Genomic DNA, 72,089 nt, shown 5'->3' on the forward strand with positions numbered 1-72,089 from the left:
TGTCGCGTGGCCGATGGGTTGCCCAAAATCACGGTAATCTTTTCCTTGATTTGGTATATATTGCATCCTCTCCTTTTTCCTTTTATTTTTATAACCCCTTCGGTATTCAGGTTTACCCAAGGGCTCAGTGGAGCTAAGACCGGAACCAATAGCCGAGGCTGCTGTACCGGTTGCTGAATTTGATACGACAGAGTCATCTCGACTCATTGCTGTTGCCGATAAGAGACGGAGAAATCCCTCGGACAAAAGGCAGAAACCAAAGAAAAGGGCAAGGAGCGTTGTTTGGACTCTGAGGGATGAATTAGAGCACGACTTTCTTATTCGAAGGGTCGGTGAGGGCCCCTCCGTCGCCTCTGTTCCGGAGGAGGAAGCCACCATTCCTCCATTTCCTATTACTGCGGAAGGACCTTCCGCTACGGCTCTGCACACCGGTAGGAAAGAAGTTCTTTTTCCAACTCCTATAAGGTCAATGAATTCGTTGACATTTCAGGTGACGCTTTATCGGAAGAGACTCCCCTGCAAAGGCCTAGAGATCCAGGCCATCTTCGAATATTGTGGCCGAACAAAGAGCAGGGTTGGCCCCTGATACCGAGACTCCAATGGATACCAGCCCACTGCCGAGTAGTGAACCAATTGCAACATCCGAGGCACCTGCTTCTACCGAGCCCACTGGGGCTGCTCCAACTTCTCCTACTCCTGCACCGAGGTCGGATAACCTCGATGACATGTTCTCGGATACCCCTCCATCAATCGGGGAAGCTGCCGGTTTCGGACATCTCCTGATTTCTCGAGCCACGAGGGCAGCTACCCGGGCCACTGAATCGGGTGCGAGAGATAGCCTAGTAGGTATCTTTCCGAGCCGAGCCGCTACCCTTTCTAACCTTCAACCCTAGCTCGAAGCGGTGAAAGCCGTAAACCTTCGTTTGAAGGCCGAGTTGGCCGGAATGGTTGAAAAGAACAGGCTCCTGGAAGCGGATAAGGTTGGCCTCAGCCAGGACAACACCCGTTTTTCTTCGAGGCTCGGGGAACTCGAGGCCACTATCTCCCAACTTCGAACAGAACTTGATTCGGTCAAAGCCGATGGCGTGAAGATAGCAGAAAGGCATCGACTACTTGAATCCTAAACTGCCTAAGACAAAGAGAAGTTGAAGGTGGTCGAGCAGAAGGCCGAGGCTTGAGCCCGAATTAGTGACGAGCTCAAGAGCAAATTCGAGGAGGCAGTCGAGGCCAATGACGTGCTTAAGGCCGAGCTCGATTCGGCTTCCCAAATTCAAAGATAATGTGGACCTATATGAAGTCTTTTACCTCCTTTTCTCTAATATTTTCGAAGGCCTGCGCTTCAACCCATTTGGAGAAATAGTCAGTCATAAACAAAATGAAACGGGCCTTACCTGATGCCCATGGCAAAGGACCGACAATGTCCATTCCTCACTTCATGAAAGGCTAAGTTGATATCACCGGTGTAGCAACTCCCCGGGCTGATGGATTATCGGGGCATGCCTTTGACACCCATCGCATTTTCGAAAACAATTCTTCGACTCCTCCTCTATCCGGTTCCAGTAATAACCGGCTCTGATAATTTTTTGAACCAAGGATTCTGCACCGGAGTGATTATCGCAGTGCTTTTGTGGACTTCTCTCATCACATAATCGGTTTCTCCGGGACCCAAACACTTGGCCATGGGTCCGAAGAAAGACTGTCGATACAATTGATCGTCTATTAAGCAGAACCGTGCTACTTTTGTCCTTAGTGACCGTGATTCGTTTGGGTCACTCGGGAGCTTTCCATCTTGCGAGTAGTTGATGTATTTGTTACGCCAATCCCAAGCTAGACCCATCATGTTTATCTCAGTATGCCTGTTTTCAACCGCCGAATTCGTCAACTGCACTATGGTACTGGGGTTGATTTCTTCCCCTTCGACTGAAGAGCCCAAATTGGCCAGTGCGTCGACTTCATTATTCTGCTCCCTGGGTACAGGTTGTACAGTCCACTCTTTAAACCGATGCAGTATCACCTGAGTTTTCTCCAAATATATTTACATTCGTTCATCCTTAACCTCGAAGACGTCATTCACTTGGTTAACGACCAAGAGAGAGTCGCATTTTGCTTCGATCATTTCGGCCCCCAGACTCCGAGCTAATTCCAAACCTGAAATCATAGCCTTATACTCGGATTCATTATTAGTCAATTTAATAGTTCTAATCGACTGCCTAATGGCATCCCCGGTGGAGGTTTTAAGGACGATTCCCAGCCCGGAATCCTTTAGGTTCGAGGCCCCGTTCGTATGAAAAGACCAGATACCTGAAGTCTTTCCTGAGGTTAGCAGAAGCTCTTTCTCGACCTCGGGGATCATAGCGGGGGTAAAATCTACCACAAAATCGGCCAGGATTTTAGACTCAATGGTCGTCCTATGTTTATATTCGATATCATATCCGCTAATCTCTACGGCCCATTTGGTCAGTCTACCCGACAATTTCGATTTATACATGACATTCTTTAGAGGGTAAGTAGTTACTACGCATATCGGATGGAACTGAAAGTAAGGTTTCATCTTTCTTGAAGCACTTACCAATGCCAAAGCCAACTTTTCGACGTGGGGATAACGAGTCTCCGCATCCCCTAAAGTACTACTCACATAATATATTGGAAATTGCGTACCTGCTTCTTCTCGGAGCAGAACACCACTTACCACTACCTCGGATACAGCAAGGTAGAGAAATAACTGCTCGTCTGCATTCGGTGTGTGGAGCAGAGGCAGGCTGGACAAGTATCTTTTTAATTCCTGTAAGGCCTTTTGGCATTCCAGTGTCCAGACGAAGTCATTCATCTTTCTTAGCAGTGAGAAGAAACGGTGACTTTTATCCTAAGACCTCAAAATGAAACGGCTCAGTACCGCTATCTTTCCGGTGAGCCTCTGCACTCCTTTGACATTATTCACCACCTCAATATCCTCAATGGTTTTAATCTTGTCCGGGTTAATTTCAATTCCCCGGTTCGACACCATGAAACCCAAGAATTTGCCAGATCGGACACGGAAGGCACATTTCTCCTGGTTAAGCTTCATATTGTATTTACGGAGTACATCAAAGGTTTCTGCAAATGTTTTAAATGGTCCTCTATTTCCAGGGACTTGAATACTGTGTCATCAATATAAACTTCGATTGTTTTCCCTATTTGTTCTTCGAACATTCCATTAACTAGGTGCTGGTAAGTTGCACCGGCATTTTTTAACTCGAAGGGCATGACATTGTAACAGTAAGTCCCGTACCGGGTAATAAAGGATGTTTTCTCTTGATCATCCGGGTGCATCCGGATTTGATTGTACCCGGAGTAAGCATCAAGAAAACTTAACATCTCATGCCCAGCAGTTGCATCAATCATTCGATAGATGTGAGGCATCAGAAATGAATTCTTCAGGCTTGTTTTGTTCAAATCCTTATAATCAACACACATTCTGAACTTGTTACCTTTCTTTGGCACCACTACTACGTCGGCTAGCCAATTTGGATATTTTACCTTCCGGATAGAGCCTATTTTTAAAAGCTTTGTTACCTCATCTTTTACGAAAGCGTGTTTCGGTTCTGCCATGGGTCTCCTTTTCTATTTCACCGGGGGAAATATCCCATCAAGGCTGAGTTTATTAGTCATCACTTCCGGTGGCACGCCCATATGGGACCATGCAAAACAATCGATATTAGCTTGAAGAAATTTAATTAACTTATTCCTAAGATCCGAGGTTAACCCCGTGCCCAGGTATACCTTTCTCTCCGGTAGATATTCGAACAAAATGACTTGTTCCAGCTCCTTCGAGGTAGATTTGGTTGCATCCGAGTCATCCGGTAGTATGAACAATCTGGGTACGCCGAAATCATCCTCTTCACCCACCGAGTCCGACCCTTTCTACTTTATTTTCGAACCCGTGTCCTTTAGTTGCTATTTGGGGTCCTCGCCTCCGAGTGATTCATCATCTCTTGGATCTGGCTTTTTTGGAAAAAGTGGTGCTTCTTCGACCGCGAACATTTCCCTTGCAGCGGGCTGTTCACCTCAGATGGTTTTTATCTCCTCCGGGGTCGGGAATTTCAGCAAATGATGTAGCGTCGATGGCACTACTCTCATGCTATGAATCCACGGTCTACCAAGCAAAACATTATAATTCATATCCCCCTCGATGACGTAGAATACCATCTGTTGTATGGTGCCGTCAATGTTGACCAGTAAAGAAGTCTATCCCTTTGTGGTTTCACTTGCCATAGTGAACCCACTAAGTACTCGGGCTACCGGCACAATCTGTTCGAGTAGCCTTAGCTGTTCTACTACTCTCCACCGGATGATGTTTGCCGAGCTACCCGGGTCAATCAAAATATGTTTAACTTGTGGTTTGAAAATAAAGATAGAAATTACCAATGCATCATTGTGAGGTTGAATGATGCCTTTTGCATCCTCGTTGCTGAAGGAGATGGAACCTTCAGGTACGTAATCCCGGCTGTGCTTCTCACGCAAAACTGAAACCTTTGTTAGTTTCATAAACAGCCCCCAAGGAGCATCTATTCCCCCAATTATCATGTTGATCACATGTTGAGGTTCCACCGGTTCAGCCCGTTTGTGAGATCCCCTTTCCTTATAGTGGCTTTTAGGTCGTTCACTTAGGAATTCTCGAAGGTGGCCATTCTTCAATAAGCGAGCCACTTCTTCCCTTAGTTGGCGACAATCCTCAGTTCTGTGCCCATGGATTTCATGATATTCACACACCACGCTCGGGTCCCATTGACTCGGTTCTGATCTCAATGGTCTGGGCCATCTTTCTTTTGTGATACGGCCAATATCCGAGACAAGATTCGAGGTATTGATGTTGAAGTTGTACTATGATATCCTCGGTAAGTCTTTTTGCTAGCTAGATGAAACACCTCGTAGCTTCGGGCGAAAGTTTGACTCATAAGATGATATTATAATGGAACCAATATGAGGGTTATAGGAAGTGTTTTGAAAACCAATAAAGTCATAAGAAATGTCTTTGGGCAAAGAAAAGTTGGAAGCCACTATACGGGGCATGTTTGCAAGTGAGTTTATAGAAGGTCTTACTTCCAACGACCATAACCCCTTTATTAATTTGGAATTTGGGAACACTTCCTTGATGAAAGTTGTATCCCTTTGAAATAGCTTTCCAACGGTATATTATGGGTCTTGAACAGAGCTGTGTACAAGAAGTTATGCCTATTTTACCGAACGTTGTTCAGAAACGACACCTGTCGCTTGTGAAGGAGCGTGCGGGCGCATGCGATGGCTACGCGCCTCACGCCGATCGCACAAAAACCCCTACTCTGAATAATGATCTGAGTATGGTCGTGCGCTGCACGTGCGTCGCGCGACCATCGCATAACAGGGTCAGTTTTGGGTCAAAAGTCGGGTTTACGCGTTTTAAGCTATATTTAGGACTTGGGGTTTATTTCCCCAGCCCCCCATTCACGAAAATTCTCTCTAAACTCATAGAGAACAAGTCCCAAACCTCAATATCTTCCAAGGTAAGTTTTTATCATGATTCTAGGTTGAATTTAAATCTCTAATCCCTTTCTAACTTGAGTAAACTCTTCTAATCCATAGAGTTAGGATTGGAACATTATTGTTGGATGTGGAAACCCTAGAACTCGAATTCAAGAGGATTGGACTTCAAAAAGGTAATATTTCTACTCTCTAAACATTTATAGTTGTGAATTGATGAGTTCTTGGGAGAATAGTAAATGGGTTTGATAAAGAGGATTATATGAACTATGCTAGAGTTTTGGATTGTTGACTTGGGATTGTTGTATTCATGTGGGTGATGAAGAATGATGTTGATTACGCCTAATTGAGATTGTAGAATCACCTAGAAGTAATAGAATGGGAATTGGGTGAAGAAATCACCATTAATGAAGACTGTGGAGCTTCATGCCCACTAGGTGTTTGATAAAATGCTTAGATGACCAAAGCATGAATATTATTGCTAATATAGAATCCCTTTGACTTGTATTGATATAGATCAAAGTTGAAAGGGTTGACGAACATTGTATTACGCTCAAAGGATGGAATTAAGGTATGTGAGGCTAACTATCTACGTTAGGGAATATTCATGATTCTCCCTACGCCTCATTCTTCATACTTGTTAGTAATTTGATTCAGAATATAGTTTAGCCCTAGTTTCATGATATGATATAGAACTGTTATCTTCTAGGGTTGCAGTTATAGAATTCGTTCATGGTTGTCACTTTGAACATCATGAACTCAACACGTAATCTTCATAGACTTATGCATTATTATCACATGAGTCTCAGTCAGTGTATAACCAGTTATTTTCATGGGTCCCATAATCAGAAACAATTATCATGCTATCAGCTATAGCCAGTCTCAGTCTTATAAATTGTTAATGTTGAACACCCGTATCTGTATTTTTGGGCCCTAGGCCACAGTTTATGCATACGTATTGCTTGGGCCTGAGGCCACAGTTTTTGTGCACATTATTTGGGCCCTAGGCCACAGTTATATTTACAGTCTTACAGGTGATTCTTCATCCAGAACAGGGAGTACTTCAGCTTCTTGCTTTCCTATTTAGTACAGTTTTAGTTTCAGTTCCAGTATTTTATTGCTTCAGTTGCTTTACATACCAGTACAATTCAAATGTACTGATGTCCCTTTTTATTGCTTGGGGGCCTGCATCTTGCGATGCAGGAAACGATATACAGGTTGACGACTCAGCTATTTAGGAGCACGTGTCAGCTACTGGTGAGCCCCAAATTACTTCGGGGTGTTGTCAGCTATCCAGCCATTTCAATTTATAGAAAGCTTTATTATTCAGTACTTTTAGAGGCTTCATAGACACAATTCAGACAGTCAGATATTTATTATGTTAGCCTTGTTGGCAGTTGTTCAGTCGTTTTGGTTTAGCTATGTTGGCTACTTTCAGATGTATTTCAGATTATCAAGTATTTCCACATTATGATTTCAGTCAGACCTTTAGTATATCAGCATGTGTTTAGTTGTTTCTACATTCAGTTATGTTTTGATATCACATGTTGATTCAGTTAGCCAGTTGGTTCGCTCGGTCACATGCAGTCAGGCACCGGGTGCCGTGTTACGTCCAGGCCCAGATTCGGGGCGTGACACTAAACTCTCGGCATCACTTCTAAATGATAGACCTCGACTGTTCGATGGGCCCTCGGCCCGTTTATCACCCCGACAAGAGAAGTGACTGGGGCCAACCCTTGAATTTTTTTATTTGAAGCTTGGTTTTTTCGAATGAGAGTATGGCCGGTATCTTTCTCTCGATGATCGCGTCTCCGGCTCGTAAACTTTCCCCGACCTTTCAAAGATTTTTCTCATATTTATGGGTCCTGGGGGAGCTCGAGTTGGTCATCTTCTACTCGAATCTTTGATTCGTATCTGTTATGAACATCTACGCAGGTCACAGTCTCGTATTCTAACAAGTTTTCCTTTAGTTTGAATGAGGCAGTCGAACTCCGTGGGTTAAGCCCTTTGGTAAAAGCTTGTGCAGCCCATTCTTTTGGAACCGGAGGGAGCTCCATCTGTTCCCTTTGGAAGTGGTTCACAAATTCTCGTAGCAATTCATCATCCCTTTGGTCTATACGGAAGATATCCGCCTTCTGGGCTTGCACCTTTTTAGCTCCGGCATGGGCCTTTATGAATGCATCCGCGAGCATTTCAAAAGAAGTGATTGAATGCTCGGGCAGGTGGTCGTACCAAGTCAATTCTCCTTTCAATAGGGTTTCCCCAAACTTTTTCAACAACACGGACTCAATTTCATCTTCTTCCATGTCATTGCCTTTTATGGAACAGGTGTACGAAGTCACGTGCTCCTGTGGGTCTGTTGTGCCATTGTATTTCTAGATATCCGGCATTTTAAACCTTTTCGGGATCAATTTCAGAGCCGCACTTGGAGGGAAGGGTCTTTGAATGTACCTCTTTGAATCAGGCCCTTTCAGAATAGGCTGAGCCCCCGGTATCTGATCCACCTGAGAGTTATACGTTTCCACCTTCTTCTCTGTTGAATCTACCCGCTTTGTCAAGGTCTCGAGCATCTTCAGAACTTCGATGGATGAACCGGCTCCGAATCCGTTACTCACGACTCTCCGTGTTTTATCCCTCCTTGGTTCGGTGACTTCGTTTGACCTTTCCGGAGCTGCCTTATCATTTTTACTCTGCAGCTGGGCTATTGCAATTCCCTATTCGGCTATGGCGGTCCCCTGTTCCTGTAATATTTCAAAAATTAAACGTAAGTTAGTCTCATCCGGAGTATCCGGTGCTTTCCAGCCTTGATCCTGAGGTAAAGTAATTGAATGTGAGTGTTCAAGGGATCAGTGGCCGGTAAGGTGGCATTCTCCTGGTTCACGGTGTTCTGCCGGTTGAGGCCTTCCCTCGAATCAATAGATTTTAGGTCGATTGGATCTGCTGGTAGGCTTCGTAACCCACTGTTCTCGTTTTCAGCCACAATCTCGTTGTTGTTGACATGATCAGACTGCCCATTGCTTGTCATTTGGTCCGTTTTTTTGTAGAAATTAGTAGAAGATTCCTTAACCAAATGGGTAAGAGGAGATAGAAGCAAAGATTAAAAAACCACTATTATCCTAACCCCACAGTGGGCGCCAAACTGTTTAGCCCGAATTTCGGTAACAATTGAATTTGTAAGTGAGGTATAGAATATGTGGATAAATTTTAATCTACTTTTGATTGATATGAAATATGTATTAGTTCGTGTACTATAATATGTAAGTATGGATAGATATGTTAATGCCTTGTTTAAGTATGTCGATATTGGTGATTAAGCTAAAGTGTGTGTGTGTGTATATATATTGTATTGAGTGGATAAACAAAGCCAAAGAACATTGTAGATCCGGACCAAAATCAGAGAGAGAGAGAGAGAGAGGGAGTTTCAATATAAACTTCTATTACAATGTTCTAGATCTCAAAAATCCAACCCCTAAAAGTAGGGAAATTTCCCCTATTTATAAGTTTGCCTCCTGGGCCTTGAATACAATACAAAGACTTTTAAAATAAAGAAACCCTAAAAGGATAAAGTAGTACCGTACGGTCTGACACCCGTACGGTTGTCAGTACAAAATGATAGAACGGTCTTGACGCGTGGCAGCACCGCAACTGGTAAATCGAACCAACGGCCACGATAAGTTCGGACATGGAGAAACCAGACTAACGGCCACGTTGAGTTTGGTTCGGTGACTCCGGATCAACGGATACACTTTTCTTATTTCGGGTCAGCCGCCTTCGGTGCAATCCCCCGGTCTGAAGAAAAGACCGAACATACTCGTGCTCATTTGGTCCTACCCTCAGCCCCCGATCACACCGGTCTTGTATATATCTGGTTTTTACCGTATACAAACACCTTAGGAGATCCTAAATATGAATGCACCATAAGTCTTATTAGAAGGACAATCTATCGCCCAATTTATTTTGTTCTATGCTGTCATAATTGTTGAAAGAACAGTATGAAAGTTTTTGAACAAGCAAATGACCCTCTTCTTTGGTTGTTCACAACACGAGGACCTATGATTCCAACCAAAAGCAATTATGATGGAAAAGTGGTGCCTAAATTGAATAGGAACACAATACAAATTATATCAAGATGCTTGAACATAATTTCAAGGATATTAAGATATTTTACTTTGGATTTGGCCAAAATGAGTTCAAAAATATCTCTGATTGCACCTGAGACTCCTCGCCTGCATATGAAGAAAAATAAGATGGATTTTCTTTAATTGTAGACAATGATACAAAAGAGATGATCAAAAACTTACTATGTTCACACAAAGGTTTAAGGAGTTTTTCAAGATGGGAAAAGATACATCAAAGAAAGTAAACTTGAGCAAAGCGAAAGTTGCTAACAAGGTTCCTTTTGATGGGTATTATAAGTGCAAGTCTATAGATTATATATCAAAAAAAATTCCATCGTGGAAAGAAGAATGTAAGAGGGATTACAAAATGATAGGAGGCAAGGAATGAATTAGAGAAAAAGGAAGGGCTGAAAAACATCCTTTAACAAGGAAGAAAGACAAGCTATAATATATGCATGGGAAGATAACACATATGACGAAGCCTCATAGCTAAATCATGATGAGACCAACCTTGTTTTGATGGAAAAAGCGACTCTGAATTAGATAAAGAGTCCTCCGATGTAAGTATTCTCGATCTTAAAAACGAAGTTCACAATTTTAAAAAAAAGAAATTAGAAGACCTATTTCTTGTTCTAATGGGCTGAATTTGAAGAAATAAATGATGTGAAAAATCAATTATCAGAGGATTTCTTAAATATGAAACTTGATTGTACGAATTTTGAAAAAGGAAAGGGTAACTAGAAAAACTAATCAAACTCTTAAGAAGCAAGTTTTAGGAATAGAATCCACAAGCCCAACATTAAAAGTATGAAACTGATGTTCTGAAAACAAAGAGAATATTAACATAAATCAAGTTGTGGTTGAAGATGGACTGAAAACGGTAAAAAATGAGTTGCATACTCAGCATAAACTAAATAAAAGTCTTCAAGAAAATTTGAATAAGACTAATAGTATAATTGCAAGAACCAATAAATGGAACAAGTCCTCAAATGCTTTGAATCGAATAAATGAACATTTCACGAGATGTAAAGTTGATTCTCATACAAAACCCCACTACCTAAGTGAGATGTAAGAGGTTAGTGGTGGTCTTCCTTGATTACAAGTCAGGCACTCATCGTGACAACGCGTCTTTATAGACTTGAGTGCATACGCAAATTCAGATCATTTGAGAAACATGTCAAGTATTTGAAATTGAAGTGCATCAGTAAAGATAAAATTTTATTTCACTACTCAAAAAGGGAATGTCACGACCTAAACAGCCGTGAGTGGCACCCACGGAATTTCCTTAGTGGGCGAACCATCTACTTAACCAACCATCCAAATGATTACCACATTACTTAGCCAATTTTAGAACATGCTAGGATATAACAAATAATAAAATCTCTAAATATCTAGTCATGCCATAAGTAAATGAAATCTGTGGAAGTCTAGCTATTACAACCCCAAAATGCGAAAGTCATCAGACAAGGACTCTATAACATATTGTATAAAGAATAAATAACTATCTAAAAAGAATAAATAATTGTCTAAAAATAACATAAATGTCCGAAATGAAACAGACAACTAAAATAGGATAGATCTTCAGGCGGCCTGGCATGGATAAGAGCTCACCCTCGAATCTGGAGAAAACTAATCTCACACTAAATATGAGGTCTCATAGATGTTTTTGGATCACAATCTGCACTTAAAAGAATGCAACAAGGTAGTATCAGTACAAATACTCTGTAGTGGTAGATATCATAGGCCGACTAAGATTAGTATCATGTATACGATCACAAAATCAATAAAATAGACAGATAGGCACAACAACATATAATCTCGAGACCTATCAACAGAAATCATCCAACACCGAAATATCAGGTAACACAGAGATAAGGTGAATCCACACAGGTAGAAATCAATAAGAGTAACTCAACCCATGTAATCACTAAACACAATTATAAATCACAAATTATCTCAACTCTGTCACATATCCGTACACACATGCTAAATGGTAGTATTTGATCCATTAGCCATGACCTTCAGGGGACCCGTGGTGTCCATGTACTACTCGCTTCAGAACTGACTTCGGATCACGAGCTCATAACTAGGCCACATCCTCACCCCCTGTCAAATGTGCTTTTTCATATTTATAATATCTTTCTCATCACGATGTATTTTCGTTCCACAAACAATAAGGAATAGGAACAATCAATAAATCAATATTAGGGAACACAAGTCACCAAGTCACAAGTCATATAAGACTCAACAATCAATACATGAATAAGGGAATTCTCCAAGTCAACAAGAGAGTATTTATGAACTCTCTCTTTATCATTTCATCTCAGTTCATCACATAATTAATCAATCAATATCAAACTGTAGGAATTACCAGCCACACTTTATGTCCGAATCCCTAACCATGCTTCTCCGATCAATTTCGTAACACATACAATCAACTAATCAAATTCTAACTCAAGTAGATGGTAACCTATCTCAAAGCCGAATTCGAACAATGTAATCACGCCGCGATGGATTTTCCCTTTCGCAAAGCTTCCGAACGTTCAAAGTCTAGAAATATAAAGCTATGTGAGTATTCAAATCATCTACTCAAAGAATATAACACTTTGGGCAAAAGAACCCTACTACTTCTACATTTTTCAAATGGGTGAACCATCACTAATCGTGAATTCATCATAATATCAACCACAATAATCATATTATATCTGTTCATGGGTTTTCTAATCATTCCAACCCTTTCACAAGCAGTTTTTATATCAAAGTTATCATCTTTATGAAACCCTAGTTCCCATTCAACAAGTTCAATCATTACTAGACACGTTCTCATACTAGGAAGTGGTAATCTATACTCCTAGATGATTAAATAGCGATAAAATCAACAACCCAGTTATCAATCAAGGGTTTCTTAAGTTCTAGGGTTTTAGCCTTTTCAGTCACCATTAACAGACCTTTAACTAGTCATGAGATATAACATGATGATGGAATTAATAAAGTCAAGGGTTGACACTTACCTTTCAAGAGTACTTTAACCTTAGCCTTAGAATTTTGCCACAACAGTTCTTGAAAACTGTTTTCGTGTTATGTGGGGAATAGGTTGGGAACAAAGAATATAAAACACAGATTCTACCTCCCATCCAAGGCTGCCGCCGTCAATGCCTCGTTGTAGCGGAAATCCTCCCGCTACGGCCGACCTCATTTAATTTCTCCCTCCTCGCAGCGGCGGCCCTCTACCCGCGTAGGTTTTTGCACCAATTTCCACCCAAAAATCCCAACACCAATCCAAGGCCCTGTAGATGCAAACAAAACATGCACAGATACATAAAAACGCGTTACAGACTCACCCGCGGCCTCACAATCCCAACAGAGGTCTAGTTTTCTAAGTCACCCCCCCCCCCCATAATGACCTGGCGGGTCGTTATAGGGAACTAAGTAAATCTAGGTTCTTAAAATTAACCTTGATACACTTTGCAGGCTAATGTGGGAGGGAGAAACCATTTGTGGTACATGGATAGTGGTTGCTCAAGGCATATGTCTAACAGTAAATTAAAATTCCTCTCACTAATAGTCTTTCCTGGGAAAGAATAACCTTGTGAAATGATGCAGGTACAAATGAAACTGAAGACAACAGAAAAACAAGAGAATGAACTAGTCATTTACAAACTAGACATGTAGTAAATTGGATAGGGGGAACAAATCATTCTGTTGAAGAGAGAGAACTCTCAGATATGAAAGAGTTTGGCCCTTTAACAAATTTTAGTGTTCCGAGTTATGAAGTTGGAAATGGTTCATATCAAAGAAGCTAAGAAGAAATTAGGTGTAAGCTCTTCAAGACCGTGGATGAATGTTATGCAAAAAGAACTTCATCAGTTATAAAGAAGTCTAGCATTTGCAACCAAAGACTTGTGACATCAATGAAAGTGGTAAAATTGTGGGACAAAAGATGTACCAAGTGCTGATCTTTGTATAGGTTCCAAGAAAATACAAAAGAATCTCGCCTAAGGTGTCATGTGCACCTTATTTTTAGAAGTTTACCACCTTAGAAGCCCAAGTCATTCTTGACCCGTTCTCATAAGCGCATCATTTATTAGGAGTGTCACATACACCCCTTAAGAGACTCATCTTTTTCACTGAGGTTTGCCTCACTATCGTACCTGTCACGGCCCAACTTAGGGAGGTGTGGCCGGAACTTGGTGCTTTACTTGACCCTGAGTGTACCACTCTGTAACTTATGCAACTTGAATTGCAATCAATAATGTAGGCCGACAAGGCCTACCTGCATAGCAATAATACCAAACTAGACCGACAAGGCCATAATCAGAACCATCTGTAAATCACAACTATCTCGACTGAAAAGGGGAACATCTCAAACATATATATACAACTATGTAGGACAACAAGGCTGCCATGATTATCTACAAACAATAAAACCAAAATGATCATATACAAGGGCTGACAAGTCCGCCATGCTAATATAGGGAATATACAAAACTCATCTACAAGCCTCTATAAAGATCATAACTGTATTATGGTCAGGACAGGGCCCCAACGTACCCACTATGTCTATATGTACACAAAAGTCTCTTAAATCTGGACCTGGTAACTCCGGATGAAATGGAGCTTACCAATCTCGCTGATACTCGGCTCTGGCTACTGAGGAGGTCTGTCTGGCTGTCTATCAGGACCAGCAGGCATGAAATGCAGTGCCGCCAACAAAAGAGATGTCATTATGAAATAATATACCGAGTATGTAAAGCAACTGAATAACTGTAAAGTGAAACTGAACTAATATACACGATATACTGAAAGCCAAAGATACTTTGAGATACACTTACTTGCTCTGATTCAACTTATGTTAATATAATAATATAGCTAGCCGGCCACATATAGGGCTTGGTGTACCTCTCACCAGCTAAAAAGTCGAGCTCTACCAGCCATTAGGCCGGCATACAGTATCTCTCACCAGCCAAGGTCCAAGCATATAACATCCCTCACCAACCGTAAGGCCAGGCATATAATATCTCTCACCAGCTATTAGGCCGGTCATATAATCCCTTACCAACCATTACGTCAGGCATATAATCTTTTACCACCACTAGGTTAGGCATAGAATCTTTCACCAGCCATTAGGCCAGGCATATAATGTCTATATATATATATATATATATCGTAAGGCCAGGCATATAATATCTCTCATCAACTATTAGGTCGGTCATATAATCCCTCACCAACCATTACGTCAGGCATATAATCTTTTACCACCACTAGGTTGGGCATAGAATCTTTCACCAGCCATTAGGCCAGGCATATAATGTCTATATATATATATATATATAATAGTACTATTGTATAGTCGGGCGTATAAACGCTCTGCTCTTTCCCTTAACTTGGAATAAACATGGTCGACTCTTTCTAATTATAGAATCATGCCTATGAAAGAAAGGAATAACTTTTACATACTTCTTGTCGTTTGTCCGGATACAACAACGAACTCGAATCGCAACCCGTCAATCTACACCAAGACAATAATAGAGTCCTCATCAACTAAAAGAAAACTAAAAGATGGAATATCAAGCGCGAAGCTCGTTTCTATAATGATTCCGCTAGCATCCCCCTTTTTCTTTCCCATCCCGAAACTCAACAACAATAACATATGCAAGTTTATACTCTATAGATTCCAGCTATAAGATAGCTCAAGAACACATCAACACAACCCAACAACTACAACACTCCAACCATAATTATCAACCTATACCTCACAATTCTTTCACTAACAAACTAGCTATGACTCATATGAATCCAAGCCTGCATAAAAGAAGGCAAATCTTACCTTAAACAACCAAAAAATCCCTGAATCTGAGGTTACTTCATAGCATCAATATCTTCAACTCCATTACACGTGATAGAACTACGATCCACTAGCACCATGGAATTCCCGATGTTAGATTTGGGTGATTTATCTTTGGTTTCACTCTTGAATTACTCAACAACACTTAGAGAGAGTTTGTAGGTGTATAGGGGCTGAGATGGGATGAAAATGATATAAAATGGGCTTCGGCTGTTTTAATAAGTTCATGATAAACTTATCAAGATAAACTTACACTGCCTCTATTTTGCGTTGGGATCTGTGACGCAAAACCACATATGAATGTTAGAAGTAGAAAACACATAGTATTTAGGTAAGTCGCCTAAAAGAGAAAAAAAAACTTTTCAAATTCAGTAACTATGGCAATTAACGCTTATTGGAATTTTTGGTGAAGTTTAAAAATTGGATTTTAAGATTGTGAGGAAAATGACTTTCAAGTAAAACCAACCAATTTTGAATGCTAGTAATAAATAACGAGTCTTATGGTAAACTTATTTTTTGAAAGCTGGAACTGAGGTGGAGAAGGATTGAAAAAATGATTTTCTATTATGGGAAACGATTTTAATAAACCTGTGGAGGATCTGTTGGAAAGGGACAAAATCTGTACATTTTGCAAGGTAAAAAAAAAAAGGACTTTTCTTAGAGTTGAACTCTTGGACCAAATAATAAAAATGAATAACGTTGAGTTGCACTTGGACCTAAACATTTTTTTTTTTGGGAAAGACATGGTATTGGGCTGGAAGCCCAATTTAACTTGGACTGAAATAAATTTGCTTTGGACTATATTTTGGCCAAAATTGTTCAGTAGATTGGGTTATGATAGTGAAATAAATTTGGACCGGAAGAACTATTGACTTATGAGCTTCTAACAATAAAAAAATGGAACTGATTTTTATGATTCATATTTTTCGTATATATATAAACGGAGATATATTCCATATTTCATATATACGTATAAAGAACCGTAGTTACTAAACCCATTTTGTTAGGAATAGAATAGTAATAACTCTACCCGGGAGAAATCCCGAGTGGGTCCTAGTTCGGCAACAAAGTGGGTTGAACACTTACGCAGATTTTCTAAACCAAAAACCCATTTTATAAGGGGACCTTTTGCCAAAAAATTTTCTTGAAACTATGATATGAATGAAATGAATGACATTTTTTTTTGTGGAAAACTAAACACTTTTAAACAAAATAAGTACATTAATCACACATTAAAACTCGTAGGTTAACCATATTCTACGGATCTTTAATACTAGGGTACGTAAAACCTTTCCTAGGGGATCACCAGAACCCTTACCTCGAACTTTGGTCCAAAAGGATTTTTACTTATTTTGAAAAAATCTTTAAACCCGATTTTCCTAGTTTTCCATAATAAATTAGGTGGCGACTCTAAAATTACTAAAATCCAATTAGAGCACCAACAACCTCGTAGTAACTTTTATGCCTTAACCAGCGTAAAAGCGAACCGTAACAATATGACTTCCCACTTTTTATTAGTTAAAGGGATTTAAAAAGAAAAGAAACACGAAAAAGGTTCTTTAAGATAATATTTTTATTAGGCAGAATGATGTACTTATGTGATGCCTTAAATTGGTGAAAAAATTCCCTACAATTTAACCAAGTTGCTTTATAAATGATAATTCACAAGTCGTTGAATAATTGCAATTAAGGACTAAATTGGACTAAATATGCCCTTAAAGTATTTACGTAGGTCCAAATATGCCCTTATTAGTCTGCTAATTATGTTCAATTAAGTTATGTGTGAAATAAGGGCATTTTTTGCCCAATTAAGTAACGATAAGATATTTTTGTCTCAAACTATTAACATGAGCATTTTTGGCTAAGCTGTTAATAGATGGCAAATTTGGTGAAATTTCGCACACTTAAAAGGACATTTTACCCTTTTATGTAAAAAAAGAAAATTAATGTTATCAAAATCAGAGAGCCAAACCTGAAGAAGTTGTTTTTTAACCCTTTCCCGGGAACTTTCCTTTTTTGCTCCCTTGGTGATTCGATCCCTCAACCTCTAGGTTGAAAGTAGAGGGTACTTACCATCTAAACAACCTCCTTTTGTTTGAAGAAGCTGTTAATTCTTCGAATAAATGGTATTTTTTCAATAATATAACATGAAGGAGGATATAACCCTTAGGGGTCGTTTGGTACACGGTATTGGGTGGGATATTCCAACACTAGCTGTGAGATTAATTTTGTACCATGTTGGATAGAAAATATAAATTTATTCTGGAATAAATTTACACCTTGTACCAAATAAAGTATAAAGTGCGTTTCAATTTTAAAGATGGGATATCCCATCTTATTCCGTTAATCCTGAGATCATTTTATCCCATCTTTTAGATGGGATAAATTAGTCTCAAAATTATAATCCGGGTATAATTTTATCTACGTACCAAACGGTCCCTTAGACTTTAGTCTCCTATACAACATAAAGAATGATATACTTAGTTTTGTTTTTTCACATTAGAGCCTAACTGAATTTGGATTCGCGGCATAAAGTTTCACAGTGAGAGTAAAGCGCTTCCTAATAAAGATGACTTCATACCCAGGGAGACTCGAACTCGATCGAGACCTCTAGTTAAGAATGAAAGAATACTTACCACTTCACCACAACCCTTATTGATATGACATAGTTCATTGATGTGTCGATTTACTCAAAAATAATCTGCCTACCCTAGGAGATCTCCTCCATTACAATTTGTATGGAATAATTATATCTCTTAGTATTCGGATGATTAACACTACAAAAAAATGGGTAATTTGTGGAGGTTGAAAGTTGCCATTAACAAAGGTTTTAGCCTCTTTTAGTAACTAGCGGAGACTAAAGCTTCCGCGAATTGCAACTTTCAACCTCCACAAATTATCCATTTTTTTTTTTCAGTGCATATTGAAGAACAAATTAGTAACTCTATTGTTCTTTCTCTCTCTTTTTCATGGGGTTCCTCTTCTCTTTCTACTTTTGGTTTCTTTAATTATCTTAAAACTCACAATTGAATCTCCATACTGTAGATTCACGAGTAACAAACAAACACAAGATAATCAGCTCTATTATACATAAATATGCATTTAGGTTCATTTCACCTGAAGTATGCAAATTAATCAAGAGTTTAGAAGAGTACACACGTTTTTTTAAAAATGAATTTAGCCCTTACAGGGCGTTTTATTTATGAGGGAAAAAAAAGAAGAAGGCAAAGTCAAGTCCATAAAATAAAAGAAAAAGCATAAAAATGAAATAAAACTAATTAGGAAACTAATATTTGACATTTCTCTATCTTGTTGCCCTGGAATCTCGCCGCTTCTTCTCTCTCTACTCAGAGTTTCTCTCTCTACACTTAGCTGACGCCGATGCAAAAAATGATGATCGGAGTTGACGCCGACCACATTTCTGGCATACTTGATCTGATTTTGCAGTGTATTCGATTCTCCATCAGTTGTTTCAGGTAGATTCTTCAGTTCCTCATTTCTTTTCTCATCCTCCTCTTCGATCCGCATGTTTTTGTGTTTTCTTTTGATGCATCACTTGGATCAGTTCTAATCTCTTATCTGTTGCCATTTCTGAGCTCAACTTTGGATTATAGATGATTTCTGAGCTCTGACGAGCTGTATTGTTTAGTCAATCCTCCTTTCCATCAGGTATCTTTCCATAACCTTGATTTCTCCATCGCGCATGTCTCTTCATGAGTTCAAGTGTGCCCCTTCCTTGCTGACATGCATTGAATCTTTGCCTTTTCTGCTTAGATCTGTAGTCATCTATGTCGTAGTCACTCATAATCTCTGCTTTGTTGTTGGTTGCACTGCTGTATCTCTATATTTTCCTTGTATGCCTTTGTATCCCTTTGTGCAAGTGTTGATGAAAGTATTTGTTTATTTTTCAGCCTAGTCTTGTTTTCCAACTGTAAACCAATTTTGTAAGCTGTTGTTGTGTATTCTGCACCTCTTTATGAATTCTTAAAACCTGCAAAAAAAAAAAAAAAAACCCATTGTTAATGTAAAAAACCACCTTAATCTCCTTCCAAATGACTCGATTATGGTGATTTCTCCTTCTCTTTTCCTCCTACTCCTTTTACTTCTTTCCCCCTTCTCATCCTTACTCTTGTTCATCATTGCCCAACCTTCCTGACCCTTAGATAAGGTATTTGAGATTTGTCACTGTTGAGAATCTTCCTGCACATACTATTCAAGTCTTGGAAAGAATGACACTGCACTGTGTTTTCATCCAAAGCTTGATTAGCTAATGCATCAGCCAGTTTATTTCCTTCTCTTAGAATATGATTGAAAGTAATGTGTCTGTTGTTTATCATTTCTAGAATCTCCTCAATCCAATCTGCTATACTCCATGGTGGCTTCCAACCCTCGTCTAGTATCTTGTAAATCATCTCAGAATCTGTCTGAATAATTACGTTATCCAACATGTGGCTTTTTTTTTCTTCATTCGTACTTGCTTTAATTGTAGACATGACAGAATCTAAAACGAAAATATTTCCTACTTGTAGTTTAAGAAATGCATTCATAACATCTCATACGAATTTTTATATCTTAAAAATGTGTTTGACTAATTGAAAAATTAATTGTGATCGTCTATATGCTGGTGTAGCTAAATAAAAACCCAGTATGAACATTCTTCACAATGAGTTTAAGTGAGCTCACCATTTGTCATGCGTTAATTACTATATTGTAATGAACACAAGATTATATGATAATGTAGCTGAAAAGATCATAAAGGAGAATATGGAGACAATTAGACAAATAATGCAAAAACTTGTTCTCAATTCATATCCAAATTAAGAACTATACTTACTTATCATGAGAATCGCTCGTCTAAATTGTTCCTTAGGTAAATTAAGGGTGTCAAGTGGGCTGGGCCAGCCCGGACCCGGCCCACCACCGGCCCGGCCCAAGCCCACTAAGAGGTGTAAGGGGCTGGGCTAGGTGGGTTTTATTAGGGGGCTGGGCCAGACAAGGTGGACAGCCCACCAGCCCGACCCACCAGCAGCTCGGGTGATGGCCCACCGGGGCACCGGCCCGGCCCGGCCTAGCCCACTTCAAATAAAAAAAAAGATAAGTATTATATTTATTACTAATAATAAGTATTTTAAAAACATTGTATCCCAATAAAATAGTTGTAGCTATAATTGTGGGATTCTTAAAATTTTGGAAGCAAATATATGAAATATTTATTAATTATTCAAACCATAGTTAGAATCTTACTTTAGTTAATTAAAACTTAACCATTAATTTTAACTCAGGTAATGTGTCTCTTATTCAAGTAAGAATTTGGGGAAAATGGAGACAATGAAAATGGAGAGGAGTCGGATCCGTTAATATTTAATTGCTACTAAATGAAAACTAATTAGCTCTCCTTTTTTAAAAAAAAAATAGTGGTCACTGATCAGCTGAGCCCCAGAGAATTAATAAAGTGGGCAGTAACCTTTTCCAACGTTTGAAAACAAGTTAGCTCTTCCTTTGTTTTTTTTTTCAATTAATAATGGGTAGGTGGGCCCCAAAGAATTAACAAAGTGGCCAAGTGACCGTTGCTAACGGAAAGATTGGCAATTCAACCGTTGGCCCAAAAAAGGACCCCTCAACCCCTTAAAACTATTTTTGACCTTTAAATTTAAAAAATTACAGTTTAACCTATTTTTCACTTATAAATACCTCATACATTTCATTATTTTTTACTACAATCCTCTCATTTTATCTCACTTTCCCTCTTAATTTTCAGCAATTTCTATAATTTTAGTATTCTACTTTAAGAGACACATTACATGAGTTAAAATTAATGGTTAAGTTTTAATTAACTAATGTAAGATTCTAACTATGGTTTGAATAATTAATAAATATTTCATATATTTTTGCTTCCAAAATTTTAAGAATCCCACAATTATAGTTACAACTATTTTATTGGGATACAATGTTTTTAAAATACTTATTATTAGTAATAAATGTAATACTTATCTTTTTTTTTTATTTGAAGTGGGCCAGGCCGGGCCGATGCCCCGGTGGGCCATCAACCGGGCTGCTGGTGGGCCGGGCTGGTGGGCTATCCACCTTGTCCGGCCTAGCCCCCTAATGAAACCCACCTAGCCCAGCCCCTTACACCTCTTAGTGGGCTTGGGCCGAGTCGGTGGTGGGCCGGGTTTATCGGCCGGGTACGGCCCGGCCCACTTGACACCCTTACTTAAAAGCGAAAAGAGAGATAAAAAAGAACCTTAAGATCTTAAAAACACTTCATGACAACCCAAAGGGGAAAAACTAAATGAAACTAAATGATCATTTGATGGATGGCTTGGTGGCAGAGTTGGCGGAGCTAAAGCTTGTGTTGCCGGTGGATGATTTGAACTCTTGTTCAACCCCAGCACTGCCTTCACTGCGTGTCAAGACTGGCATAGAGCTTGAGCTGCTACCCCGTTTATACATCGCATTCTGAGTTGTAGTTAATCGCCTCCTCTTGTTCAATGGGCTTTCATCCTTTTCCATCTCTGCCAAACATTTCACTTCAAGCAAATTCACGAATGACTTTGATTTTCCAGCATAAAAACCCGATAATCCTCGCCTATAAACAATAAAAGAAAAATGTAAAACATCATAAACACCCAAAAAAATGTATATATATGAGAGAAAGTTAGAATTCTTCGTAAAAAAACTCTTTTTATTATATATAAAAGTTGTTCAATCTCCTGGAATTCTTTTATCTAGTTTGAAGCCAAGCTTATGTAGCCGATCTTTTGAAGCTTATACTGAAGATAAATTACTACATCCAATTCTTTCTCAGATAGAAAGAATTTGGCTGAGAACTGAAGATTTGATGGGAAGGACACAAAGTGACTCAAGTAATATTTCCAGTTTAGTGAAAAATGAGGTTAAAGTTTTGCAATAGAATTGCTACAAAATCCCTTTGATAAAATTCCTGTCTCTGTCATTGAATGTTCAAAATCAGATAAAAATTCAAAACAAAAAAAGTATGTGATTAGTGACTGAAAAATAAAAAAAATAAAAGATTTAGGGAAATTAAAGGGGGTAAGAAAACTGACTTAAAAGGAAGGGCAGCTTCCAAAGTTGTCAAAGAATAGAGGGATCCTTCATCAACTTCAGCCTTGCTTACTGCTTCCTCCCCAGCTTCATCATCTCCACCAACTCCATTACTTAACTTACCAACGGAAGAAGACAAAGAATTATCAGAATCACTCTTAATTACCCTTTTCATTTCTTCATCATGATGATCAACAACACCACCATTTTCAGAAGACATGATTGATGATCAAAAGAGACTTCGTTTCTTTTTCTCTCTAACTTTTTTTTCTTCTACTTTTTTTTTATGTGTAATGATGTCTGAATGAAACAGGATTATATAATACATGAAATGAGGTTTGATTTTTGGCGTTTTTAGGAATGAAGCGGTGAGGGGTGGGGTGGGGTGGGTGGTTCGGATAGAGCGATGGTGAAATTGAGTAAGTGTTGAGATTATAGAGATACAAGACAAATAACAAAAAAGAATAAGAGATAAGAATTTTAAAGTCATTTTATTCTTGACCTAAAAAAGAAAGAAAAGAAAATGGAAGTTCACATAATGCCATAGAAAAATCATCGAGTTCTATATATCTATTATGTGTATGTATAGTTAAAGGTCATGAATATGTGGGTGGGTGGTCGCCGGGAAGGAAGTGTGAAGATAGAAGAGATTTGACACTTTGCATGAGACCGTTTCACACTAAACGTACCTCATACACTCCAAAATAGAGGAAAGAGTGAAAGCAAATGAAAAAGGTCATTAACTTTAACTACTACACTTAGATCTCTCTGTGAATCTTGTTGGATAAATTAGTGTAATCTCAAAAGAGAATGTCCATTATTGATTTGTAAAAATCTTTTCTAATGTTATTTTTTTACATCTGATTATTATTTAGGTAATTATTTAATGCAGTCAAGCTAGTGGCTTCTAGTTGTAAAAAGAAATGTAGCTGTAGAAAATCTAGCCGTTGCTCATTGTAAAAAAAAAAATTAAAAAAATCTAGCCATTGCTTGTTGTCAAAAAATAAATCTAGCCATTGCACGTTGTAAAAAAACAAATCTAGCCGTTGCTCATTGTCAAAATGTAGATCTAGCCGAATAAATCTAGCCGCTGCTTGTTGTTAAAAAGTAGATCTAGCCGAATAAATCTGGCCGTTGCTCGTTGTCAAAAAGTAAATCTAGCCGTTGTGCTTGTTGTCAAAAATAAATCTAGCCGTTGCTCGTTGTCAAAAAATAAATCTAGCTGATGCTCGTTGTCAAAAAATAAATCTAGCCGCTGCTCGTTGTCAAAAAATAATTCTAGTCGCTGCTCGTCCTTTTAAAAAAAAAATTCTAGCCGTTGCTCGTTGTAAAAAAAAAAAAAAAAATCTAGTCGTTACTAGATGTTAACTAGTCGTTAGCTAGCCGTAGGAGAAACACCTATATATGCAACTACTTTGGCTAACACAAACAAAGATAAATTTTTCTATCTGCTAGCTCTCTTCTTTCCCCCCCCTATCTAAAGAAGCTAGGTTTTATCAAACAACTGATTAAGAACCCATAGCATAGCACCGGTACCTACAAGTGCTCGTTACCTCACGAGTGCGGAACCTCCTTTGCCCTTACCCCTTATTAGTATTTACTCACAAAAATATCCTTCAAAATAGTCTAGAAAGTCTCCACTAGCCTAAGTTTCAAAGTATCAAGCTCACAAGACGGACTCACCCTTCCTTAACACCTCTGATCCATCCCAGTCTGCTCAAATATGAATTCTACATAAGCATACGAGTTTATATACACCTATATTGGCATATAATTAAGTCGGTCGAAAAGTCAACCTAAAAGTGAACCCCGAGGTCGAATATAGAATTTTATCACAAAATCAGTTTACCCGTAGCCAATGGATTCTAAATAAATCATCACCAAATCGATACACAAATCAAGGATTTCCATTCTCATAAGTTCAAGGGCTAAATCTCATTTTCTTCAACTCAAATACATATAAAAACACTAATTAAACGAAAGATTCATGGGAAAATACCAATATTAAGGTTAGAATCTTACACCTCTTCCAAAAAGAGAAGATTGTCTCCAAAATCGCCCAAATCTAAGACCAATTGCTCCCAGAATTGAATTATGAAACGTCAAGTTGAGCAGAGGGTTTTTAATTCTGCCCACTTACTCTTTTTCACGTTCGTTGTAACACCATCTTGATCGCGGAGACTTAACTCTCATGCCATTGCGAACACGAAGCACTACTCTCCCCTTCTCTCTGCACGATCGCAACTCCTCCCCCCCCCCCCCCCCCTCCTCCCCGATCGATGAGAAATATCTGGCACCGGAACAAGAAAATTCTGGTGCCTTCTAGTTTTCACTTTAGTGTTCGAAATTCACTCAAAACTCCTCGAGCTAAAAATCAAATATGCGTTTCACTCCAAAAACGCTCCGATGAATCCGTTGGAGCTCTTAAAACACTGATCCGATATGATCTAATCATATTTTTTTACCGTGGTCAACTCTTAATCTTTAATTAAACTAGTACGCAACTCGAGTGTTTGAATCACTCCTGAGCCCCTAGGTCGGAATTCGTTAAACCATCCAACAAGTCTGGTTTTAGCCAAAGTTCCCATTTTTATTGTAATCCTAGGCCTCAACAAACAATTTCTATCATTGAATATCCAGTTCTCATGCTAGGAAGTGATAATCTCTACTCTTAGATAATTAAACAACAATAAATAATAACCCATTAATATTCTACGGGTTTCTTAGTATTTGTGTTCTACCCTTCAATTCCCATTAAGGGTCTTTTGATTGAAACAAGAATCTAATATGAAGATAGAACGAAGAAAGTTAGTGATTAAGGCTTACCTTTGATGGAGAATGGTGCCCTAGCCTTAGAAAGTCGCCTCTATGCTCTTAGGCACATTTTTTGGGATTATGGGAAGTGTGGGCACAAAATAGCTACTTAAACTCGCCATTAGGCTTAAGTTCACTTCGTTGCAATGACCCGTGCTTCGCTGCAACGAACCCTGGGAAAATCCCACCCTTCGTTGCAGCGAACCCCTTTCTCGCTGCAATGAAGAATCGTCATTGCAGCGAGGCCTTCTTAACCAGTGAGCACGGAATTTCACAACTTTTTATTCTTAGTCTCTCAAAATCATTCTAAGACCCTATGAATACAAGCCAACTAACAACCAAGTTAAAAACACATCACAGGGTCACTTACAAGTCACAAAGCACAACATATAACACTACCAAATTATTTAGGTCCACTCATTTCTAGCCTCGGGAACTACTACCAAGGGTAGAATGATCAAAGCACGCATAACGACCAAGCGGGTCGTTACGGTAAATTATTAATTCGATTAATAGCTATTGACAATTTAGAAAAAAGATAGATTATCTGCTACATCTGTCTCAACTTAATTATTTGTCATGATTTCTAAAGATAGTTGTCTCAAATTATTTGTCGTTTTAAAAGGTCAAGAAAAAAAATCAATTACTCTATTTTCATTTTATCCATAGTAGTAATTTGTTCTTGAAAAGTACAAAAAGCTCAATTATAAGGTGATGTTATGATTGTTCAATTACCAATAAAAGTAAAATACAGTTTAAAACCCACCTAATCAATGTTTTTTTAGAGGCGTGCAAGAAAAGACGACAAATAATTTTTAAACAGAGGGAATATAACAAATTAAGGAGCCCTTTGGACATGATTTCATCTCATGAGATGAAATCGTGTTTTGGACATGCAATTTAGATTTCTTAAGTTGCAATTTTTTTTATAAATATAAAAACCCCATAAGTTGTGAAAATCATCAAAATTTTCTCAATTCTTATACAATCTTACCAAATGAGTAAATCATAGTTCATAATAAAATTAATACGCTACTAGAAGACCTTTCTAAAAAGTACATCAATTGATCAAACTTTAGTTAAATAAAAAGGAAAATTTAACGTGAATAGTAATATAACTACTCTTTAATATAATCCTCCCACATGGTACGAACAATCTCTTCACGTCGATCATGCATTTCCCGATCAGATGACTGAGAAGACGAACAAACATTGTTACTTTGAGTCGGTTGTTGGTCAATATCATTAGCAACTGTATCATCATGTTCATATATCTACCAACTTATGAGTCTTTTTACAAAATATAAATGTATGGATCAAATTTTACATTTATATTTTTTAAAATCATGATTTCAAATCCCAAATCATGCCTTTTTGAATGATTTGGGATTTCATCTCATGAAATGAAGAGATGAAATCAGAGATGAAACCGCATGTCCAAACACTTATTTCATCGCATTAGATGAAATCGCATGTCCATACGCCTACTAAATTAGCCTACTAAATTACACCAATGATATATTTGGTGCACTACCAGTACAGATATTTAAATCCTTATCGGATATGACATTTAGTAGATTACCCGAAATGTCCTAAAAATTGACCGCTTAATGTCCAATCAAAATCACATTAAGGATGGAGATGGAGATGGAGAAGCAGAATCAAGGAGTACACGGTATCCAATAAATAACTTGCTTACCAAGAGGATGGTGTATTCTCAAAACATATTAAAGGTATGTATCTACCACCAATTTAGAATTTCATGTCTCAACTTTGAATTTGGAGAATATATTTTTTTTAATAGGACGTATAAAAATTAGTAAGAAGCATTTCCCTTTTCAGTGAGTTATACAGGTTACAAACTAAAATGAGTTCATGTTTTACTGTTGGTATAATTTATTTATTTTTATATTGTCTGATCATTTAAAATTTATATCTACAAATAGATTTTCTTTTAATTTGAGATTTAAAATATTAAAAAAACATATGTTACTTACCACAATAATATAAAAGTTATTTACACAGACAATAACATTACATATTACTCCATCAGTCCCAATATAATTGTCATGTATCGTTTTTGGAGAGTCAATTTGACTAATGCTTGGGGCTAAGATGAATTAGATTAATTTAATATTTTAAAATCAAAATTTAGATATTAAAAAACTATACGAAAAGTATTATGAGTTACAGTTTCTTCTCATATCAATATAGTTAAAAAATACATCTTAAAATATTGATTAAATTTAATATACACTACTAAAAAAACTAGATTTTCCGACCTCAAAAAACCGACCTCAGTTGAGGTCTGAAAAAAACCGACCTCATGTCGTTATATTTATTTTTCAATTTTTTTTAAAATAATTGTATCAAAATTTTAAAAAATAATGTACCGACCTCACTAGGTCGAAAATTTAATTGACGGTAAATATTATAATTTTATTTTTAATTTAAAAGAATACCGACCTCACGAGGTCGGTTTATTAAAAATAATTTAAAAATAATTTTTGATAAACTGACCTCGTGAGGTCGGTATGCTTTTAAATTAAAAATAAAATAATTAAATATACCGACCTCATGAGGTCAGTAATATTAGCCAAATAAAATTAAAACAACCCCAATTAAACCCTTCTCATTTCTCTCTCTTTCCCTCTCACGTTTTTGAGGTCCCTCTCTCTCTAAACCTATACACCGTCGACGTCACCAACAGTGCAGGGAGTCACTGCCGTCGTCGTCCACACCCAGAACCGCCGCTACCGTCGCCAGTTATCATCAACATTTGAGGTATGCTTTCTTTCTTTTATTGGCTAAGAAATTTGTTACTGGGTTGAGTTGTTAGAGCTTCAGTTACTGAGTTGTTAGAGCTTCAGTTACTGAACTTGAAATTGTATGATTCAATTTGCTGAATAAAAGAAGAGTAAACACGATTACACATAGAGGGTCTTCCATAAATTCTCAGAAAAATTACTTTGGCCATTTGGGGATACAAAATAATGACATTAATTTGGCTATATGGGGAATCAGATCTAGAAAATGGTGAAGATGCTAAATGCAATTACCAATAAAGGGTCTTGAATATATTCTCCAAATATTACTTTGGCCATTTGGGGATACAAAATAATGAAATAACACTCAATTGGAGTGGAAAATCAAGAAAAATGAGAATAAAGATGGGTTTTTTTTTTACATACTTCAATTACTGAAGTTGACATTACGTACTTCAATTTGTTGAAAGAAATATATAAGAGCTAAATGAAATTACACATAAATGGTATTAAATAAATTCTTGAAATCCCACTTTGAAAATGGAATCAGTGTTCAATTTTGAGTGGAAGTAGCTCGCAATAAATTTTGACTGGAAGTATCTGGCAATAATTTTTTTTCTGGTTATCAATTTTCTGAATTTGTGATGGTTTCTTGATTCTAAGGCACATTTAGCCAAAATAGTACTTCAATCTCTTGCTCTCTAAGGTCTATATACCCTTGTTCTAGTGTCTTAGGTTTATGGTGCAAATTTTCATGGATTTGGTTTGTAATTTTCTGAGTTTTTGATGAGTTTGTCATTCTAGGATCCATTTTAGCCAAAGGGAACTTATGAGACTGAAATGGTGCTCTATAAGATTTATGTAATGTGATATAGGGCAAATGGTGACTTGGGTCTCTGTTGAAGATTTAGTAAATGTTTCCTAGTCTGAAGCTTTAAGTTGATTGTTAGGGCAACTGGTGATTTAGGTTTTGAACATTGAATTAAATTATTCATTGAATTTGTTCCTTAACAATTTCAAATTTGGTGTTATTTGTGTAGGTGGAATCTCGTAGTTGGATGTATAATAGGACAAACGACCGCCGAGGGGGGATAAGGCAAGAATTTGTAGACGGTGTTGATACTTTTGTTGACTATGCAATGACACTTGAAACTTTTCAAATTCATGGCTTGGTTAGGTGCCCTTGTGTAGTATGTCAATGTAGGATTTACGAAACACCAGAGATTGTTAGGCTTCATCTTTATAAAGACGGGTTTGAAGAAAATTATACAGTGTGGACTAGTCATGGAGAAACGGATAGTAGTTTTGGTAGATTTCAAAACTTTGTTGTTGGTGAAAGTAGTAGGGCGGTGCAACCTAATGTCCAAAATTCTAGAATGCACGACATGGTTCAAGATGCTTATGGGATACATTCCGAATTTGAATCCGGTAACCATGATGAAGAAGCTCAAAATGAAGAAGCTAGTCGTTTTTTTTTTAACAGTTGAAAAATGCTAGTCGGCCTTTATACGAAGGGAATCCCCACTCTCAATTGTCTATTGCTGTTAGATTATTAAGCATCAAAGCAGATTGGAATGTTCCTCGAGGTGAAATGGATGATGTGATTAGCCTTATACATGAATTAGTTGACCCGAAATTAGAGATACCTGAAAATTACTATAAGGCAAAAAGATTAGTGTCTAAGTTAGGACTCTCGTCGATGAGAATTGATTGTTGTGAAAATGGATGCATGCTATACTACAAAGGTGACAACGGTCTAGAATCTTGTAAGTTTTGTGGAAGAGCTCGTTTTAAGCGGACTCGTAGCGGGAAGAGGGTTTCCGTTTAGGCGATGCATTACTTACCTCTTACACCAAGGTTAAAGAGGTTGTATGCATCAAATAACTCTGCTCCTCATATGAGATGACACAGTGAAAATAGAAGGTCTCCTGGTGTTATGTGTCATCCATCAGACGGAGAGGCTTGGAAGCATTTTGACGCAACATATCCAGACTTTGCGGCTGAACCACGAAACATTAGGTTGGGTTTATGTTCAGATGGATTCGATTCACATTCTGTTTCTGCTGCACCATATTCTTGCTGGCCGGTTTTCTTAACACTGTATAATCTTCCACCTGAGTTGTGTATGACTAGTCCATATAAATTCCTTAATTGCATCATTCCTGGCCCAAGTAATCCAAAAGTTTTAATTGATGTATACTTGAAACCTTTGATTGATGAGTTGAAAATATTGTGACTTGAAGGGGTTGAGACGTTTGACGTTTCTCTTAAGTAGAATTTTGATATGCGGGCCACCTTAATGTGGACTACTAATGATTTTCCTGCCTACGGGATGTTGTCCGGGTGGATGACTGCTGGAAAGTTAGCTTGTCCTTACTGCATGGAGAATACTAAATCGTTCACTTTAAAACATGGTGATGTGGCGTGATTTTACGCCATAAATCGATGCTTTTCTACTATAAGTTTTTTACTTGTTTTTAAGCAAGTCTATGTGATTTTACGTGGTTTTTAGTGTTTTTCAGGTGACGGAATAGATTTGGCATGACAACAGTTGAAAGTGCAAAACCAGGTCGTAAACTTAGTTTACGGTCCGTATTCTACAATACGGGCCGTATTAAAGAATAAGCAGAACAGAAAGGCAGGCTGAGAACATGGTGATTTACGAGCTCAGTTTACGATCCGTATTCCAACACGTATTTAACCATTCGAGCATTTGGTAGAAAGTCTGAGTTTTGGAAGTTGAAAGATGACCAGGCAGTTTACGGGCCGTAAACCACTTTACGGTCCGTATTTCAAAAGACGGAAGTTGATCACAAGTAGAAGGACGACCTAGTCGTAAACTGATTTACGGTTCGTATTTCACTTTACGGACCTTATTTCGTAACGACGGGACCAAAGTGCAAATCTGTAACTTTTATGTTTTCAAAACCTATAAATAGTCATTGTAGGTTTTTTAATAGACATCAGTTATTGTATTTTTCTCTCTTGACTTAGAACATTAAATACTCTTTAGTTTTTGAAGATTCAAACATCAATCCAAGTATTATCAATTCATCTTTTTTTCCAAAGTAAGCAATTATGAATTCTTCAATTTCTTATTTCTTGTTCTTTGTCATGAGTAGCTAAATTCCCTTACTAGGGTTGTGAACCCAATGATGAGTGTTTTGTGATTGGGTTTGTGATTGATATACACATAATGGATTATTATGGTTTAGTTATTCTTCATTCTTCATTCATAATTAATGGTTGCAAACATTGATTAAAGTCATAAACCTTGATTTATTTGGAAAAATAATTAGGGTCGGTAAGAATAACTAACAAGGACTCAAAGATTTAAACTTTGTTTAATAAATTCACTTAGGAATAAGAAGAATTTACTAGGCATGATTAATCATTCTTCATGATTACTTTCTTATATTTGGGAAAATCATAGAAAGACATAATCTCTATTTATTGGGAAATAGTAGTGATTCACATAGAGATTAAGTGCATTCATATAATGATCCATTATAAGTATATCAAGATCAATACCCATGATCACACACCATATCTAGCGGGGACACAACCTTAGTTTCTTTTATCATAAATTTTTACCAAAGCAATAGATAGCAATTAGTTATAGAAAAATCAACTTTTACCAAAATCATCGGATTAAGACATTAGACCTAGAACTGAGCATCCTACGACTTTAGTAACCTTTTCATACCATATTCCCTGTGGGATTCGACCTCAACCTTGTTGGGTTACTATATTTGACAACGTCCGTGTTATACCATTAATAGGTGTAATTTGAGCGTATCAAATTTTGGCGCCATTGCCGGGGAATACGGTTTTGAAATTACTAAATATTGTTTGCTTTGATTAAAGTCTTTTTCTTATTCCATCACACCTTGTTTGCTACTCTGTGTAAACCAGGTGAACATGAATCAAAATCAGCAAAATAAACGTGCTGGTAACCAGAGGAATCGGTTGAGCAATCAGGCGAATGATTTAGATGATGAGAATATTTTCGCTGAACTTGTTCCAGAGGAGGACTATGCATCTGCTATTGTTCAGCCTCGAGTTGGAGCTGCTACTGTGAAAATTGACTCCTCTCTATACCAGCTGTTGAAACTTGAGGGATATTTTCGGAACTCTACCGAGAATGACCCTCAACATCATTTGCAGGATTTTGTAGATGTGTGTGCTAATCACATCCAGAACAACGTTCCACAAGATGTTATTTGGTTGAGGTTATTCAAATATTCCTTAGCTAAAGAGGCAAGAACATGGTTCGAGAAGCTGCCCTGGAATTCGATTACTTCATGGGTAGAGATGGTAGCTGCTTTTCTCACAAAGTGGTACCCCCCTAGAAAGAAGGCTGAGATTCGTGACAAGATATATGAATTTAAGCAGTGCTCGGGGGAACAACTATATGAAGCATGGGAGAGATTCAAGGAGTATTTGCAGAATAGCCCGAATCATGGTTTTCCGGAACAAATATTGATGGAGAAGTTCTACCGAGGGTTGGATCCAGTGACACAGTCAGTAGCTAATATTGCAGCCGATGGTTGTTTCATGAACAAGACCTTTCAACGAGTGACCACCATACTTAACAAGCTGACAACTCATAATCAGGCTTGACACTCAAACAATGCTAATGTGGTACCATATGGTAGTGCAATGATCCAAAATATAGTAAAGAAGAATCAAGACACCCAGAAGACTTTGGCAGAACTTGCAACAAATATTTTCTTGCTAACGAAGAAGTTTGATTAATCTCAAATCAAGAAGGTAAATGTTTGTGAGGATGATACAGTTTGGCCAAAAGGGATGTACCATGCTCAAGATGGTCCGTTCCTTGATGGGCCACCTATGCAGGTTGAAGATGCTAATTATGTTAATAACTCTCAAGGGGGTTATCAAAGACAAAATTACCAAGGTGACTATCAGAATCAGAATCAATGGAGACCTCAGCAATGTCAAGGTGCTTACAACAACTCAGGGAACTACAACAATAATTATGGTGGTGCGAACCAAGGGAGCTACAACAACAACAACAACAATTTTGGGAACAAGAGTTCTAATCCTTATATACCACCGAAAGGGCAGCCAACAGAGCAAGGTAGTTCGCAGGTTGAAGCAATGCTTGAGAAGATTTTGACAAACCAATCTAAGTCTGAAAGGACTTTATCTGGGCTGACAGAAACACTGGGTTCCCATACAACAGCTATTCAGAAGCTTGAGTCGCAGATGAGGGATATTTCTAGAGAGCAGCACCCTCCTAAAAAGGGAGGAATTTCGAGTGACACTATTCCAAATCCCAAGAATGGGGGAGGCGGTGTAGACCGTGTGTTTGCCATCACTACTAGGAGTGGTAAGATACTCCAGGGGGCTGCTGAGAAGGTGATTGATCTTGAGCAGATAGATGAAGAGGATGAGGTGCAGTCTGAAGCACCCATTATTGCTGATGAGAATCCTACTAATAAGAAGGTTGTTGATATTCTAGAGATGGTGAACGAAGCTGAAAACACAAGCAAACAGGCTGTAAAAGGGGCTCTCCGCCCTTTGACGCAACTTTTCAAATCTAAACCTCCTTTTCCTCAGAGGTTGATAAAGAAGAAGGAAGATGCTAAGTTCGAGAAGTTTTATGATCAGCTGAAGCAGTTATCTCTGAATTTTCCCTTCTTGGAGCTGTCAAGAAGATGCCTGCCCGGTTTTGTGAAATATTTGAAGGATCTGCTGACCAAGAAGAAAATGGTGCAGCATGAAACCGTGAGTTTGACTCAAACTGTGAGTTCCATCATTTCAACTACAACTGTGCAGAAAAAGGGAGATCCTGGGGCGTTCACCATTCCTTGTTCTATTGGGCACCATGATTTTGCTCGTGCTTTGTGTGATAATGGGGCGAGTATAAATTTGATGCCCCTTGCTATATATAAACAATCAGGTTTGGGGATGCCAAGGCCGACTACAATGAGATTGCAGGTGGTTGATAGGTCTATCAAAAGACCTGTTGGAGTGGTTGATGATGTAATTGTGCGGGTTGGTGATTTTATGTTGCCTGTTGATTTTATGATTCTTGACTGTGATGTTGATCGGGACATTCCTATCATTCTGGGGAGGCCTTTCCTTGCTACAAGGAGGGCTCTGATGGATTCGGAGAAAAATGAAATCAAGTTCCGAGTCAATAATGAAGAAGTGACTTTTCAGGCTAGCAAAGGGATGAAGTTACCAAGTGCTTACGAGAGTATTTTGGTAATTGATTCATTTGATGTTGTTGATGAAGCAGTGGAGTTTAAGATGGAAGAATAAATTTTGGGTGAGGCTTTAGCTGGTATTCTTATGAATTTCGATGCTGAAGACATGGAAGGCTATGTGGAGACAGTTAATTCACTTGTTGGGTTGGGCTCATATACATACCACCCAAAGAAGCTGAATCTTGATCTGAAAAATAGAACTACTCCTTCAGCAAAGTCTTCGATCATTGAGCCACCTAAGTTGGAGCTTAAGCAACTCCCATCACATCTGATATATGAGTTCCTTGGTCCAGACAATACATTACCTATGATTGTTTCAGCCCTATTGACTGAGGAGCAGATTTTTCAGCTGTTGGAGGTATTGAAGGAGTATAGGCGTGCTATTGGTTGGACCATAGCAGACATTCGAGGTATTCCATCTAGGATCTGTGTGTAACACCCCGCATCTCGGAGATGAGTTAAGCTTAAATCATTAGAGTTCTAGTGAGTTGATAGGCCTATTTCGGGCAACGATAACTCCTTGATCCGTTGCGAATCTGGAAGAACTTCCTTGATAAAAGTTGTATCCCTATTAAATGGCTTTCCAACGGTATATTATGGGGATTAAACGGACATCTGTGCAAAGAGTTATGCCCATTTGACTGAAGCCTGTTCGCTGAAAAAATTCATCTGCGTTACGGTGACGTTACGGACCGTAACTCGTGTTACGGGCCCTAACAGTGAGCCGTAACACAGAGAAAATTTCCAGAACCTCACTGGAAATTTCCTCCAAGATACGGTCCGTCCTTCGTGTTACGGGTCGTACCTTGTGTTACGAACCGTAACAGTGGACCGTAACACAGGGAAAATTTCCAGAAACTTTCTGAAAATTTTCACCAAGGTACGACGCCAAGTTACGGTCCGTCCCTTGTGTTACGGGACCGTAACATGGGCGTATCTTGGTCCGCAATTAAGTTTCGGGTCACCTGACTTCGGGAGGCCATAACCCTATCGTGACTTGAGAATTTGGGAAAATTCAAAGAACGAAAGTTGTAGATAATTGAAATACCTTTCCAACCATAGGTTGTGAGTTCACAGGAGACATCAGGATAGGGATATATGGACGTTTTAATACAGAAAGGTCCCAACCCGTTTTCAAGTTGGGTCAACCCATTTCCCCCTTAGTATATAAGGGAAATGTTAACCCTAGCAGCCCCTATTTCCCACATTTTCATATTTTCAGAGAGAGAAAGTGAGAGAGAGGGAGCTTGAGAGAGAAAGTAGAGAATCAACAAAGTTTAAGGCCCCAAATCCCGAAGCTTGTGAAGGATAAAGTGTAGTACAAGTTGTTGTCGTCATTTTAAGCTAAAGATCGGACTTGGGGGTGTTGATTTCGTGGTGACTACCCAAAAAGGTAATGTTTCTACTCCCTAATCACTTATAGTTGTGAATTGGTGAATTCTAGGGAGAATAATAATTGCGTTTGTTGAAGGGAATTATATGAACTATACTAGAGTTGTTGGATTGTTGACTTGGGATTGTTATACTCGTATGGGTGATGAAAAATGATGTTAATTACATCTAATGGAGATTGTAGAATTAGCTAGAAGTAAAAGAATGGGGATTAGGTGAAGAAAACACCATTAATGAGAGATATAGAGCTTCATGTCCACTAAGTGTTTGATAAAATGCTTAGATGAACAAAACATGGATATTGTTGCTAATATAGAATCCCTATGACGTGTATTGCTATAGATTGAAGTTGAAGGGAGTGAAGAACATTGTGATACGCTCAAAAGCGGAAGGTTAAGGTATGTAGAACTTCCATCCACATGTGGGAATCTGTACGTTCTTCCCCATGATCCGTTTCGTAAAATCTATGAAGTACAAATCCTAGGGCATTAAACCCAACATATTGGTAACCCGTAATTATGTATGTATGTACACGAATTTCGTATCTATGTTCGTTATTGTATTCCTAACCTTCCATTATGGATATTAGGAATCCTAACGTAATCCATGAATCATGAATTCTTCCTCATGTGTTCTCATTATGTTCATATGAAACTGCATGAGTTATTTTGCAAGTTATAAACATGTTTTCAAGTCAACTACAAATATATGATTATGAACTATTGTATTACTCATAAATCAAGGACATGTTTACAAGCTATTTCATGAAACCATGTTTACAAGTTATTTCGTGAAATCATGATTTCAAGACAAGTACAAGTAAATTCATGAAAGTCATGGGCTTTTTACCAACTATATTATGTTCATGTTTTTGGGAGTTGCACAAATTATCGAGAAGGCTCAGATAGCCTGAAACTACGGAGCCACCGTAGGACAAGGATCGCTCCGCCCAGATAAGACGATACCTTAATTTTACACTGAATGGATCCATCAGGTACCTTACTACCTTATACTCAGGCAAGGTATGAGGGTTCTGCTGATCCGGCGAGGTACCAGACTCCACGCACCCACGTGGTAAATTACTACCTTATACCCTGGCAAGGTATGAGGGCTCTGCTGGTCCGGCGAGGTACCAGACTCCACGTACCCACGTGGTGATATGATATGATATGATATGTCGGTTTATGAAATGTTCTCCCTACTTATCATGTTTTACTCATGTTATGTATACATATATGTACTCATGCTCATGCTCATGTTCATGTCCAAGTTTTCAGTTTCAGTTCTTATCATGTTATTTCATGTCTCATGTTGTTTCTTCCAGTTGCTTTACATACCAGTTCATTCAATGTGCTGACGTCCCATTTTTATTGTCCGGGGGCCTGTATTTCACGATGCAGGTACGGATTTACAGGACGATGCTTCTGATCATTAGGATTTGATCGTACCAGCTTATTGGTGAGCCCCATCTCATTCGGGGTTTAGACATTGTATTTATTTAATGGGGGCCTTGTCCTAGTAAGTATGTTTTCCAGTCAGACTCATGATAGAGGTTTCATAGACTAGACCAGTCAGTTATGCTATGTCAGACATTTGGAGTCGTATAGCCATTTTGGCTCGCTCATGTGTAAACAAGTACTATATTAAGTATTATGACTTATTACGTTTTGTAAAGGCTCATCATGCATTCACGTTATATTCCGCTTATGTTATGTATCATGATGGTTCAGCAAGTCATGTGGTTCGCTCGGTAACATCCAGGCTATAGTTCGGGGCGTGACAACGCTTGGTATCAGAGCCTAGGTTCAAGTGTCTTTAGGGAGTCTATGAAACTGTGTCCAGTGGGGTCTCTTTTGTATGTGTGAGGGCCCCACACATATAAACAGTTAACCACCAAGACATACAGGATTGTCTCGTTTCTTTCATATTCTAGATCGTGTAGTTAGAGCAGTATTTTTAGGATGGCTTCCTAATTCGTGCGTGTACGTGTTTTCAGAAAATGCCTTACAAGAGAACTTACAAGAAGAAAAACATAGCCACCAGCCCAAGGGTTGCCGCCGCAGTAGCTCACGAAGATACTGTTCTGACTCAGGCAACAGCTCCAACCGCCCCTACTGTTACACCTCCTAGTGCTTCAGACAGGGATGTTAGGAGTGCTATCAACATGCTCACCCAACTGGTAGCAGCTCAGGCCCAACGTCAGGAATCTGGGTCGAGTTCAGGAGGCAATGGAGAGTCTTCTAAGACGAAGGATTTTCTTAGAATGAATCCCCCAGTATTCACGGGAACGAAAAAGGATGAAGACCCTCAGGACTACATTGATGCTCTACAAAAGGTCTTCAGGATTATGACAGTTACCGAAACCGAAGCAGCTACTTTTGGAGCTCATCAGCTACAGAACATTGCTAACACGTGGTATGAATCTTGGGAATTGTCCCGAGGTGAGAGTGCGCCTGATGCTACATGGGATGAATTTACTAGCGCGTTCCTAGACCACTTTATGCCAGTAGAGCTCAGAGAGGCTAAGGCTGACCAATTCCTGAAGCTCAAACAAGATGGCAGGCCAGTTCAGGAATACTATTTGGAGTTCGTTAACCTAGCGAAGCATGCCCCACACATGTTACCCGATATGAGGGCAAGAGTGAGAAGATTCGTTGGAGGTCTTGATTCCCATTTGTATGATGGAGCCAATATTGTTGCACAGAATGGGACAATGACTATTTCCAAGATGGTTGCTTTTGTGCAGGGCAAGGAGACAAGGCTAAAGGAGGAAGAAGCCTTACAAAAAGAGAAGGACAAGGAGTTCAACAAGAGGGTCAAGGTTACCGGACAGTTCAGCGGGAACCGAAACAGGAAACTCTTTAAGAACAGGTCAGCAGTACCTGCTTCGTCCACAACAAGTGCCCCACTTCCTAAGTTCCGCAATGATAAGAGGCAAAATTTCAGGCCATCAAGTTCGTACTCTCAAGCTAGTGGGGGTCAACCAACTTATACTTATCCGATGTGCGGCAAGTGTAATAAGAGACACTTAGGTAATTGTCGTGTGGGTACTGATGCCTGTTTTAGATGTGGTCAGAAGGGCCATTTTCAGAACGAATGTCCATCAGCCAGGCAGGGTACTGGAGGTAATGTGACGCAAACCATAAATTCAGCAGTCCCTCGTAATAATCAGGCCCAGCAGGGGAGCAATGCGGCTAGGCCTGGAAACACAAGTGGGGGGCGAAACCGTTTTTATGCATTGACAGGCCGACAGAATGCAGAAGCTCGAGCAGATGTTGTTACAGGTATTCTAACAGTTTTCACTTTCGATGTATATGCCCTTATTGACCCAGGATCCACCCTATCTAATGTAACCCCTTTTGTTGCTAAGAAATTTGGTATTGAACCTGAAAATTGTATGAACCCTTTGAGGTGTCCACCATCGTTGGAGAATCACTCACAGTTAGACATATGTATAGGGGTTGCCTAGTTTTAATCTATCACCGCAGAACCATAGCTGATTTAGCGGAATTAGAAATGGTAGACTTCAATGTGATCATGGGTATGGATTGGTTAGCTTCATGTTATGCCACAGTATGTAGTAGAACTAAGGTGGTAAGATTCGAGTTTCCTAATGAGCTAGTCATAGAATGGAAGGGTAATTCAGTAGTACCCAGGGGTAGATTCATTTCTTACCTAAAAGCCAGAAAAATAATTTCCAAAGGCTATATCTACCACCTAGTTCGAGTCAAGGATTCAGATGCTCAGACTCCAACTCTTCAATCCGTACGAGTTGTAAATGAATTTCCAGAAGTCTTCCCAGAAGATCTTCCAGGAGTCCCTCCTGACAGGGAGATTGAGTTCGGAATTGATTTACTTCCCGATACTCAGCCGATATCTATTCCGCCATATAGAATGGATCCAGCAGAGTTAAAAGAGTTAAAAGCCCAGTTGAAAGATCTACTTGATAAGGGGTTTATTAGGCCTAGTGTTTCGCCTTGGGGTGCACCGGTTTTATTTGTCCGAAAGAATGATGGTTCCTTACGTATGTGTATAGACTACCGTCAGCTGAACAAGGTCACCATTAAGAACAGATACCCTCTTCCCAGAATAGATGACTTATTTGACCAGCTGCAAGGCGCCCAATGTTATTCCAAGATTGACCTCAGAACAGGCTATCATCAGTTGAAGGTTAAGGAAGTTGATATTCCGAAATCAGCTTTCAGGACCCGTTATGGCCATTTTGAATTTCTTGTTATGTCATTTGGGTTGACAAATGCGCCAGCTGCTTTCATGGATCTTATGAACAGAGTCTTCAAGCCTTATCTTGATTTATTCGTCATCGTCTTCATTGATGATATTTTGGTGTATTCCCGTAATGAGGCTGATCATGCAGAACGTCTCAGAATAGTGTTGCAGACTCTTAAAGATCGCGAACTTTTTGCAAAATTCTCAAAGTGTGAGTTTTGGCTTAAATCAGTGGCATTCTTAGGCCACGTGATCTCGGGTGAAGGTGTTAGAGTTGATTCTCAGAATATTGACGCCGTAAAGAGTTGGCCAAAACCCACCTCAGTTTCTGATATAAGAAGTTTCTTGGGTCTGGCAGGCTATTATCGACGCTTCGTAGAAGGATTTTCTTCTATCTCTGCTCCGTTGACTAAGTTAACTCGGAAGAAAGTTAAGTTCCAATGGTCAGATGCTTGTGAGCGAAGCTTTGAGGAGTTGAAGAAGAGATTGACTTCTGCTCCAGTTTTGACCTTGCCAGAGGGAACTGAAGGATTCATGGTTTATTGTGATGCTTCGGGAGTTGGTCTCGGATGTGTCTTAATGCTGTATGGTAAGGTTGTAGCTTATGCATCCCGTCAGCTCAAGGTTCACGAAAGGAATTATCCGACTCATGATTTAGAGTTGGCAGCTATAGTTTTTGCGCTTAAGATATGGCGACATTATTTGTATGGAGTGCACGTTGATATCTTCACGGATCATAAAAGCCTGCAGTATATCTTCAAGCAAAGGGAGCTAAATCTTAGACAGAGGAGATGGCTCGAATTGCTTAAGGATTATGATGTGGATATTCTTTATCATCCGGGAAAAGCGAATGTTGTAACTGATGCTCTTAGTCGGCATTCCATGGGGAGTTTAGCCCACGTGGATGTGGATAAGAGAGTTATGACCAAGGAAGTTCACCGTTTGGCCAATCTTGGAGTTCGACTTTTGGACTCCGAGGATGGTGGTGTGGTTGTTCAGAATAGTGCTCTTTCCTCTTTAGTCGTTGAAGTTAAGGAGAAACAATTTAGTAATCCCTACTTATTGTAGCTGAAAGAAGGGATTCACAAACATAAGACAACGGCTTTTGAACAAGGGGGAGATGATGGTACCTTGAGGTACCAAGACAGATTATGTATCCCAGATGTAGATGGACTCAGAGAGCGAATCATGTCAGAAGCTCACAATTCCAGGTATTCCATTCACCCAGGTTCCACTAAGATGTATCATGATCTCAAGGAGATTTACTGGTGGAACGATATGAAGAAGAATGTGGCAGATTTTGTAGCTAAATGCCTGAACTGTCAGCAGGTGAAAGCCGAACACCAGAGGCCTAGTGGCTTGGCTCAGAATATTGATATTCCTGTTTGGAAATGGGAAATGATCAATATGGATTTTGTATCAGGTTTACCTCGTTCAGCTAAGAGACATGACTCTATTTGGGTGATCGTTGACCGGCTTACTAAGTCAGCACACTTTTTGCCAGTCAAGACCACATATTCAGCAGAAGATTATGCCAAGCTGTATGTTAATGAGATTGTCAGATTGCATGGGACACCAATGCCCATTATTTCAGATCGTGGTGCTCAGTTCACAGCGAATTTCTGGAAATCCTTTCAGAAAGGATTGGGTACCAAGGTGAACCTCAGCACAACTTTTCATCGACAAACAGATGGCCAGGCAGAACGTACTATTCAGACTCTGGAGGATATGTTGAGAGCATGTGTCTTGGACTTCAAGGGTAGTTGGGATGATCACTTACCACTAATTGAGTTTTCTTATAATAACAGTTATCATGCTAGTATTGGGATAGCACTATTTGAAGCTCTGTATGGGTGAACGTGCAGATCACCAATTAGTTGGTTTGAAGTAGGTGAAGTAGAGTTGTTAGGACCAGATTTGGTTTATCAAGCTACGGAGAAAGTCAAGTTAATACAGGAGCGTTTTAAAACAGCTCAAAGCCGCCAGAAGTCTTATACAGATGTGAGACGAAGGGATTTAGAATTTTCAGTTGATGATTGGGTGTTCCTTAAAGTCTCACCCATGAAAGGTGTTATGAGATTTGGCAAGAAAGGGAAGCTAAGTCCCAGATATATTGGACCATACAGAATTTTACGAAAGGTCGGTCTAGTAGCTTATGAACTTGAGTTGCCACAAGAATTGGCTGCTGTACATCCCGTGTTTCATGTGTCCATGTTGAGAAAGTGTATAGGAGACCCATAGTTGGTTGTTCCTACTGATACTATAACAGTTAAGGATGGGTTGACTTATGAGGAGATCCCTGTAGCCATTCTTGACCGTCAAGTTCGCAAGTTGAGAACTAAGGAAGTAGCCTCAGTAAAGGTCTTGTGGAGGAGCCAGAAGGTTGAAGAGGCCACATGGGAAGCCGAAGAGGATATGAAATCCAGATATCCTCACTTGTTTGAAGAGCAGGCAGATAGACGTCAAGGTAAATACCTTTAGTTTTCATGTCATGTCCCTTATGTATTCATGCCTCACGTTTCACGTTCAAGTTCATGTATTCACTATTCATGTCTCATGTTAGGGCACTGATGTTTCATAAAACTACGTCATGTCAGTTTCCATGTCCCATGTTACATTATGTCTCATGTTCCACGCTCAAGTCAGCTATCCAGTGCCCATGTTCATGCCTCAGTATTCAAGTTTCCATGTAACCATGTCATGTTTCCTTCACGTTCATGTAGTCAAGCCATGTCCAGCCATATTCTTAACCATTATCCATCATTCGAAGACGAATGATCCCAAGGGGGAGATATTGTAACACCCCGCATCTCGGAGCTGAGTTAAGCTTAAATCATTAGAGTTCTAGTGAGTTGATAGGCCTATTTCGGGCAGCGATAACTCCTTGATCCGTTGCGAATCTGGAAGAACTTCATTGATGAAAGTTATATCCCTATTAAATGGCTTTCCAACGGTATATTATGGGGATTAAACGGACATCTGTGCAAAGAGTTATGCCCATTTGACTGAAGCCTGTTCGCTGGAAAAATTCATCTGCGTTACGGTGACGTTACGGACCGTAACTCGTGTTACGGGCCGTAACAGTGAGCCGCACAGAGAAAATTTCCAGAACCTCACTGGAAATTTCCTCCAAGATACGGTCCGTCCTTCGTGTTACGGGTCGTACCTTGTGTTACGGACCGTAACAGTGGACCGTAACACAGGGAAAATTTCCAGAAACTTTCTAGAAATTTTCACCAAGGTACGACGCTAAGTTACGGTCCGTCCCTTGTGTTACGGGACCGTAACATGGGCGTATCTTGGTCCGCAATTAAGTTTCGGGTCACCTGACTTCGGGAGGCCATAACCCTATCGTGACTTGAGAATTTGGGAAAACTCAAAGAACGAAAGTTGTAGATAATTGAAATACCTTTCCAACCATAGGTTGTGGGTTCACAGGAGACATCGGGATATGGAGATATATACGTTTTAATACAGAAAGGTCCCAACCCGTTTTCAAGTTGGGTCAACCCATTTCCCCCTTAGTATATAAGGGAAATGTTTACCCTAGCAGCCCCCATTTCCCACATTTTCAGATTTCTAGAGAGATAAAGTGAGAGAGAGGGAGCTTGAGAGAGAAAGTAGAGAATCAACCAAGTTTAAGGCCCCAAATCCCGAAGCTTGTGAAGGATAAAGTGTAGTACAAGTTGTTGCCGTCATTTTAAGCAAAAGATCGGACTTGGGGGTGTTGATTTCGTGGTGACTACCTAAAAAGGTAATGTTTCTACTCCCTAATCACTTATAGTTGTGAATTAGTGAATTCTAGGGAGAATAATAATTGTGTTTGTTGAAGGGAATTATATGAACTATACTAGAGTTGTTGGATTGTTGACTTGGGATTGTTATACTCGTATGGGTGATGAAAAATGATGTTAATTACATCTAATGGAGATTGTAGAATTAGCTAGAAGTAAAAGAATGGGGATTAGGTGAAGAAAACACCATTAATGAGGGATATAGAGCTTCATGCCCACTAAGTGTTTGATAAAATGCTTAGATGAACAAAACATGGATATTGTTGCTAATATAGAATCCCTATGACTTGTATTGCTATAGATTGAAGTTGAAGGGAGTGAAGAACATTGTGATACGCTCAAAAGCGGAAGGTTAAGATATGTAGAACTTCCATCCACATGTGGGAATCTCTACGTTCTTTCCCATGATCCGTTTCGTAAAATCTATGAAGTTCAAATCCTAGGGCATTAAACCCAACATATTGGTAGCCCGTAATTATGTATGTATGTACACGAATTTTGTATCTATGTTCGTTATTGTATTCCTAACCTTCCATTATGGATATTAGGAATCCTAACTTAATCCATGAATCATGAATTCTTCCTCATGTGTTCTCATTATGTTCATATGAAACTGCATGAGTTATTTTGCAAGTTATAAACATGTTTTCAAGTCAACTACAAATATATGATTATGAACTATTGTATTACTCATAAATCAAGGACATGTTTACAAGCTATTTCATGAAATCATGTTTACAAGTTATTTCGTGAAATCATGATTTCAAGACAAGTACAAGTAAATTCATGAAAGTCATGGGCTTTTTAGCCAACTATATTATGTTCATGTTTTTTAGAGTTGCACAAATTACCGAGAAGGATCAGATAGCCTGAAACTACGGAGCCACCGTAGGACAAGGATCGCTCCGCCCAGATAAGACGATACCTTAATTTTACACTGAATGGATCCATCAAGTACCTTACTACCTTATACTCAGGCAAGGTATGAGGGCTCTGCTGATCCGGCGAGGTACTAGACTCCACGTACCCACGTGGTAAATTACTACCTTATACCCTGGCAAGGTATGAGGGCTCTGCTGGTCCGGCGAGGTACCAGACTCCACGTACCCACGTGGTGATATGATATGATATGATATGATATGTCAGTTTATGAAATCCTCTCCCTACTTATCATGTTTTACTCATGTTATGTATACATATATGTACTCATGCTCATGCTCATGTTCACGTCCAAGTTTTCAGTTTCAGTTCTTATCATGTTATTGCATGTCCCATGTTGTTTCTTCCAGTTTCTTTACATACCAGTACATTCAATGTGCTGACGTCCCCTTTTTATTGCCCGGGGGCCTGTATTTCACGATGCAGGTACGGATTTACAGGACGACGCTTCTGATCATTAGGATTTGCTCGTACCAGCTTATTGGTGAGCCCCATCTCATTCGGGGTTTAGACATTGTATTTCTTTAATTAGTGTTGCATTTAAAGGTATGCTGGGGGCCTTGTCCCAGTAAGTATGTTTAGGGATTCGAACCCCCGGTATTTCACAAAATTCTTCGGTTTTCAAGACCTACTTCCAGTCAGACTCATGATAGAGGTTTCATAGACTAGACCAGTCAGTTATTGTCACACCCCGACGAGGAGTATGACAGGCTCCGACCCGTAAGCCGAAGTCACATGGCTTATCTGTTACTTAGACATCACACACTAACATTTAAGAACGTATGCTCGTGGGAAAGGAGCTAACATGAAGGAATTCGATAAATCAACACATATATACACATGCGGACCGACAAGGTCGCTACAACATCAAGGATATCTCAAAGCCGACACGGCAATCAAAACATATCAAGACCAAAACAAGGCCGATAAGGCCATACATAATATTTACATATCCCACAATGTCCAGGAGCCTCTAAGAGTATATATATGAACATATGTTACACCAAAAGAAAATACCAAAAGATAGCAAGCCCGGAGTAGAGGTACTTGCTAGCACCGCTGAAGCTGGGAAGTCCTACTGCGGTTGCTCTTCAACAAATCTGTCAGGACCTGCAGCACGAAATGCAGCGTCCCGTACAAACGGACGTCAGTACGGATAAAGTACTGAGTATGTAAGGCAGGAGGGCAACAACAATAATTAAGATAATATGGAACATTAGTATAGGCAAAAGAAAAATCGAACATTTGGAAGTAGCACAAGTATGCAATGCATGATAAAATCATTTGTATGCTCATATGTATATATATCTGTATATAATAAATAGTATCCATGCCCGACCGTAAGGCTCGGTGTCGTATATGTAAAATCATGCCCGGCCATTAAGGCTCGGTGTTATCTTCATTAGCCTGCGTCCAGGCCTCCCGCGTCCGGGGCAATATCATAACATGCCCACTGCAGTGGTGTGCGCATCTACGCGCCATGCCCGGCCGACTATAGCGCGGCACGGTGTAGTAAAGTAGTGCAATACATGTATATATATGTATATACCATTATTGGATTGGATTGAAAAAAAAAGAACTGTGCAGAGTTCCGCTTTCCTTCCGCATAGCGGAAGGAAAGCGCAAGGTTCTGAGGCCTTCCGCTTTTCTTCCGCGATGCGGAAGAAAAGCGCAAATGCCTAAAGCTTTTTGCGCAGACCTCTATTTTCCTTCTGTAGCACTGTTTTGAGGCTGGTTTTGCATGAGAAAATCAAGGATCTTATTCTTGGCCTTTCGGGGTGACATAAGGTCATTAACCCCCGAATAATTTATGGAATTCATCTCGAGTCCAAAGGAATAATCGATGACGACGAGTGAAATAACGTCTTAAAACCAATCAAACCACAAGACCTTAAGATTTGGAAATACAAGCATAGGCATGAAGTGGCATTTGTTATGGAACGCTCGTGTTTATGTACTAATTGGATTCGTGCCAAAGAAAGAGGGAACGAACACCTTACATACCTTATCTGTCGAGCCTCCACTTAAGAATTCCTTATATCGACGTTTGCCCTTCACCTGAGCCTATAAATCGAGAAGGATATCATTTATCACACCTTCATCATAATTCCATCAACTTATAAGTATTAATTGTGGAAGACTAATTTGCCTATTTCATGAGCACCCATTTATGGAAGTCCAATTCGGGTTTACAAAAATTTGGGCAGCATTTCCCCTATATCATCGGCTTCCTCCAAATATCAAAACAACTCCCAAACAACACCAACAACATCAACAACAACATCCTTAACAATCTACAAGACAATTATATATATTTTCATCCAAAATCCTCTACCAACCTCAATCCATAAACCAACAACATCAATACAATAAATTACCACTTTTATTCTTAAACTACTCCTTAATCAACGTTAATAAGGAAAAGGATTCAAGGATTCATACCTTATATTCACTAAAGTGGAAATATCTTCAATACCCACTTGTTTCCAATCTAGCTTCAACACAAAACGATATGATACCCGTGACTATACGTTGTTCGGACTTTGATTAGCACTCTAGAGCTTAGAATTTTGCTCAAATCTTCACTTCTATGTGAGATTTAAGAGCCTTTTTGGAGCTGAAATTTCTAGAACATTTTAGAGATTTTTGGATGAGAAAAATGAGGGTTTGACCCTTTTTATATGGGCTGGCCGCAGCACTGTAGCAGTACTGTAGCAGTACTGTAGCAGTACTTACCCAACTAACGCCCAATAGATTCCACGTTCACGACTACGAGGTGTAACATTTATGTTATGTCAGACATTTGGAGTCGTATAACCATTTTGGCTCACTCATGTGTAAACAAGTACTATATTAAGTATTATGACTTATTACGTTTTATAAAGGCTCATCATGCATTCACGTTATATTCCGCTTATGTTATGTATCATGATGGTTCTGCAAGTCATGTGGTTCGCTCGGTCACATGCAGTCAGGCACCGAGTGCCGTGTTTCGTCCAGGACATGGTTCGGGGCGTGACACTGTGAACACAAAATTCAATTGGAGGAGGGTAGCAAACTGAGTGTAGAGCATCAGAGGCGACTAAACGAGAATATACAAGAGGTCGTCAAGAAAGAGATCATAAAATGGCTGGATGCGGGCGTGGTTTACCCAATTGCTGATAGTAAATTGGTGAGCTCAGTCCAATGTGTTCCTAAGAAGGGCGGCATCACTGTTGTGCCGAATGTAAAGAATGAGTTGATCCCGACCAGAACTGTCATTGGATGGAGAGTTTGCATGGACTATCGCAAGCTCAACACAGCCACTTGCAAGGACCACTTCCCTATGCTCTTCATTGATCATATGATTGATAGGCTAGCGGGGCGTTCCTACTATTGCTTCCTTGATGGTTATTCGGGCTACAATCAGATCAACATTGCTCTAGAAGATCAGGAGAAGACCACTTTTACTTGCCTTTATGGGACGTTTGCATTCAGCCGGATGCCTTTTGGTTTGTGTAATGCACCAGCCACTTTTCAGAGGTGCATGATGTCAATCTTCTCTGACATGGTCGAGGATTTCTTGGAGGTATTCATGGATGACTTTTCTGTGGTGGGTGATTCATTTGAAGATTGTCTTGGCCATCTGGGTCAAGTGCTAAAAAGGTGTGAGGAGACCAATCTGGTGCTAAATTGGGAGAAGTGTCATTTTATGGTGAAGGAAGGAATCGTCATCGGTCACAAAATCTCTGAAAAGGGAATCGAGGTCGATCAAGCAAAAATTGATGTGATTGCAAAACTTCCTCCACCTATCTCAATTAAAAGTGTCCGAAGTTTATTGGGACATACTGGGTTCTACAGGCGCTTCATCAAAGATTTCTCTAAGATTGCTAACCCCATGTGCAAGCTTCTTGAAAAAGAGGCTAAATTTGTGTTTGATGATAAGTGCCAGAAGGCATTTGAGGAGTTAAAAGAGCATCTCACTACGACCCTTATTATTGTTGCTCCTGACTGGTCCCTGCCATTTGAACTAATGTGTGATGCTAGTGGTTTTACAATAGGTGTTGTGCTTGAGCAGAGGCACAATAAAATTATGCACCCAATCTATTATGCGAGTAGAACACTGAATGCTGCCCAGATGAATTACACAGTGACGGAGCAAGAGTTGCTTGCCATTGTGTTTGCTTTTGAGAAATTTCGGGCCTACTTGTTGGAGTCCAAAGTAGTGGTTTATACTGATCATGCAGCCTTGAGATATCTCATGGCAAAGAAGGAAGCAAAGCCGCGACTGATTAGATTGGTGCTATTGCTGCAAGAGTTTGATTTTGAGGTGAAGGACCGTAAGGGCACTGAAAACCAGGTTGCTGACCATCTCTCTCAGCTTGAAGAGGCTGGGAGACCTTCTGATGAGCTTGCTATAGATGATGCTTTTCCAGATGAGAGGGTGTTGGCTGTGTCAAATGAGGTGGCCCCGTGGTATGCTGACATTGCCAATTATTTGGTAACAGGCCTAGTTCCAGAAGATATCAAAGCCTACCAAAAGAAGAAATTCTTACGGGTGCTCGGCAGTACTATTAGGACGAACCTTATTTGTTCCGAACATGCACTGATAATATCATTCGACGTTGTGTTCCTGAAAGTGAAGTGATGGTGATTCTAAAGGCGTGCCATGACTTTCCTGTTGGGGGTCATCATAGCGGAAACCGGACTGCTGCTAAGGTATTTGAGTGCGGCTATTACTGGCCGACTATTTTTCATGATGCTAATCTATTGGTGCGGTCCTGTGATCAATGTCAGAGGCAAGGAAATATCGGAAGAAGGCAAGAGATGCCTATGAATTTTGTTATGGAGGTCGAAGTGTTTGATGTCTGGGGGATTGACTTTATGGGACCCTTTGTGAGTTTGGGTGGCATGAAATACATCTTGGTTGTTGTGGACTATATGTCAAAATGGGTAGAAGCGGTGACTTTACCTAATAATGAGGCCAAGAGTGTTATGGGTTTCCTTAAGAAGAACATAATTACTCATTTTGGTACTCCGAAGGCTATAATCAGCGATGGTGGATCACACTTTTGTAATAGAGCTTTCGCGGGATTGATGGACAAATATCGTGTAAAACATAGGGTGGAAACACCTTATCACCCTCAGACAAGTGGACAGGTTGAAGTGTCCAACAGGGAGATCAAGAGTATTCTAGCGAAAATCGTGAATGCAAATAGAACTAATTGGGCCCGCAAGCTCGATGATGCTCTATGGGCATACTGGACTGCTTTCAAGACTCCGATTGGGACTTCACCCTTCAAGCTTGTATTCGGAAAAGCTTGTCACTTGCCGGTTGAACTTGAGCACAAGGCTATGTGGGCGCTGAAGAAACTGAATATGGATTGGGAGGAAGCAACCAAGCTCATGTTGTTTCAACTAAATGAGATGGATGAATTTCGGTATCAGGCATATGAGAGTGCAACACTTTATAAAGAAAGGATGAAGCAATACCATGACAAGAAGATCCTGAAGCGAGAGTTCTACAAGGGTGATCCTGTATTGCTGTTTAACTTTCAGTTGAAGTTGCTGCCTGGTAAGCTTAAATCAATGTGGTCTGGTCTGTTTGAGGTGGTAGGTGTTTCACCCCACGGAGCAATTGAGTTAAAGTCCGGAGATGGTACTCGGACATTTAAGGTGAATGGGCAGAGATTGAAGCACTATCACGAAATGGTTTCGGAGGATAGGATTGTCGATCGCTACAGGTTGAAGCACCTCTGAACGAACAATGATGTAGTGTACCAAGATAAGGAGTGAATAGTCACCACCGTCGTGCCGCGACGTTAAATCAAGCGCTTCTTGGGAGGCAACCCAAGCGTAATGTTTATTTTTTAGTTTGTTTTTTTATTACATATAGGGTAATGGTTGTTTTGGTGCAGGAATATATTGCAGAAAATATTGCTGCTAAGCAGGTAAGTTCAGTTATAAGAAACTGTCTCGTAACATTGCAAAATACGCCTGTAGTTTACGGACCGTATTCCACAATCCGGCTCGTAAACCAGGGCGTATTTAACAATGTCACAAAACAGAAGCACTGTAATGTAACATGCCAGTTTACGACCATGGAGGACGGACCATATTTCATAATACGGTCCGTAAACCTGATCATAAACTATCATGAGACAATACAGTGTACTTCCCACATCAACATCTCTAAATACGGGTCGTAAATCACTTTACGGACCGTATTTAGAAATTAAAAAAAAAAGTAACACATCGCGATTTAAATCAACGGGCAGAGCACCTCACCCCATAAATTTCTTCCTCCTTTAAACTTCCCTCCAGTAAACGATCCGTCTTCTAAAACCCACCATCTTCCATTCTTTTTTCCATTCTTCTAAAACCATAATCGATTCCCACCATAACCCATCATCTTCCATTCTTCTAAAACCCATAAATACATAACTCACACCCAAAAACAAACCCACTCTCTACCAAAATTCGTATCTCTCTGCCCTAGGTTCAAAGTTGGTTGTGATTGAAGTGTGTTCTCCAAGTCTTTGCTGATTGTGATCTTTTGGGTCATCATAAAAAGGTATGATTGACACTTTCCACTCTTATTTTCCAGCAGTAAGTGTAAACTTGATGTTAGGGCTGATAGTAAATAGTGATTAGGCTAGGTTTGTGAAATTAAGTACTTGCTTACCTTGGTTAATGATCTTGTGAGGGGATAGATGTGTTAAATTCTTTCAATTCTCGTGGGTAATTGTTAATAAAACCCAAATGGGTTGGAGGGCATTCCATACTTTAAAATTCAATATTTGAAGTTTTGGTCTGCCCACCAATAGCCTGACTCTTCTGGGAATTACGAAAAATTGGTAGAAAAGTAGGTGAAGTATGAGTAACCTAATCCCCAAAACAATGTGAAACCGAGATGTGAAATGAAATCTTGAAATCAGAACATGTCTCTGTCTGTGATGCGAAACACGATCATGCTTTACGGACTGTATTTCAATTTACGGTCCGTATTGAAGCATTTCGATGGGACAGTATAGTCTTCCAAAGAACTGAGCAGTTTACGATCGTACTTTACGGACCGTATTTCAGTTTACGGTCCGTATTTAAGCATGTCATGAAGGGGCAGAATGTTCTCCAAGAAACTGCTCAGTTTACGGTCATACTTTACGGACCGTAAATCAGTTTACGGTCCGTCTTTTGAGTTTACGACCACAGACAGAACATATATCTTGTGCACAGTTAAGTTGTCTTATCTTTGGTTGGATGTTCCATGGTAATTAATATGCTGTGTCTTTTGCAGTAATAGATCAGAAAAGGAATGCAAAGAAAGTGGGGGCCCAAAGCACGGGCAAAAGAAAGAAAGCGCGCTCGGATTCGAGGTTAATAAATGAACCTTCCAATTTGGAAAGGGAACAATCAGGATCCGAGTACGCCGAGGTTATACCGCCACCAAAAGTTAGGGGGGCCCACACAAGACACAGCGACAACGCCATCACAACCCTCACCTATGACCCCGTCCAAGTATGCGTCGGAAGCCTCCCAGTCAGAAGAGGGGGATTCTGACGCGGAAGCATCAAGCAAGGGGGCAGCCACCCAAACGGATCCGGAGAGTGACTCAGCAGGGCCTAGTGATGGTAATGATCCGGATGATGGTACGCCGCCTAAGGGTCGTAAACTAGCCATAAGGACCAAACGGCTGGAGGAAGAAAAACTGCGGTTCTCGGTAAAAGGGTCAAATGAATTGTATGACCAATGGATGGCCAGGACAGAAACTGGGGGACAGCCGCCACGGAAAATATTTGAAGAACGGAGACTGATTTTCAATGGTATCTCGGCTCATCCACAGCTGGATGATACCATCAAAGGGTACAAGCTGGATGTGTTCACTCATGAGCCGGGAGAGTATGCCCCGCACATTGTGCGGGAGTTCTATGCATCATATGGGGCGGTATTGATGTCGATGAAGAAGCTGAGTCGTGCTTGGCATGAGATACCCATGCTAGAGAATGTGACAGTTCGGAACTCACTGGTTGACATTTCCTCAAAAGCTATCAACAGAGTCCTGTTTGGTGATGATTTTGTGGCTCCTACTGATATGAGCCTGTTCCTAGACAAACGAGACAGGAAAGACAAGAAATCTGTGAGGGAATGGATTGTTGCAATTATCACATCTGAGCCACATGAGCAAAAATGGACTAATGATGGGAAAATCAATATTACTAAAAGTTGTTTGTCCACAGAGGATAAATTTTGGTGGACGTTGCTTCGGTACAGGATAACTCCAACCTAGTCAGATAATACCCTCTCCACCAGTCAGGCAGTCACTATTGCCTCATTGATGTCCAGGTACCCGATGAATATTGGGGAGCTCATAGCTGAGGAGTTGTATCTGCGGGCACACAAGCCTAACCAGAACATGGTATTTCCGTATCTTATCACGGAATTGTGCAGACGGGCAAGGATATTTCAGCTTCCAGACTGGGACGGTACTATCACAGCTGCTCATGTGGGGGATTGGAGGAAGAATAAGGTGAAAAGCAAGAAGGACCAAGAGGCAGATCAGTCCAGTGATGACGACGACACTCAGCTAGAGTTGAGTCCGAGCCGTGCTTATGGGACTGATCCAGTGGAGTCCGAGATTAGTGCTGCTACTACTGGGATTGATGCTCCCATGACAGGTGTTCCAGAGGTTGTCGATACACAGGCTGTTGTAGCCACATTTGGTGCTTTGAGGCAAGACCCCCACCACCACCTCCGACCACACAGGGCCCTCCTTCGGGGTCTGCTACTGTCACTACGACAGCCGAGCCTGCTGATCCAGAGCTGGAGCTGCTGCGCTTCAGCCATACTAACTACATCCACATTGCAGTCAAAGCGGTGAGAACTGAAAGGCAAGTAGAAAAAATCTTGCAACAATTTAGACCAAAGATGGTAAGAATAGTGCAGCAGTTGGTTATTGAGGCGACCACAGAAATCCGTGTGGAGTTAGAGAAAAAGCACAAAGTGTATCAGGCTAGACTAGACAGCTTTGAGGCGAAATTATTGACTCGAGAGCAGACCACACCCGGTAGGGAGTCTAGTTAATTGAGGAGTGAGTTGGAGAAGCTGAAGAAGGAGCTTGAAGCACTTAAGGTGCAAGGGATGGTAGCCGCACTACGTGCCATTTTGCCTACTACGTTTAAGGTGCTGGATCTACTCGATTCTGAGGAGAAGGCGGAGGATACTGAACCTTTTGTTCGGGTACGGGAAAGAGGATCCGTGAGCCATCTGAGGACCCAAAGGAGTTGGACAAGAGATTGAAGAAGATAGAAAAGAAGGAAATACAGCAGGAAATCCTTCAGTCATTGGTTGAGCCGCAGCGCCAACCGGGAGAGTCCACGAGTCAGCCGTCGGATGCAGCGGGCCAGTCATGAGTTTCGCATAGCACCAAGGGCACCAAGGTACCAATTCTTTATGCCTCGTTCTTATAAGTGAAGCACTGGGACAGTGCTCGATTCTTTAGTTGGGGGTGGGCCTATCTGAAAGTAGTGTAGTGTAAATATGTGTTTAGGAACCCCCTCGGCTTTTCTTTGCCAGAGTTCTTTTCCTGAGGGGGGTTTATTTTGTTGAAACTGGCATGTTTAGGATGTTGCTTAGGTTGAGTAGAATAATTTTGACTTATTTGGTGTTATTTTGTAACTGATGGCATGTGTTATGGTTTGTTGGAAATTTGGGACCCCTCGAAATTTGAAAAATGCATACTTAGAACAGTTATTGGTTGACATGATTGATTCTTTATATGACATTGTAATTATTAGGGTATTGTGTGTGATAAATGACTACTTAGGAGGTCACAATTGTAAAAATAATTGTCCTTATGCCAATGTGTGTGTGAGTTGTTAGTTTAATTCTGTTTAAGCATGTATAATCTAGAACTTGCCTGGTTGGTCTGGTTTGAAATCCGAAAGTCAGTTTGGTTGTGAAATGATCTTAGGCTTTCTTTGTGTAAATAGTCACTTTGCCTAAATAAGTACCAAAAGTTGAAAATATCACTAGTTTCCCTTTTTGAGCCTTTTTCTTGGCCAGCCGAATGAAACCTCACCCGTTGTGAAATTTATCCATCTTCGCACCCGTTCCCTCCTTGATGTTACTAGATAGATGAGGCAAAGCGCTTAAGTTGGGGGTAAATTAAATGTGAAGTAGATGTTGAGAACAAATGTTAGGGGTGGTGGAGTTTGCTAGTAGAGAGTCGATGTGATAGTTGCATATATATATATATATATATATATACACACACAAAAAAAAAATCAAAACTTTGAAACACAAAAAGAATTGCTAGTTGGATTGGAATAAAATCACATCGAGGTCGAAAACGTGAAAGAAAATAAAAGGGGGTTGGAAAGAAAAAAGGCGAATCAAGGTAAAGAGATGTTGTAGTGTCAAGGAGGGTGAGTCACTAATATCCAAAAAGTATCCTACCCGTTCCTAAGCCTACATTACAAGCCGAAACAAGTCCTAATGTGATCACAACCGAACGAGCCTAGGATGAGGACAGAGAAAATAAGGGCAAGCCTATGGTATTTGCATGTGTAGATGTGAATTTCTTTGTGAGTGTGAGTGGTTTTCCCTTCTCTTTTGTCTTCGTCCCATTCTTGTTGTATCTATGTGTGTTGGGACATTCTTTGGTCTATGTGAAGGCATAAGGATGAGAATTGAGCAATAGAAAGTGACCGCCTAAAGTAGCATTTGTGTGCATCATAATATGTTCGATAATGTAATGTTATGCATTGAAGCTTCATTGTTAGTCATAGCGTTCTTGAGTTGTGTATATTGCTTTGAAATAAAAAATTAGGGTGGTCCTTTGAAGAAAAACATGCATGCCGGTGGTTCAGAGTCAAAACCAATGTAGACATTGTTATTCTATGATATCTAGGTGTTAGATTGAGTCGTTGTTTGTATGGCTTGCTTGAGGACAAGCAAATACTTTAAGTTGGGGGTGTTGACGTGGCGTGATTTTACGCCACAAATCGATGTTTTTTTGCTATAAGTTTTACTTGTTTTAAAGCAAATCTATGTGATTTTACGTGGTTTTTAGTGTTTTTCAGGTGACCGAACAGATTTGGCATGACAACAGTTGAAAGTGCAGAACCAGGTCGTAAACTCAGTTTACGGTATGTATTCTACAATACGGGCCGTATTCCAGGTCGTATTAAAGAATAAACAGAACAGAAAGGCAGGCTGAGAACATGGTAATTTACGAGCTCAGTTTACGGTCCGTATTCCAACACGTATTTAACCCTTCAAGCATTTGGCAGAAAGTCTGAGTTTTGGAAGTTGAAAGACGACCAGGCAGTTTACGGGGCCGTAAACCACTTTACGGTACGCATTTCAAAAGACGGAAGTTGATCACAAGTAGAAGGACGACCTGGTCGTAAACTGATTTACGGTCCGTATTTCACTTTACGGACCTTATTTCGTAACGACGGGACCAAAGTGCAAATTTGTAACTTTTATGTTTTCAAAACCTATAAATAGTCATTGTAGGTTTTTTAATAGACATCAGTTATTGTATTTTTCTCTCTTGACTTAGAACATTAAATACTCTTTAGTTTTTGAAGATTCAAACATCAATCCAAGTATTATCAATTCATCTTTTCTTCCAAAGTAAGCAATTATGAATTCTTCAATTTCTTATTTCTTGTTCTTTGTCATGAGTAGCTAAATTCCCTTACTAGGGTTGTGAACCCAATGATGAGTGTTTTGTGATTGGGTTTGTGATGGATATACACATAATGGATTATTAGGGTTTAGTTATTCTTCATTCTTCATTCATAATTAATGGTTGCAAACATTGATTAAAGTCATACACCTTGATTTATTTGGGAAAATAATTAGGGTCGGTAAGAATAACTAACAAGGACTCAAAGATTTAAACTTTGTTTAATAAATTCACTTAGGAATAAGAAGAATTTACTTGGCATGATTAATCATTCTTCATGATTACTTTCTTATATTTGGGAAAATCATAGAAAGACATAATCTCTATTTATTGGGAAATAGTAGTGATTCACATAGAGATTAAGTGCATTCATATAATGATCCATTATAAGTATATCAAGATCAATACCCATGATCATACACCCTATCTAGCGGGGACACAACCTTAGTTTCTTTTACCATAAATTTTTACCAAAGCAATAGATAGCAATTAGTTATAGAAAAATCAACTTTTACCAAAATCATCGGATTAAGACATTAGAGCTAGAACTGAGCATCCTATGACTTTAGTAACCTTTTCACACCATATTCCCTGTGGGATTCGACCCCAACCTTGTTGGGTTACTATATTTGACAATGTCCGCGTTATACCATTAATAGGTGTAATTTGAGCGTATCACATGGCAGAAAAAATTCATGGTTTGATTGTCACCGTCAGTTCTTGCCAATGGATCATGAGTTTAGGAGTATGAAAAATGCATTTAGGAAGAACACAATTGAACAAAACTATCCACCTCTAAGACTTTCAGGAGAGGAAATTTGGGAGAGGGTTGAGAACTTTCCGAAAGTTACTGAAGAACCACCGTACAAGTTCGATGGGTATGGGGTTCCACATAACTGGATCAAACAGAGCATATTTTGGGAGTTACCAAATTGGAAGGATAATCTTCTCCGGCATAATCTTGATGTCATGCATATTAAAAAAAAATTACTTTGACAATTTGTTCAACACAGTGATGGAAGTTAAGGGCAAGACAAAAGATAATCCAAAGGCTAGATTGGACTTACAGGAATATTGTAGGCGTAGAGAGTTATGGTTGTAGGACAAGCGAAACGGGGTCTTCAAGACTAAGGCTAGTTATTCATTCACAATGGATCAGAAGAGAAAGATTTGTGAATGGGTTGAGAACTTGAAGATGCCTGATGGGTATGCATCAAATTTGAAAAAACGTGTTGATATGGCATAATCTATCTTCATAGTAGCATTGATTTGAATCATGTTCTATTTTGGTTGTTTACTAAATGTTTGATAGTTTTTTCTATTGAATTCGATATTTAAGTTAGTTGCTAATATTACCTTTTTATTTCAAAATCAAGTTCAACATTCAAAGGCAGAGTTTCTTTGTACTCAGCCACCCAACACACAGCTGACAGAAGAACAAATGGAGGAAAGGTGGCTTGAAAGTGTTGGTGGTCCCACTAGGTTTGGCACAGCTTACGAAATGCCACGTCGTGCATTTCGTCAATACCGGTCGCCCCTGGAAGCCCTACATTCTTCCAATACCAAGTCGTTCGATAGAGTGAGTGCTATGGCCATGGAGCAAAAGATTGCTGAGCTATCTAGCCAGCTACAGGCCTCAGAGGAAAGGGAGAGGCGGAGGGATGTGCAGTTTGACGGTATGAGGGCCAATTAGACGCATTACTTGCTTCGAGGGGGATTCCCTCGTGTCCTGATGATGCTCGTAACCCCCATACTCAATCTGGTGGTGCGGATGATGATGGGACTCACGTGTCAAACACACAAAGGCATGTTTGATTGTTAATGTTGTGGTGGATTTGTGGATTTGCGGATTTGCGAGGGGTGAAGTAGTCTAATGTTGTAGACTAACTTAGTGTATACTAGTTTAATGTTTTGTGGATGCTTACAAATTTTGAAGTAGTTTAATGTTGTTTTGATGTTTGCGAAGGTTGAAGTAGCTTAATTAATGTCTCTTGTGAATGTTTGATTGATGTTTTTATTCGACTTTGAAGTAGTTTCAAATTGAATTTGATGTTTTGGTGGTTATAATATATGTGTTGTAATAGTAGCTTATTGTTTATGTATTTATAGTAGTTTGGTGTATTGTTGGCAGCTATTTGGGCTCGTTTTAGTTGAAAGAAAAATTATTTTCATCTTGACAGGGAGGCAGCTGGAATAACAGCTAGGTGCTACAATTTTTGTTTTGCAGAATACCGACCTTATGAGGTCGGTTATGGGCAAAATTTACCTAGAAACTGCTAATTACCGACCTCATGAGGTCGGTTTTCTGCAAAACTATCCAACATATGGCAAATTACCGACCTCATGAGGTCGGTTTTCTACAAAATTTTCCCACAAATTGCAAATTATCGACCTCATGAGGTTGGGTTTCGGCAAATATTTTGCAAAAATTGAGAAATACCGATCTCAGGACGATAGAAATCTAAAACAATATTATATATATATAACTTACCGACCTCAGGAGGTCGGTAAACTAATATCATTATATTATTAATATAATTTATCGACGTCACGAGGTTGGTACTTTATATAATTAATAGCCGACTAAAAAAATATTACCGACCTCATGAGGTCGGTAATATTTTCAACCCACTCTTTTCCGACCTAATTTTGAGGTCGGTCTTTGCCCAAAACCGACCTCATGAGGTCGGAAATTGCCCTTTTTTTAGGTCGAAAAATCCAGTTTTTGTAGTAGTGATAGTTTGAATCTGAGAGGAGTAGGATGTACGCCTTGGAAGAGTAGGATGTACCCCTACCTTTGTGGGGTAGAGATGTTGTTTCCAGTAGATCCTCAGTTCAAAAGAAAAGTTATCAAAGCAGAATTGCAAGAAAAATATAACAGTGAGATATCAAAATTAAATACAAAATAAAAGAAGCAATAAATAATAATACACACTAAAAATTAAAAAATTACACGATTATTAAATAGCATTTATACTATTCTAGAAGTAGCCTCTAAGTTGAAAGTTAGATTATCAAAATCTTCATCAAATGTTGAACGACTTTTTTACCCTTCAACTGATGGAAATCAGGCACACGCAGCGGAAGCAAATAGCCAGGATCAAACTTGCATGTAATATAGACAACACATAATCAAGATATTAATTAAACATTAAATTGATACTTATCTCTTGAAGCGTGACCGCGACCAAGAATCGAATCTTCAACCACGAGCACACATCATCCAGCTGATCGTCATCCTTCAGTTCCACAGTCTTCTGCTATGTAACCCGAATAATACCAGAATTTGTGAAATTCGTGTGGGCGAATTTCTATGGAAAAAGAGTAGAAACTTGTAAAACCCTTTTACCTTATGGAATAACCCCTATATTATAACTACAGCTTTTAGGGATTTTTTACCCTTTTCCAAAACCTGCTGGGTCTTTATTTTCCACCAAGAAATAATATTTCATTTAATTCTTTATTATTCGGGCACAACAGAGACCGCAGAATTTAATTAACGAGACTTTCTATTATGGAATTAATTCGAAATATCTGAATTAATTCTACCATAATAAATTACGAATTATTCCACTAAAAATTCGTAATTGCACTCCTCGGTTCAATTTCGAAATCTTTCATTAAATCCTATTTACCTCCCCATGTTAAGATTACATATACCAATCAATTAAATTAAATTACTGACAATTTAATTCATTGACTAATTGAATCCTTTATATTTCTACTTAACTTACATCATGTGACGGATACAAAATCCACTTGCAGGGTTTTCACATGAGACTTATAAGCATCCATAAAGGGGTATCATCAATCTCAAAGTCGAGACATGGATTCTATCAACTAATTATTATTTCACAAATGTAATTTGCCATTATCCAATTTACCAGGAATACATAGACCCGCAATTGAGTCGTACCTTTTAATAAATCAAAATAATGAACAAATCACATTGATCATAATAATTATATCAAGATTAAGAGTATAAGTACATTTAATGAACGAGAGAATTTGTTTTATATATTCAGTATAAAAACACTTATTTCTATTTGGTCCGTTCAATACATACAAAATGTACTAGCACAAGAAGACGGAACTCTACCATTCTCATAATGAAGATACATTATATTAATCTTGGGCTACAATCATACCGATGGCTTTGTCTAATTTTCATCTTAGATTGTGAACATAAATTTTATACTTATAAGAACCGATGATTTAATATTTCATGTATAAGCTAAACTCTATACACTAAATCATCTACTATATAAGTAAAGGACACACATACTAGTACATGATCTATTTAACTCTTTATTAAAAATTGAATAAATAATTATTCTGTAATAAATACTATGTCCAAACACATGATTAATAGTATATATCCCAATATCAACCACTCACTATTCTTATAATCTTTTTCCACAAAAGTTTAAATACATATATAAATAAATACTGCTCTGCCACATTTATAACGTTTCTGGCATTCTTGGAAAACTGTGGTATTAACTAATTTTTTGTATATCTATAAATAAGCTAAATATTTTACATAATGAATCAATTAAATGGTAATTAAGAAGCTCATATAGCTAGATTAGAGCCATGTAGTATCGGCAAATGGACGACGAAATATGATGCTTTGGCTTCTCCTAATTATTGATGCGAAGGTTAAATTTCGTAATAATATAATAGAAGAATGTGGAAGGTATACTGTCTCAAAGAATAAGAGTCTACTAATTAAGGCTATGCCTAAATTTACTTAGGGCCTGTTTGGAAGCCACCTGGTAATTGGAATTGGTGTAATTACTAGGGTAGTAATTACACAGCTTACTAATTACAACGATATGTTTGTTTGTCATAACGTAATTACAGTGTAACTACAAGCGTGCGTTTGGTTGCATGAGTGTAATTGCACAGTTAGTTTAATTTTAAAATAAAATAAAATAAAATTTAAAATTAATATTTAAAAAATATTTGCCTTCATAAATGATATTAAATTAGTTATTTGATAATATATTGTTTCTTGAAAATATATTAATTAATAATCATATATTTGTAACTAATATTGTAAAAAATAATTGATATATATTTTTCAAATTAATAATATTTAATTTTAATTAATTATAAAACTTAAAAGAAGATTTTTTTTTTGTGAGAAAGTCATGGATTGGATGTTTGACAAAAAAAATAATATTTATAAATATAATGCCATAACATTATAAAAATGTTTGACCCAAAAAATCCATCAAATGTAAGTGAGAAATAAACAACATGCAATGTGAAAGCAAATAACTTAAAATTGAAAATATAACCTAAATTCAAAATCCAAAAGAAAAAGGTTAATATAATACTCTTATGCCATATTCCAACATTGCATAAGTTCGTTCAAACGTAACTTAAGTCAATAATTCAAAAGAAATGGAAACTATAAGTCTATAACCTCATTCACAACGAAATTCTACTTTAATAACGTCACTCGTTATATGTCAAGTTTGTTAATGACTCATTCTTTCCAATATTAAGAGGTGTAGTTTAAAGAATTAGAATAATAACACTGTTATGCTAAATGAATAAAATTTAAAAATTTTAAAAATACGAGCAATTACATGGAATCACAAGAAGTATAAAGGTTGGGAATGAGAAGAAAAGAAATGAAAAATAAATAATATAAAAAGAAAAATACATTTTAAAAAATAAAAATAATTAAAAAGTAAAAATAAAAAAGAAATTAAAATAATAGAAATAAAAAATAAATGAAAAATCAAAAGAAATTAAAATAATAGAAATAAAAAAAGAAATAAAAAAGAAAAAGAAATTAAAATAAACAACAAAAAAGTAACCCTGTAATTACACCCTCTCAATTACACTTAATTCCCACCTAATTGTGTAATTACGTGATCAAACAAACTGATAAAATTGTGTAATTACACCTAATTACACCCAATTCCAATTACCTGGGTGACTTTCCAAACAGGCGCTTAGTTCCAACTGATCCTTTTTGGAAGTGAGAAACAATGCTCCTCTAATAAAAAATATTTCAATGTCTTAGAGTTGCTTGGCTGCCCTATTACTTCTTGAAAAGTTTATCATGGTATGCAAATTACTTTTTGTTATTATCTTTAGAGAAAAGACATAAATTCCCCCTCAAATTTGTCCCCTAAACTCATTTTAGAACTGTAACTTTAACGGCGTTTAAATACCCCCTTAAACAACTTCAAAGTGTAATTTATAGCCCCTTAAATGGTAACTTAAAAGCGCGTGAGAGGAAAAATAATGCTTAAAATTGGCTAAATTGTCCATATGTCATTTTCTAATTGGTCATTATAATTAAAAAAAAATTATATTTTTATTTGTCCCTTTTCTATTCTCTTTCATCTTTTCCACCTCCCACACCCATTCACTCTGCTTCTAATCTTTCCAAGAAGCATCATAACTCACGAGCAATAGCATATGTTGCTATACTAGCAAACTATGTCCGTGCGATACACGAGATCCAACATGATTAATTTGGTTACTCACTTTAGGAATTAATAACGAGATTTCGAATCAACTTATTGGTCTTATGGTATATCTCAGTATCAGGGATGAAACCAAAGAACTGTATTTATTTATAAACTCTCCTGGGGGCTGGGTATATGCAATTTGTGCGACCAGATGTCCATAGAGTATGCATGGGATTAACTTTAATGAGATCTTTTATCCTGATCGGAGGAGAAATTACCAAACGTCTAGCATTCCATCACGCTTGGCGCCAATGAGGTTTTTATTTGAGAGAAAAAAGAAGACTATGCCTTTGCCATACGAATACTAAGTAATAATAGCATGGCACTTCGAATTCGATATTAGAAATTTTTGTATTGTTTTTTTTCTTTTTCAAAACATTAGATTCTGTATCGAGAAAGTAGTATGAGATAAGGGGTATTTCCGATTCGCTCTTATCTATCGGGAGTTCAGTTCAGCGTCACAAACTTTTTTGTTTTCATGCAAGAGAGTTCTTAGCAATATTTATGTTATGAAAGAATACGAAAAAAAAGAAGATTTTTTCCTTATTTGATCCGATTAAAAAGAAATTTTGGGATTGCTGAATCACAGACAAAAAAAAAAAAAAAGAAACAATAAACATATTTATGGTTTGTATATTTTGCAAAGGATATCGCGATTTTCTTTAGTGAGTCTCCATATTTTGTTTCTTTTCCTCTTATTTTTCCCCTTAATTTCTCATTGGTTGTTAAACTTTGTCTTATTTTAGTTATGTCCGCCTCTTTTTATATTTAGTAAGTTGACTATTCAAATATCTTACATGTCAAGTTTATAATCACAAGATTCAAAAGTCTATTTTTATTTCTTAAATTTCGTGTCTAGTCAAACTTAGACACTTAAATTGAGACAGAGGGAGTATATGCCAAATGAAGTAAATGAAAGGACAATTGAGACACAGTGGACACGTGGGGACCTAAAAAATAAACACACAAGAGGTAAAATTAATTTTAAACTTCTGAAATGTACACATGTTAGTCCCTTCTTAGAGTACAATTTCATGTGCTTTCTATAATATAGTAATAAAATGAAATATAGAAGTAAAGAAATATGATAACGTAAAAGTGGAATACACGTGTACAGGTGGCAAACCCAGTAGTAGTACTTATTAAATGAAGTGGACCCACAACTGGAAATAAAGAAAAGAAACTAACTACAATTGAAATAAATTCAAATTTAATGTACAACTTTTAATACAATTTGTTGTTGTTGTGTTAGTTCCTCTTGGACACTTATTTATATATATTAGATAGAAATAACTTTGTTTCTTATGTTAAGTGGTACACGTGGTTTGCTACGAAAAATATCAATATACGTGTCAACAGGCAAATAAGCCAAGTTTGATGTATAACTTAGATAACTTTAAGTACAATTTGGTGATGCTATGTTAGTATTCCTTAGCCATTTACATATAATAGAAAAACATTATACAAGCATTAAATTCAAGACGAAGCATAGTTAATTAAGCTATGGAAATTACATCTTTGAACACAGTTGACGCAGGGTACCATAATAACATATCCTTTGTTTCGGTAAGAATATTTGCATTCTTCGAACTTTATACACCATTGAATTTATTTCTTCACTTATATCTCTTTCTTATTCAATCAAAGTGTTCCTTGTGATGATAGCTGATAGCTTTATGAAATTCAACTCCTTTTAAACTTCAAAACTAAATTCCCAATTCTCATCTCAGTAACAAGAAAAATGTGAACTTTTTGGTTTCTGGGTATTTTTCAAGATTCACATTTACATACCCACAAATTTTAAGCAACTAAACCGATAATCTTGCCGACAAAAACGGAAAATGGGAAACCAATATGGAAGTACAAGAGGGGGGGGGGGGGGGGGGGGGGGGTGTTTTGAATTGTAAGCCTATTAAAAAATTTAATCGACTACTGTTCGGTGCCAGTCAACTGATAGCGAGACAGCGTGGACAAAATTATTAGTCCTTTAATTTGCACAAGTATAAACCACAATAAATAGTAAGGGTGCAAAATATAATATGAGAGTAATAAAATAAATGACATCAACAATTTTTATACTGGTTCGGAACCAATGTGGTATCCTAATCCAGTCCCCTTGGGTTGCAAGGAGGTTATCTCTTTAAGCTCTTTTTAGTTTGAGTTGAATACAGCCTTTGTGGTTTTTCTCGTACACCACCAACGTTTACAAGGTTGGTTTTCACTCGCTCACCAACGACGAACAAGGGTTGGTTTTGACACGCTCACCAACAACGCACAAAGTTGGTTTTTCACTCGCTCACCAACAATGACTCTTTGATTTTCACTCGCTTACCAAAGAAACGAACAATGACACAACCTCTCAATACAAAGCCTCACCAACTATACTATATCTCTCTTCTCTTTTTTGTTTACACAATAAGTCACTTAGAATTACAATGCTTATGAAAAGTAGAGCAAAGAACTTGAGAAGGTTGAGACGAAAGTATAAGTGGTTGCATCAGTCTAATTGTTGCAGATGTCTTCTCTTTTATACTTGGCCTTCTAGTCGTTGCTCTTCCCAAAGTAGCAGTCTTCTAATCTTGGATAGTTAATTTCGCATGACCGTGACTGAATATTCTCCTTGAAGATTTTCTTGAACTTTTTCTTTTAGTGCACGTTGTAGCTTCTCGTTACTCCTTGATGTAAATTCTTTTCACAACTGTATGAGGCAGCACATGCTCCTTGAAGATTGTAGAAATCTTTTCCTTAATTGGTCTAATGAATCTTCTTGGTGTTTGCAGGGAATAAATTAATTCCTTAAATAACCCATTTGGACCTCCTTCAGTCTTTGATGATATTTGGAAGATCCTTCCATAACGTATGAATCGTGAAGCATTTATGAGGTCTTCCTTCAATTCATATGTTAAACATATTCCTTTCCTTGTTGCTGTGTAAGAGTCCAATAGACTAGGCATGTTTTCATTTTCATACCTTGTATAAATCTTCTGCCTAATTATTGATTCCATAGGTGCTTTCCTTCCGTACATAGATCTTGGAAATATAATTTATTTCCATAAAAAAGCTTGTAGCATTTACCAAATCTTCACAATATTATTTCCGTAATACTATGTAAAATCCATCACCTTCCTTCCAAACTTGTAGCAAATATATTCAAATTTGAATATCTTTATAATATCTCTTCCCTTTTATAAAACTAGACGGCCTATGACCGTGCTGCGCACGGGCCCAACACTTTAGATTATAGTGCATTTATGTGTATGTAGTTGTTTTTGAATAGTGATAATATATATATATATATATATATATATATATATATATATATATATATATATATATATGAACACAAAATCGGCAAATTTATTAATATTTTTTAAAAGAGAAGACTTGATTAAAAGGAAACTAATTTCTTCTATTTGAGATAAAACCATAGTAATATTTAAGCATCAGTTGATACTTTCTATTTTAATTTGATTAATTTAATGGTGTAAAATACTTATTATTTTTTATCAAATTTTGATTTGGACAATTCTAATTCTAATTATTAAATTAATTTTACATGTTTAAAACGAAACAAAGTATAAATTAATTTTTTATTTAAACGAAGAAATACTATTTTTTAAATTTTAGTAAATATTCTCGGTTTAGCTCATTTTACTTGTCATGTTGTCTTTTGCATGATTTTTTAAGAAAATGTCGATTAGAATTATAATTTGACTAATTTACCTTATTCATTATTTGATCTGCATTTGATATATTTTTTTTTACAACATTAATTTCTTTTCACATTTATTAGAGTAAGAATAAAAATAAAAAAGTAATTAAATTCTATCTTATTTTAAAATATAAATATTTTAAGTATATTTATTTTAGTAAGCATAACAAATAAATGACATGGCGGAATAGCAAATACAACAGTTTAATATCTAGATTATATCTCAGGCTAATAGAAAAAAAAATTGTATGGTTTGACTACTTAACCTTTTGAAGAAAAGCAATTTCATGGATGACACGCACGTGGTAATGAATTCATCATTATTGACTTAATGAGATACATTGGAAATTATATGAATATTGTTTGATTTTTTAATAGGGGGTGCACTTTTTTTTTGACATTATTAATTTGCACTATTTTTATGCATATATATATACTATGTTCAAAACACAATTAATATAATATTGTAGTTTGTAATCGTATCTAAAACTTTATTATATTAGTGTTTACTACGAATACAAAGTCTGCACTTTTTTTTGTCATCATTATTGACTTAATGAGATACATTGGAAATTACATGAATATTGTTTGATTTTTTAATAGGGCGTGCACTTTTTTTGTTTACATTATTAATTTGCACTATTTTTATGCATATATATATACTATGTTCAAAACACGATTAATATAACATTGTAGTTTGTACTTCGTATCTAAAACTTTATTATATTAGTGTTTACTACGAATACAAAGTCTGCACTTTTTTTTGACATTATTGTTTTTTAGTATGGGTTCACTTTTTTTTTTGATATTACTTAATTTTATTAATATGGGGTCCACTTTTTTTACCGTGATTTTGGAGATGGTGGGATCCATTTTTTTTATATTGCTTGATGTTGTTTAGTATGAATTCCACCCTTTATGGGGTACACTTTTTTTTTTTACATTATTAGTTTGTACTATTTTTATGCATATAATATATATATATATATACTATGTTCAAAACACGATTACTATAACATTGTAGTTTGTGTTTCGTATCTAAAACTTTATTATATTAGTGTTTGCGACGAATATAAAGTCTGTAGTTTTTTTTTTAACATTATTTTTTTTTAATATGGGGTTCACTTTTTTTTTTATTTTTTATATTGCTTGAGTTTGATAATATGGGATCCACTTTTTTTTCTCATGAGTTTGGAGATGGTGAGTTTCATTTTTTTTATTGCTCGGGGCCCACCCCCCTTTTTTTAAGGGACAACGGGCGACGAAGCATGGGTTTAAACTCATGCTTTATATAGTTTTATTTTTATTTTTTTATATTGCTTGGTGTTGTTTAGTACGGGGCCCACCCTTTTGGATATTATTAGTTTGCACTATTTTTATGCATATAATATATATATATATACATACTATGTTCAAAACACGATTAATATAACATTATAGTTTGTGCTCCGTATCTAAAACTTTATTATATTAGTGTTTGCTATGAATACATAGTCTGGACTTTTTTTTTGACATTGTTTGTTTTTTTAATATGGGATTCACTTTTTTTTTTGTATTACTTGATTTTGTCAATATAGGATACTATGTTCAAAACACGATTAATACAACATTGTAGTTTGTGCTCCGTATCTAAAACTTTATTATTGCTACGAATACAACGTCTGCACTTTTTTTTTGACATTGTTTTTTTTTAAATATGGGATTCACTTTTTTTTTTATATTGCTTGATTTTGTTAATATGGAGTCCACCTTTTTTTCCCGTGAGTTTGGAGATGGTGGGTTCCACTTTATTTTTTATTTTTTTAAATATAGGTTGGTGTTTTTTTTTTTTTTTTTAATATTGGTTGGTGTTTAATATGGGAACTAAACTTTTTTTTAATGCTTAATTGGTTGGTGTTTTTTTGAAACTTTTAATATTGGTTGGTGTTTAATATGGGGACCACACTTTTTTTTTTAAAGTATTTTAAGTATGTTGCTATACAATAATTTCATTTACTCCCACTAATGGGTTAATACGCATGTGGCAATAAATCCATCATTATTGATTTAATTGTTTGATTTTCTAAGCACTTTTGAATTTTAAGTATGTTGCTGTACAATAATTCCATTTGCTCCCTATAATGGGTTGATACGCATGTGGCAATGAATCCATCAGGCTATATGGGCCCACATTCTTTTTTTCCAAAAATTGGAAAACGGATATATATATATATATATATATATATATAAGTATTTTAAGTATGTTGCTGTACAATAATTTCATTTGCTCCCACTAATGGGTTGATACGCATGTGGCAATAAATCTATCATTATTGATTTAATTGTTTGATTTTCTAACCATTTTTGTATTTTAAATATGTTGTTGTACAATAATTTTATTTTCTCCCTCTAATGGGTTGATACGCATGTGGCAATGAATCCATCATTATTGATTTAATTGTTTGATTTTTTAAGCACTTTTTTTTAACATTGTTTGTTTTTTAATATGGGATTCACTTTTTTTTTTTTAATATTGCTTGATTTTGTTAATATGGGATCCACTTTTGTTTCCCGTGAGTTTGGATGTGGTGGGTTCCACTTTTTTTTTTTTTTTTTATTACTGGTTGGTGTTTAATATGGGGCCCATATTGTTTTTTAAAATATTAGTAGTTGTTTAAAATATGTGGGCTACAATTGTTTTTTAAAATATTAGTAGTTGTTTAAAATATGTGGGCTCACAATTTTATTTTGGGCCCACAAACGGACGATGAAGTGAGGAAACTCACTCTTCTAAATAGTTAGAATATCTTCTTTCCAACATAATGAACATTCTTCCCATTAATTTCTCTGAACTCTTCTTCTAGCTTGTACAAATACGAGATCTTATTTAAGCAACCCAAGAGAATTTTAAGATCCTCTTCATTTCACCTTGGATCTTAATTTATATTAATTTGAATGTAATCACATCCGTCTTCTAGCATTTGGACTTTGATCACTCTGAACATGAACACTTTTGTGCACTTAAGACTTTTGGCATATCTTGATACTCCATAGATTGTGGACCTTCCTTAAGTAACAAATTGATCTCGATCTTTTCCTTTTCTAGAATATTTTTCTTCCATAGGATCGTAGTAAATATTCTTTTCATAATTCTTGCACCTTGATTTGAGTAAGTATTTTTCTTCCACATCCTCTTCCGTAATTCCATCTCGTAATATCTTATTTTCCATATTTGATTAGATCTTCATCAAATAAACCTATACTAAAAATAAATTTACCACAAATAAATGTTTTTTTATTAATAATTATGTTGGTTTGTAATCATCAAAATTAATAGGTGAAACCTTGGACCTAACAATCTCCCCCTTTTTGATGATGGCAAACCATTGAGTACAAAACTTTCAATTTTAATAAAAGATAGAATCAAAGATGATAAGAAGGATGTGAACTTCCCCGAATTAGTGAGCTCCCCCTGAATGTATGTTCCTTGATTCTTGAAGCACGACTTGAAGGAGCGGCTCCCCCTCACTTTATGCTTTATCGCTCTTCTTGTGCATTTCCTGTCTGAAAATACTAACAAAACAAACGTTTTGTACAGGAAAACTTCTCCCCCTTTTGGCATCATCAAAAGGGTGGAACGTATAGCTGCACCTCAGCAAAGATTTTGAGCAAAAAACTCACGGGATGCTTAATTTTCCCAAAGTACTTTTGAGCATATACTTACAAATAATTGCAAATTCTCATATCTAGTTTACAATATGAACTAATAAGCATTAAGAGTCATACAAACATTTAAATCACAATTATCACATGTAGAATCTCAAGTAACCCAAAATTAATTTTGATCAAAATGTCTAAATCATTAATTCAATATCAAAGTCATTGCACAGTTATAATGGGTTGACCAAAGACCAATTCAGAACAAGTGAGATATTTTGGTCTTACAAAAATGTAGTACTGTAGGAAATATTTTGAGTCCATTTTTAGAAAATTTGTGATTGACTCAATCTTCAAAAATATTTTCAATGTCTTGCAAACTCACAAATGATAAACATATAGTAGTTAAGAGAATAATGAACCAATTTGTATCATGAAAGGATATAAATTTGTACTTCATTGCCATATCAATTTCTTTCCTCAAAGTGAGAAAATATCTGCATCTTAATATGCAATGTCTTCAATGCAAGCTTCCATATAATCTTTTATCAGCTAGATAAAGTTATGAATCCTTGCTCTTGACTCTCCATGATATACATGGTCAAAACATGATTTATGCTAGTCAACTTTGTCTCCTGCAAGGTTTGCATCTGAGGGTATCCCGCTAGATCAAAACTGTTAGTTCTTGGAAACAAAAATCATATTTTTGAGTGCCAACCAGAAATCTCAATAATCTTTTTATAAAAGAATAGGGTGGCTCAAACACGAAATCTAATAATTATTGAATTACAATAGAGATTTAATCATACCTTGGCACTTTTGATTTGTGTACTTACCGTTTTTCTTCTTTGCGAGAGAGATATGTGAGCTTACTACAGTATTCGTGTACAATGAATTTTTCATACAAAATCTCTACTCCCTTTCAATACTTGGCTTCGCTGAAAAACTTCTCATCTAACTTTGCATTATTTGAAACTTGAAGAAGGATGTTAATTCTCCCTCGTAATCATTTCAAGTTCGAATACCTTGTAAAATCTTCTTGTTGTGAAACCTTGGGCTACAAGTTTACCCTTAGTTCTTACAACCTCACCATTTTCATAAGGTTCATCTGAATATCCATAATAGTAGATCATTTTCCTTGGCTATAAGTTCCCATATGTTATTTCCTCCATTTGCATTCAACTATTCTTGCATTGCTGGAATCTTTCATTTATTTCAATGCTTCATCTCTGGTTAAAGCTTGTACATACATATTCATATCAATCGATTGCTTGTTGTCCAGAGTACGCTCTTCATCTTCATGCTCAATTTCACTTCAACAAACATTAGTCTAAAGAGAACGTGCATAAAGATCTTTATAACTAATTGTTTAAAAGCCATAAGAATTATAAGTAGTAAAGATTACAGAATATACCATGAATTTTACCACTTGGTCCTTACCATGATGATAGACATTTGCAACCAAAAGGACGAGAATAATCAAGAAGTGATTTTTCTTCCTCCCGCCTTCAAGATTTTGAATATGTCCATATGAGGAGGTTATGAAGGCCTCAAGTTATACAACGTTCTTGGGCTTTGAATGAGGCGTTAGTATTCTTACCAAGAGAGAGAATATCATACATGTGATTCCTTCAAGTATAATCTCATACCCACATATATATGAATTAAATTTGTATGATATCAATAACGATTGCATGCTTGCTTGTCCTAATAACTTGTAACATATATATATATATATATATATATATATATAAGTGCAAGCCATGTATTCTAGTCATTCAAAGACTCTAGTTCAAGGTTATAGCCAGTATCAACAAAATAGTAGCATGATGCAATTAGTCAACTCAAACCATCTACAGTTGACTACTATCAGACT

The 72,089-nt window shown here is 37.8% G+C and overlaps 1 protein-coding gene and 1 non-coding gene across 2 annotated transcripts; both read right to left on the reverse strand.

Moving 5' to 3' along the window:
• Positions 1 to 21,765: 21,765 nt before the first annotated feature.
• On the reverse strand, positions 21,766 to 22,744 carry LOC132637302 (protein OXIDATIVE STRESS 3 LIKE 4-like). The gene is made up of 2 exons (XM_060354413.1): positions 22,527 to 22,744; positions 21,766 to 22,048 (listed from the first exon to the last, which is right to left on the reverse strand). Exons 1-2 carry the CDS (start codon positions 22,742 to 22,744, stop codon positions 21,766 to 21,768), a joined length of 501 nt encoding a protein of 166 aa, XP_060210396.1.
• Positions 22,745 to 32,466: 9,722 nt separating this feature from the next.
• LOC132638884 (small nucleolar RNA R71) lies at positions 32,467 to 32,572 on the reverse strand. The gene has a single exon (XR_009581945.1). It is a non-coding gene; the product is annotated as a small nucleolar RNA R71 (small nucleolar RNA).
• Positions 32,573 to 72,089: the final 39,517 nt, after the last annotated feature.

Source organism: Lycium barbarum, chromosome 4, assembly GCF_019175385.1.
Source record: "Lycium barbarum isolate Lr01 chromosome 4, ASM1917538v2, whole genome shotgun sequence".
In the NCBI taxonomy this organism is placed as follows: Eukaryota; Viridiplantae; Streptophyta; class Magnoliopsida; order Solanales; family Solanaceae; genus Lycium; species Lycium barbarum.

Coding starts and splice junctions, on each gene's coding strand:
- LOC132637302 (XM_060354413.1), bottom strand. CDS start 22,744: ATGTCTTCTGAAAATGGTGGTGTTGTTGATCATCATGATGAAGAAATG. Junction 22,049..22,526: donor GAAGCTGCCCTTCCTTTTAA/GTCAGTTTTCTT, acceptor TATTGTTTATAG/GCGAGGATTATCGGGTTTTT.